A 72,089-nucleotide genomic window follows, 5' to 3' on the forward strand; every position below is an offset into this window, starting at 1 on the left:
AAACATTCTCAAAGTTTCAAGTCTTCAAGTCATATTTTGAGAAACAAAGTGGCCATGCTATCAAGGTTTTGAGGACAAATCAAGGGGGATAGTTCTTATCTAATGAATTTATCTCCTTTTGTGAAGAAAATGTATTTGCAAGGAATTGACTACAAGCTATTCACCTCAACAAAATGGAGTTGTTGAGCATAAGAATCAGACAATTGTTGAAATGGCGAGAAGCATGTTAAAGGCAAAGCACCTTCCAAATCACTTTTGGGTTGAAGCAGTTTGAACAACACTCTACTTTCTTAATAGATCTCCCATAAAGGTAGTGCAAAACAGAACTCCGTTTGAGGCTTGATATGAGAGAAAACCCAATGTAAGTCATTTTTGAATTTTTGGTTCACTTGCTTATGCTTATATAAATTCTCAAAAAAGAGAGAAACTTGATACAAAGAGTGAAAAATGTATTTTCATTGGATATAGTTCTGAAACAAAAGGGTATCAGTTGTACAATTCGATAACCGAAACTTTGATTATAGGTAGAGATATTTTTTAAGAGAATGCCTTTTGGGACTAGAGCAATAGTGCACATGTTAATCTATAATCTGAGAATTCAGATTCTTCTCATTCTCAACCAGAAGAAGTAGAAGAAATAGGTGTAGAAATAGACACCAATTACTCATTTTCTTCAGATGAAAGTTCGAATTCTGAGTCTCCTCCTCGTAAGGTAAAATCCTTAGATGAAATTTATGCATCTTGTAGTTTTGCTTTATTTTCAGCAGAACCAACATCCTTTGATGAAGCAATTGGAAAGGAAGAGTGAATACAAGCTATGAATGAGAAAATTGCAACCATTGAGAAGAATGACACATGGGAGTTGACTGAGTTACCACAAGGTAAGAATTTAATTGGTTTGAAATGGGTTTATAAGATAAAATACAATGTTGATGGTAGCATTAACAAGTATAAAGCAAGGCTTGTGGCTAAAGGGTATTCACAACAAGAAGGTATTGACTTCTATGAGACTTTTTCTCCGGTTGCAAGGTTAGAAACTGTCAAAATTGTTTTGGCTTTTGCTGCTCAAATTCAATGGTCTGTATATCAGCTAAATGTTAAATATGCATTTTTGAATGAAGTATTGGAAGAAGAAGTTTTTGTTGAACAACCTCAAGGTTATTCAAATGTAGGATTGGAGGACAAGGTCTGTAAGCTAAAGAAAGCTCTTTATGGGCTTAAGCAATCTCCTAGAGCTTGGTATGGTAGAATTGATGCATATTTTCAGAAGTTGGATTTCAAAAGAAGTGCAAGTGAAACAACACTATATACAAAGGTGATGGGTGCTAATGTTCTCATTGTAAAATTATATGTTGATGATATCATATATATGGGTTCTTCTGATGTCTTACTTTCAGATTTTAAAGGAAAAATGATGAGAGAATTTGAGATGACAGTTCTTGGACTTCTACACTACTTCCTTGGTTTGGAGGTAAGACAAACCAAACATGGCATTTTTGTATCTCAAGAAAGTATGCATCAGATCTCTTGAAGAAGTTTGGAATGGTAAATTGTAAGACTTGCAACACTCTGATGAATACAAATGAGAAGATAAGTTTGGAAGATGGAACTGAAAAGGTTGATGCTAGATATTTCAGGAAATTGGTTAGAGGATTGATGTATCTTACTCACACTAGACCAGATGTGATGTTTTTTGTGAGCTTAGTGTCCCGATTTATGCATAAATCTTCGAGACATCATTTGGGAGCTGCAAAAAGAATACTCCAATACATTTATGGGACCATTTTTTATGGAATATGGTATGTTCCTATGGCTAACTTTAAACTTCTTGGTTATACTGACTGTGATTGGAGAGGTTGTGTGGATGATCAAAAAAGCACAATAGGCTATATGTTCAACCTAGGTTTTGGAGTTATCTCTTGGACCTCAAATAAGCAAGCTATAACAACCTTGTCATCAAGCGATGCTAAATATATTGCTGCTACATCAACAACATGTCAAGCTATATGGATTTGGCGTATCCTCGAAGATCTACAACAATTTCAAGCTGAGTCCACTACAATCTTCTGTGACAGCAAATTTGCAATTTCATTGGCAAGAAATCCAATTATTCATGGTCGCACAAAGCATGTAGAGATTCAGAATCATTTCATTAGTGAAGCCATATCTAAAGGGTTGATCAACATGAAGCACTACAGAACTGAGGATCAATTTGCTGATATTATGACTAAAGCTTTGTCTTATGACAAATTCTGTCATTTTCGACATCTTCTTGGTGTGTCTGATTTTGCATCAAGGGGGAGATTGGTTAGTGATGCACAAATCCAGATGTCATTAGGAGAAACAATTTCCCACTTAGTTGGCAGTTTCCACATTCTTTAGCCTTTGAACATGTCCCTATTTTTCTTTATTTTTTGGTTATGTTTAGATGTGTATAACTTGTTTTTTGTCATGTATTTGGTTCATATTTCGTTCTTTCTTGTGTTGCCTATTTAAAGGCTTGGTTAGATGAATGAAATGTAGTTCTAGTTCCTCATTTCTCTTCAGTGTGTGCCTTCACATTCGTGCATCCCTGTTCGGCTCTGTTCTCTTTTTTTTCTGTTTACAAGTTGCAGTGGTATAGTAGTAGTGATTGCCTCAGTAGAATGTCTCTACACTCAGTAGAATGTCTCTACACTGCATCCGATTCTACAGAAGATAGCCTCTAATCCTTCCTCTCCTCATCACCCTTCATGAGCTGATATCGTCGAGGGTGAGTCTTCTCACCCTATAGAGCCTTCTTGGAGTATTCGAGTTGATCAGGTTTATACCAATCCCTATCTGGTCATCCCTGCCTCAACCTATGAGGATATGCTCACTCCATTGATGTGGATGCTTATGTGAGGTCTCTAAGGTGGATATTCTACAAAGCGTTTAGAATTCTCCTTTGTTTTTATGAAGTTGCATGCTCTATGGCCTTCTATTTGTAATATCAAGTTCTTTGAAATTTATAATGGCATCTTATTCATAAGAGCTTATAATCGATAGGATATGGAGCTTAGCATGCATTGTAATGCTTAGTGTATTCAAGGAAGAACTCTCATAGTTAGTCGGTGGTCACCCAGAATGGAGTTGAAGTTACAAATCAGGTCCCTCTTTGGATACGATTACCTGGGCTTTCTGCAGAACTTTGGACCATGCAATTTTTCGAAGGTATGGCTCCCTACTTAAATGGTTCATTATTGGAAATAGATGCTAATACTCACTCTATAGACCGTATGGCCTTTGCAAGGATTCGAATCGAAGTTCAGATCGACTTCCTCTCGATTTCAAAGATTAAAGTGAAGATTGAAAAAAGGTCGCTCCATCTCTCAACCTGTGGTTTATGAGGGCCGCACTCGTTATTGCGGCCTTTGTGCTTCAACTTATCACTCTATCATGTCCTGCCCAACCTAGTCCAAATCTGAGCATGCTTCCTATGCTCAGCCTGACGAGTGGTCTAATGTGAAGGTGGGTACGAGAGGTTGTCGTGCAAGCTGTTATTCCAACCTAGTGAAAACAGGATTTCAGAAAAGAGAATTCAAGCCTAGAGGCACGTTTTTAAGATCGCTATCTTTAGAACTTCAATCGCCCCACTCCGGAAATTCCGAAGATGCGAAAAAGGGTTTTGTTACGACTGAGTTCCCAGGATACAACTTGGCTTGAACCTCAAGAGAGTCATTGCTTCGCAAGAACAGATGACCTCTCCCACACATGAACTCTACAAGCCAAACTGAGAAGAAAGAAAGGAGAAAACTGGAGAGTCAGAAATTCTGATATCCAAAAGACGAAAATAGAAGATATTTATAACCTTTTAGAGAGGCCAAAACGTTTTGCGATAAATGAGATTAAAGGCCATAAATCTGACAGTTTGAAAATAGGATGAAAGGTACCTGAACGGTCACCCACCTTTGACTGTCAATCAAAGGCCTCCAAAACCGTCCAACAGTCACAAAGCGCCTTAAACTCAATATAAATGCTATTAAAACCTTTCAAACGGCCATATGTCTCAAAACCAAAAAATCAAAATGGATATTTGCGCCTCATATGCACCTCGCACCGCTGCGAGCGTGCACATTGCGCCTCAAGCGCACGCACGCGCGTGTGCGCGAACGGCGCGTCCGTTGCTGCACCATGCGCAGCAACGTCCGCAATCCACCTAAATACTCAAGGCTTACCAAAGTAAAGAATAGATTACAAACTCTCTATTTAAACCTCTTGAAAAACTTTTCTCTCTTAGATATGGGACTAAACTTTTCAAAACACTTTTGGTAGTAACCATTAATAATTTAAAACTTTCCTAACACAAGCTACTCTAATCTATCCACTTCGGCTGCTAATCGTTTTGGTAATCTTGCTTCTACATAGGGTTCAGAGAGGGTCATGCATCAAAATTTCACTTGTCCTGCAACTCCCTTAGCTGAAGCAGTTCCTAAACACACTGGTGCAAATTTGGAAATACTGGCTTTTGCTTTTCTTAAAGATCGATCTAATAGGTCTTCAAAGAAGGGTAGCAAAGACGCAGCACTCAATTCTGCCATGGTTTCCTCATCAGTCCATAACCACCATCATCAACCTCTGCCTGCTTCCTCCCTCCCTAATGATAGCCACATTGTCCTCCTTACCTCCTCCCTTGCAAGATCAAGCCCGCCTTGACCAGTCAAGCCTTCTACTTGGGCCACCTGTATTTCAATTTAAAGCCAAACAGAATGATGACCTATCTGCTGACCTATCAAACACTGACTCTTCTAACCCCACTTGCCATTTCAACCCACCTTAAACCAAAAACTGGTAAACTAATTCTGAAACGTCCTGTGGCTGGAGAATATCACTCGTCTGAAACAACGGCTGCTGTGGGTTCTACTCATGCCAAAAAGCATCAACACCAGCATTTCCTCTAACCAATTACCACCTTCTTGACCACAGACCCCGGTTTTAGTGTTTCTTTCAGTAGGGCCCAACGATTCAATTATGATCTCTTGTTACTTCTTCTGATAAGGTGGCAACTTCTGTTGGCCAACAAAATGTTCTCGACTAATGCTTCCTCCATCTATTTTGGGTTTTGTAAATAGGCATGTTTCCTTTGTATATACTTTTTGGTTTGTCATAATGAGGAAGATTCTAAGTTGGAACGTAAGAGGCCTTGGGAGGAATTGGGTTTGCTCTGAAATAAATTGAATTCTGCAGAATTCAAATATCGATGTTGCTTTTCTGCTTGAAACTAAAGCCTCTTTGCTGGTTTTGGGTAAAATTCGATGTTTCTTCCCAAGCTGGCAGCTGCTCAGTAATTCAGATGCAAGTCCACTTAGTCGCATAGTTTGCCTTTGGGAACATGTTGGGTTGCAGTGGATTGTTTGCTCTCTACGGACCAGTCGATTTCTATTTTGGCAGATGATGGCTCCTCTCATTGTGTCATTACGGGTGTCTACTGCCATAACTATTACATTCAAAGAAGATGGTTGTGGTCTAATCTATTTCAGCATCAAACAGATCTTCCTTGGCTTATGCTTGGAGATTGGAACATTGTTTGTCATCCTGGTGAGCGTAGTGGTGGTAACTTTTTCTATGGTGCCATCCAAGAGTTCAATGATATTATACAAGTGCGTGATCTCGTTGAACTTCAAAGTTCCACCACGAATTTTACATGGCATAACAATCAATTTGGAATGGCATTTTGGGCAAGCAAGCTGGATCGTGGCTTCATTAATTAATCAACAATGGCTCTCAATGTTTCCTCACTCAGTTGAGTTTATTTCCAATCTAGTTTCAGATCAAAAGGCACTAATTGTTCATTCAAATATTATTCAGGTCTGATGACGCCTCCCTTTCGCTTTTTCAACATCTGGATACAACTTGGTTGCTCTGAGCTTGTTATGGACTGTTGGTTCCAACACACGTCCGACTGTCCCATGCAACGAGTAGTGTTAAAGCTTGATGCCATTAAGCAAGCACTTAAGCTTTGGAACAAATCTAGGTAATATCCAACATACTAAAGATAGCCTTTTGGATATTGAAAAACATATTGATGCTGGACAGGTTGACCTTATGCATGGGTACTCGAAGTTAAAACATAAGTTTATTTCTTTATTTCATATTGAAGAAGCGTTTTGGAGTCAAAAGTCTAGAAGTCAGTGGATTTTGGAAGGTGACCGTAACACATCATTCTTCCATGCTCAGTATATGCCAGTTTATCTCTTTACTGGTTTGGGATGATGGTCATCATTGCACATCCACTACTGATATTCTACATCAGGCTACATCTTATCTTTCACAGTTGTTTTCTCGGGAACAAGTTGATGGTGATCATTTTTATGGTGTCTCTGAACCCACAGTGACTGCAACTGAGAATGTACTCTTGGCTCATGTTTCTAATGCTGAAGTTAAAGAAGCAGTGTTCCAGATTAAAAAAGATAGTGCACAAGGCCGGACGGTTTCAATGCAACTTTCTATCAACATGGATCTGGCATCGGACCAATACCAGATGGGAAGACCAATACCTATCCGAGATCTTTGGGTTGATCTGGGCCCAATTCAATGTTTGGTCCCAGATCAAATACATTCAAGCAGGACCGGTCTGAGCCCTTCGATCAGTGTGATAGAGCAAGGTATAAGTGGTATGGATGGGGGAGATATGGTTGGGGGTGTGCAAGAGGTTTACGGTTCAGATTTGGGCCTAACAGGGCTATCGGCTCATGCATTGAAGTGCTTGGGTATGAGCGATTCTCAGGTTGGGTGGGAGGTTGGCTCGTGTGATGCGAACCATGGTGACATGCACATTGAAACGCACCAGTCGGGTGCAGCCATGACAGAGCAGCCATGCAGGTAAGTCATGCATAGTCACACGGGACAGTCAAAAACAGTCATGCGGGTTTAGCCAGCGCAGTAGTGTAGGTCAATTAGCACAGTCAGTGAGCAGTGACATGGCAGGGCAACAGGGTAGTGTAACTGCTGATCCACCTCTATAGTCCAGGTTCAGTGCATGGGTGCGTCTATGAGTGGGACCACTTGGGCTTGGGAGGTAAGTTGGTTGGAAAACTAGGTGGATTTCTAACAGCCATGAGCGGTATTCATTTTGGCGGGTTTTCACTTCTTGTAGCCTATAAATAGGCGTGCGCATGAACTCTTGTACATCTTTGAACCTTTGAATATTGAATTGAATTGTTGAGAGAATTCCTTTCTTGTGCCTCACGGCATTGGGGTCTCCTTGTGAGATATAGGGCATTTGGTGAACCAAATCCCTAAGCCATTTCACTCACCTTATGGCTGATTGGATTGGATAGAGCACAGTCGGGCATTCGCCTGGTCTAGCTCATCGCACAACCGGCGAGAGGAGTCGTAGCGGCTAAGTTCGCTATTCTCAGTGTTACTTCAATGTGCGGATCCTTGCGGTTTGACAAAGCCTCAACTTAGCTGTGAAGATGTCAAGTTTGCACGGCTTATCCACAAAAATAGTGAGTACTTTACCTCCTTTATAGAATTGTATGCATATCATCCGGCGTATACATTCACTACTTGTGTTTACTGTGTTGTGCCACATGCTTGCTTGGACTATGTTCTTTGGCGCTTGCACTGTATCGTTTCTGCACCACTGTTCGGTTACGAGATCTTTCACAATACTGCCGAGCCAAGAGAGGTTTTTTGCTCAAGCGATAGCCGACCTTGCCGCTTAGCATAGGGAGGTTTTCAGTCTACCTTCTCGAGTGTGCACAATTTCGTTTATGGAAGAATAGATCCGTGTGGTCCAATTCACCACAGGTCCCAGGACCAAGCCGATCCTCTGCAGCAAGAACCTTCCCCGCATGCACTATCGATCCAGTCAGGAGTCGATCTCGACTTGGTGCATTGTTCGTTCTAGCCACAGATGATGTGTTCGACACAACATTAGTCCTACTGCACTCTGCAAGTGCGCAAGACTATGCGCCTCCTGCGCAATCATCGACGTTGTGCGCAGACCTCGCAGCATCAAACACAATAGCAATCGCCGCATATCCTCTGCTTCAGTGCACCATCGCACGTAGCGCACACCACCGCGCACCTCCATCGCACTGCATCCTGTGTTGCGCACCTCAGTGCAGTACCTCATGCTGCACACTGCAACAACGCTTCTTGTGTCATGCACCTCAGTGCATCCGTCTATGTTGCACACCACAACGCCATGCGTCCAACGCCCATGCGCATCAGGTCACCGCATCACCGTCGTGCATTAGAGCATCGTGTTCACTGCCATGCATCAGAGCACACATCTCAGCAGAGCACACTAGTGTGATGTTTGCAGCATTGCAAAGCAGGGCCTCAGCACCTGAGTCAGCTCCACAGCAGCACGGCCTTTAGCAGAGTGCCTACACTGTGATAGCCGAGCACCTGCGCCTTATCTAATGCATTTTGGGCATTCAGTAGGTGTGTCTGCAGACCACAACCGCATGCTTATAATTTGCTGATAGTAGCTGAGTAGTTCTATTTCATTTACTTACATATTTGAGATTGAGCTTGTAAATCCTAGCATAAGCTAGAAAAACCCCCCACTCGGCCTTGTAATAGTGTAGTTGCTAGTCTAGTCATGGTTTGCACACTAGCACACACACAAGTGGTGCCTCGTACATGCTCACATGTACTTGAGGAGCTTAGGTGATTCGTCCTTGATCTTGAACATCCAACCATGCACCAAGCCTTTGAGGACCATCTGCAAGGTCCCACACCTTAAAAAATGGATCCGAGAAGTAAGGTCTCACCATGTGCAATATGGTGTAAAGGAGAAATCATGGGGAGGATGTCAACATGGTGTATGTGGTAGGATGGGAAAGGCAACTGATATATCGAACATTGATGGGCAAGTTGAGGTGCACCAATCTTTTTAAGACGATTATCTTCTTTGTGATATCCTCAAGGCGATAAAATTAAACCTATCCTCCAATTCTTGCTTCATGATTGATAAAGAATTGAAGGAGAAGCAGAAGGGGGAGAAGTCCAAGAAGGGGACAACTCCTTAAGGACTTAATTTTCTCAATAAAGGTGATTAGCCTATATATGTTTCTAATGCGGATTTTAATGTGGAATATTTAGGGCCTGGGGGTCGCAAGAAGCAAAAAGTTTCAGCGCATTTGATCAGACAAAAACAACCAGACATTATTTGTATTCAAGAAACCAAATTGAATATGGTGGATAAGAATTTTTTGAACAAATTTTGGCATAACTGCAACTTTGTTGAGAGGCCTGCTAATGGAGAGCGAAGGGTATTTTAATGGCATGGAGAGAGGACTTAACAGGGTCATCTATTCTTATCGGTAAATTTTCAATTTCAGTATTTTTTCACAATCAAGTAAATCTATTTTTAGTCACTATGGTTTATGGGCCATGCACTTCAGAGCGGAAAGATTTGTTTTGGGCAGAGTTGAAAAAAAATTCAAGGGACTTGCTTCCAAAGACTTTCAACTTTTGGTGTGTAGGAGGTGATTTCATTGTTTTATTAAGAGTGGACGACTTTAACAGATTATTAAGTTATTCAAGGAGCGTGCACCAATTCTCTTCTTTTTTAGATATTGAAAACTTATAGAATCTTCCAATGCAAGGATCTAAGTACATTTGGTCTAATAAGCAAAATATGTCCATGAATTGAGTGGTCTAAGTACATTTCTTTTGTGTGAGAAAAATTGGTTGAATGGAATAGGGATAGGCTCATAGCGAAGTTCCATGAATTGAGTGGTGGAAAAAACCAACTACAAGTCATTCAAGAAAAAGAGAAAATTGTTGAGGATGTAGTTTAGGCCATGGAATTGAAAGAGGAAAGAGAGGCTTTAGCAAAAAAATTAAATGATTGGAGGATTCTTGAAAATATTAGATGGAAGCAAAGAGCAAAAGCACATTGCCTGCATAAAAAGGAAGCAAATACCATTTTTTTTCATATGCGTGCTTCTACGAGAAGGAGTAGGAACCATATCTCAACCTTATGAGTTGAGGGATGACGGTAGGAAGGCCATTCTATTCTTGCAAAATCTACAAAATTCTTCTTAAGCCATTTTTTCATTTTGGTGAGGTCGTCATATAATTTGTCGACTATGGAATTTAAGTGCTTGGGGGTTGCTGGTAGGGATGCTTTGGAAGCAAATTTCATCATGGAGGAGATTAGAAAGGTGGTGTGGAATCTACCTAATGGTAAGACTCTATGGATTGATGGTTTTTCTATTGAGTTTTCAAATAAAATTAAGTATGTTAAATATGATTTGCTTATGATGACAAATGAATTTTATGTTATTGTCACCATTCTAGGTATTTTAGGTAGACCAGCTATCATTGTTATCCCAAAGAAGGCTAATGTAAAAGACATTGAAAGGCTTCATCCTATTTCTCTAATTGGTACATGTTTCAAGATTATTTTCAAAACCTTGGCATCCAGAGTAAAGGTACTTATTCACTCAGTTATTTCTTCCTCTCAAAATGATTTTATATTCTAGCCGAAGATTATATAAGTCTTGCATTTTGGCTCATGAGACCATCCACTCAATAAAGCAATCAGGTATGCCATCTTTCGTCCTCAAAATTGATCTTGAAAAAGCATTTGACTTACTTGACTGAGAATTTATAGTAAATATTTTGGAGTGAATGGCTTTTGGAAACAAATGGATCTCTTGGGTTAGGGGCCTTCTATGAGCCATTTTCAGTCATATCCATTAATGTTGAGAGAAGTGTTCCTTTCAAACCTAAAAGGGGGCTTAAAAAAGGTGATTTGTTATCTTTATTATTGTTTATTATAGCAATAGAAGCATTGTTAGTGATGATTAATTCAGTCCATGAAAATGAGATTTTTTGGAGGTGCAAGATTTGCACCTCTATCTCTATCACTCATTCCCTTTTTGCGGATAATATTTTAGTGTTTGGTGAGGCTATAGAAGAGAACGTGTTAACAATGTGGGTAATCTTAAGGTGCTTTGGTGAAGTTTCAAGTTTGAAAATGAATAATGTTAAGAGCCAAGTTTTGGCCTTCAATAATGATGCTATGGGTTCTAGGCAAGCTTTGGCTTGTCAAAATTTTGACTACGCACCCGATGATTTACCCTTCACTTACTTGGGCCTCCCTCTTCACCGTGGAGTTTCTCAATAATCACGAGGGTAATAGAACCCAATCTTGTGCAGCCCGCCTCTTATCTAAAGTTAGCATCTTTACTATGATTTTACATTTTATTCAAATTTTAAAAATGCCAAAATAGGTTAAAAGAAGGCTTATAATTTTTTTTGCAAACTTTATTTGGAATGGAAACTTGGATAAAAAGGCAAAAGCATTGGTGAGATAAAGTCATATTTCAAAACCATTGATCTTTGGGTGGTTGGGCATTTAGGACATTCACAAATTTAATTTGGCGCTTCATGTTAGATGGTTATGAGTAATTTGCATAAGAGATAACATGCTTTCTACCATGTTTATAGAGAAATATAGACTTTTGAGATGACCATGGAATTGGATTAAGAGTTTTAGATGGCAAGGAGGGTCAAGTATTTGGAAGGGGTGGATGGGAGTAATTGATATTTTTTGCCTTTTCCTTAAGGTAAGCATTGGCGATGAGGGAACCATATTTTTTTTGGCATGATGTGTGGTGTGGTGATACCTTTTTCCGTGATGAATTTTCATATCTTTATCAAGCAGCTCAGAGGCACTATACCATGGTAAAAGATTGTTCTTTACTACTTTCTAACCAATGGGAATTAACTCCTAGAAGAGACCCATCAGAGCAGGTGTTCAGTCAATGGACCACTCTTATGTCTGGCACCAATTCCTTCTACTTATCTCATCTCCCAAGTAGTGTGTTGTGGAAGCTTACAAATGATGGAAGGTATTTCTTTGCTTCTCTCTACTTGGCATTGAGTGACCCATTTGACATTTGGTTACCCAAGGATGCATTATGGGGGAATGACTTATTGTATCAAGCATCCTTAACAGGTTTGTTTATTCTCAATAAAAAAATATAGACTGAGGATTGGTTGAAGAGGAGAGGTTTTCATTTAGTAAGTAGATGTTCTCTTTGCCAATGTCACGAGGAAGAGGTGTAGCATATTTTTCAGAAGTGTTCTTTCATGAGATCTTTAAGTATTCAGGCTTAAGACGATTTTAATATTGAGTGGGAGAATTTGATTTTTCCTAGGGGGCTATTGACAGTGGAGCACCTCCAGCATCGTTGTGGTGAATGGAGGTTTGTTTGGCGTGCCTGGTGGCTGACAGCCTAGAGATTAATCTAGTTATAAAGAAATGATAGAATATTCAGGGGGAAACAACAATGCTTTGACAAACTTTGTTTTTTGTTGAAGTTGGAATTAAGAAGGGTCCAACAAAAGTGGATGGGGAAGGGCCTTTGTTGGTTGGGTAAGAGGAGGATCTTGCTATGAAGTTTGTGGTTGTGTGTGTGTGTGTATGGATGGGTATGAGTGTATTACTGCAGGCTTGTGTGCGTTGAAGTACATGTATGAACTTAAGTGTATATGTGTTGATGATGAGGTTTTGGTTGATTTGTGCCCTTCTTTGCTACGGGCACACTCCACCTATCATCAGCTTCTTCATTCTATGCTCTTCTGCAGCTTTGTTCTCGGCATTTCTCACTTTGTGAGTCATCTCACGCAAGATTCAATTGTTGTTCAATTCCTTTTTAGGTGGTGAGGCTTCAAATTGGTTGGCTCCTTATCTTTTGACACTACAAGAAAAACGTTAATTAGCAAAAAAAAATTGCGACGGATTATTTCCGTCACAAATTAGCAACGGGTTAGCTAGAGAAAACTAGTTGACTCTAAAATTAGAATTAGTGATGGATTTTGCAACAGAAAAATTTTGTCGCAAAACCCATCGTACTTAGTGACGAATTTGGCGACAAAATTTTTTTGTCGCTAATTAGCGACGAATTTTGCAACAGAAAAATTCCGTCACTACTTTTCGATTTTAAACGACCCACCTAGGGCATGAAATTCTCCCTCCCTCTCTCTGATTACTCCCAAATCGGCCTGACGGGGAAGAGGGCGGCCTCGGGAGGATGTTCGCCCCTCAGAGTGTCGATGGCGATGGTGAGCCGACAGAAAAGGCGGTGTGGCAGGAGTTGTAGAGAGAGAAAAAGAAGAAGAACCCCAAAGATCTTCGCCTCTCCTCCCGGAACCCTAGCTCCATGGCGACGATTGCAAACCCTAGCTTCATTTCTTCCTCCAAACCGAACCCTCTCTCTCATCTTCGTCATCGTCCCTCACTTCAAGCTCCTTCCTTTGTCCATCGGTTCACTTCTTCCAAGCCCTCTGATCTTCCTTCACTCAGAATCTGGCAGAATTCCAGCGAAGAAGCGAGGGTTTTCGCGAACTCCTCTCCGACGATTGAGCCCGCGAAACCAGTTTCGAGCCCCACGCTTGAGACAATCGTGAACTTCAATCTGAGGAACCGGAGCTACCCCATCTACATCGGCTCTGGCCTTCTTCGCAAGCCTGAGTTTCTTCAGAGGTAGATGGAGATACAAATTCACATTTTTTTCCTTTTTTTCTTTTTGAGTTTGAAATCGTTATGATTCGATTGTTCTGTGAGCAAAAATATGGTGTTAATAGCCATCAAACTACTAAAAGTTGTAGAAAAGTGTATATGGTTTTACCACAAAAACAAGATTTTTTTTTCATAATACATGCTTCTCAGCTCCTTTTTAGAGGGAGAACATGTTTTCCCAGAAACGTGTTTCTTGCGATGACGTTAATTTGGAAAAATTGAGTTGCACACTTCAAAAGTTATCCAAAAATGCATTTCTTATATGGAAGCAGTGTTACCAGTGAACTACTAAAGCCGTTAGACTGAATTCTTACGTATGTGGATTTTTGTTGGGTTTTCTAATTTGAATTGTATGCTTTAGTGGAAGTGGTTGTTATGATTGGTTCTTGGCTTAGTTTTTGTATAACCATAATAGCAATGAGGATTTTGCTTTGTGAACTTTTGTTGAGTTTTTCAATCCACTGGATACGTTATTTGTGTCAAAATATTTGTACTTGGGCAACGTTTAGTTTGAGCAAGATGTGGTAAGAAATGCAAATAAATGGCGTTGATTGCTTGCAGGCATGTTAAAGGAAAAAGGGTTCTTATTGTGACCAATACCAGAGTTGCACATCTGTACCTTGACAAAGTTGTGGATGCTTTAACTCATTGAAACTTGAAGATTTTGGTTGAATATGTAGTTCTACTGGATGGTGAGAAGTATAAAGACATGGTTGGTGATGAAAATTAAGACATAGATCTTGAAGTTTAAACAGATGGTCCTTTCTTTGCTGAATCTTGATAAATGTTTATTTCTCATTGTTGTGTAGGAAACTCTGATGAAGATTTTTGACAAGGCCATTGAGTCTCGTTTGGATCGCTGTTGTACCTTCGTTGCACTTGGGGGTGGTGTGATTGGTCATATGTGCGGTTTTGCTGCTGTAACTTTCCTCTGTGGTGTTAACTTCATTCAGATCCCAACAACACTTATGGCTCAAGTTTGCTATCCTCTTCTTATGCCTAATTTGCTAAATCAAAATTTCATCTCAATGTATTCTCAAGCTTCAAATTTTCTTAATATATTCTCAAGCTTCTCTGTGCAGGTGGATTCTTCTGTTGGTGGTAAAACTGGAATAAATCATCCACTTGGGAAAAACTTGATTGGTGCCTTTTACCAACAACAATGCGTGTTAATAGATACAAACACATTGAATACTTTGCCGGTTAGAGAGCTCGCATCTGAGAATGGTGAAGTTATCAAGTATAGTCTAATTAGAGATGCCCCCTTTTTCGAGTGGCAAGAGAAGAATATGCATGCTTTACTAGCAAGGTAGTGTTTCCAAGCTCTATCCTTGGAACTATTTGCATTTATATTTCTGAAATCAAGTCAAGGTGTGTCTATAACATCTCTTTTTGCTCATAAAGCATATTTGCAAACACAATCTTGGATGATGAATACTCTTGATAAGTTAGAAAAGAATAACTAACACATCTTCTTCTTCTTCCTTGCATAGTTTCACAATGGCCAAGCAACTGCACCTATCATTTTGCGTATGTCAATTGGTTGATCTATTATACCATGTTCCTCACACTTAATTATTACAATTTTACAGGGATCCAAATGCTTTGTCATATGCCATCATGCGCTCAAGCCAAAACAAGGTTGAGGTTGTGTCAGCAGATGAGAAGAAAAGTGTCATGCTTGCAATATTAAACCTGGGCCACACATTTGGGCATTTAAGTTTCTATGCCTTGCTAGTCACATTTATGAAGTAATGTCCAGTTTGACTAAACTTTGTAATTGTTCTTTTATTCTTACATGTATTGATGGCAGAATGTGTTAAGTTTCATTAATCTTGCTCATACTTCAATTTCACTGGTTTTCTGTACATGTTGTAGTAGTGCACATCCATTAATGATTTCACTTGTGCTTTTGTTTTTTGTGATTGTTGATATTTGATAGTTTTGTGAAGGTAAAGTTTTAGGATCATCCTATCTTTTTTTTTGCTGTTTGGACCATCCACTCTATAAAGCAATCAGGTATGCCATCTTTCGTCCTCAAAATTGATCTTGAAAAAGCGTTTGACTTACTTGACTGAGAATTTATAGTAAATATTTTGGAGTGAATGACTTTTGGAAACAAATGGATCTCTTGGGTTAGGGGCCTTCTATGAGCCATTTTCAGTCATATCCATTAATGTTGAGAGAGGTGTTCCTTTCAAACCTAAAAGAGGCTTAAAAAAGGTGATCCGTTATCTCTATTATTGTTTATTATAGCAATAGAAGCATTGTTAGTGATGATTAATTCAGCCCATGAAAATGAGATTTTAGGGAGGTGCAAGATTTGCACCTCTATCTCTGTCACTCATTCCCTTTTTGTGGATAATATTTTAGTGTTTGGTGAGGCTATAGAAGAGAACGTATTAACAATGTGGGTAATCTTAAGGTGCTTTGGTGAAGTTTCAAGTTTGAAGATGAATAATGTTAAGAGCCAAGTTTTGGCCTTCAATAATGATGCTCTGGGTTCTAGGCAAGCTTTGGCTTGTCAAAATTTTGACTACGCGCCCGATGATTTACTCTTCACTTACTTGGGCCTCCCTCTTCACCTTGGAGTTTCTCAAGAATCATGAGGGGAATAGAACCCAATCTTGTGCAGCCCGCCTCTTATCTAAAGTTAGCATCTTTACTATGATTTTACATTTTATTCAAATTTTAAAAATGCCAAAATAGGTTAAAAGAAGGCTTATAAATTTTTTTGCAAACTTTATTTGGAATGGAAACTTGGATGAAAAGGCGAAAGCATTGGTGAGATAAAGTCATATTTCAAAACCATTGATCTTTGGGGGGTTGGGCATTTAGGACATTCGCAAATTTAATTTGGCGCTTCATGTTAGATGGTTATGAGTAATTTGCATAGAGATAACATGCTTTCTACCGTGTTTGTAGAGAAATATAGACTTTTGAGATGACCATGGAATTGGATTAAGAGTTTTAAATGGCAAGGACAGTCAAGTATTTGGAAGGGGTGGATGAGAGTAATTGATATTTTTTGCCTTTTCCTTAAGGTAAGCATTGGCGATGAGGGAACCATATTTTTTTTGGCATGATGTGTGGTGTGGTGATACCTTTTTCCGTGATGAATTTTCATATCTTTATCAAGCAGCTCAGAGGCACTATACCATGGTAAAAGATTGTTCTTTACTACTTTCTAACCAATGGGAGTTAACTCCTAGAAGAGACCCATCAGAGGAGGTGTTCAGTCAATGGACCACTCTTATGTCTGGCACCAATTCCTTCTACTTATCTCCCAAGTAGTGTGTTGTGGAAGCTTACAAATGATGGAAGGTATTTCTTTGCTTCTCTCTACTTGGCATTGAGTGACCCATCTGACATTTGGTTACCCAAGGATGCATTATGGGGGAATGACTTATCGTATCAAGCATCCTTAACAGGTTTGTTTATTCTCAATAAAAAAATATAGACTGAGGATTGGTTGAAGAGGAGAGGTTTTCATTTAGTAAGTAGATGTTCTCTTTGCCAATGTCACGAGGAAGAGGTGTAGCATATTTTTCGATAGTTTTCTTTCATGAGATCCTTAAGTATTCAGGCTTGGGACGATTTTAATATTGAGTGGGAGAATTTGATTTTTCCTAGGGGCTATTGACAGCGGAGCACCTCCAGCATCATTTTGGTGAATGGAGGTTTGTTTGGCATTCCTGGTGGCTGACAACCTAGAGATTAATCTAGTTATAAAGAAATGATAGAATATTCAGGGGAAACAACAATGCTTTGACAAACTTTGTTTTTTGTTGAAGTTGGAATTAAGAAGGGTCCAACGGAAGTGGCTGGGGAAGGACCTTCGTTGGTTGGGTAAGAGGAGGATCTTGCTCTGAAGTTTGTGGTTGTGTGTGTGTGTGTGTGTGTGGATGGGTATGAGTGTGTTACTGCAGGCTTGTGTGCGTTGAAGTACATGTATGAACTTAAGTGTATATGTGTTTATGATGAGGTTTTGGTTGATCTGTGCCCTTCTTTGCTATGGGCACACTCCACCTATCATCAGCTTCTTCATTCTATGCTCTTCTGCACCTTTGTTCTCGGCATTTCTCGCTTTGTGAGTCATCTCACGCAAGATTCGATTGTTGTTCAATTCCTTTTCAGGTGGTGAGGCTTCAAATTGGTTGGCTCCTTATCTTTTGACACTACAAGAAAAACATTAATTAGCGAAAAAAATTTATGACAGATTATTTTTGTCATAAATTAGCGACGGGTTAGCTGGAGAAAACTAGTCGTCTCTAAAATTGAAATTAGCGACGGATTTTGCAACAGAAAAAATCTATCGCAAAACCCATCGTACTTAGCGACGAATTTGGCGACAAAATTTTTCTGCTGCTAATTAGTGACGGATTTTGCAACGGAAAAATTTTGTCGCTACTTTTCGATTTTAAACGGCCCACCTAGGGCATGAAATTCTCCCCCCCTCTCTTTGATTACTCCCAAATCGGCCCGACGGAGAAGAGGGCGGCCTCGGGAGGATGTTTGCCTCCTCAGAGTGTCGATGGCGATCCGACAGAAAAGACGGTGCGGTGGGAGTTGTAGAGAGAAAAGAAGAAGAAGAACCCCAAAGATCTCCGCCTCTCCTCCCGGAACCCTAGCTCCATGGTGATGATTGTGAACCCTAGCTTCGTTTCTTCCTCCAAACCGAACCCTCTCTCTTATCTTCGTCGTCGTCTCTCATTTCAATTGCCTTCCTTCGTCCATCGGTTCTCTTCTTCCAAGCCCTCCGATCTTCCTTCACTCAGAATCCGACAAAATTCCAGCAAAGAAGCGAGGGTTTTCGCGAACGCCGCTCCGATGATTGAGCCTGCGAATCTGGTTTCGAGCCCCACTCTTGAGACAATCGTGGGCGTCAATATGAGGAACCGGAGCTACCCCATCTACATCGTTTCTTCAGAAGTAGATGGAGATACAAATTCATATTTTTTTTCCTTTTTTTCTTTTCGAGTTTGAAATCGTTATGATTTGATTGTTCTGTGAGCAAAAACATGGTGTTAATAGCCATCGAACTGCTAAAAGTTGTAGAAAAGTGTATATGGTTTTACCTCAAAAATAAGATTTTTTTTTCATAATACATGCTTCTCAACTCCTTTTAGAAAGAGAACATGTTTCCTTAGAAATGTGTTTCTTGCAATGACGTTAATTTGGAAAAATTGAGTTGCACGCTTCGAAAGTTATCCAAAACATGCATTTCTTATATGAAAGCAGTGTTACCAGTGAACTACTAAAGCCGTTAGACTGAATTCTTACGTATGTGGATTTTTGTTGGGTTTTCTAAATTGATTTGTATGCTTTAGTGGATGTGGTTGTTATGATTGGTTCTTGGCTTAGTTTTTGTATAACCATAATAGCAATGAGGATTTTGGTTTGTGAACTTTTGTTGAGTTTTTCAATCCCGTGGATATGTTATTTATGTCAAAATATTTGTACTTGGGCAATGTTTAGTTTGAGCAAGATGTGGTAAGAAATGCAAATAAATGGCGTTGATTGCTTGCAGGCATGTTAAAGGAAAAAGGGTTCTTATTGTGACCAATACCAGAGTTGCACATTTGTACCTTGACAAAGTTGTGGATGCTTTAACTCATTGAAACTTGAAGATTTTGGTTGAATATGTAGTTCTACTGGATGGTGAGAAGTATAAAGACATGGTTGGTGATGAAAATTAAGACATAGATCTTGAAGTTTAAACAGATGGTCCTTTATTTGCTGAATCTTGATAAATGTTTATTTCTCATTGTTGTGTAGGAAACTCTGATGAAGATTTTTGACAAGGCCATTGAGTCTCGTTTGGATCGCTGTTGTACCTTCGTTGCACTTGGGGGTGGTGTGATTGGTGATATGTGTGGTTTTGCTGCTGCATCTTTCCTCCGTAGTGTTAACTTCATTCAGATCCCAACAACACTTATGGCTCAGGTTTGCTATCCGCTTCTTATGCCTAATTTGCTAAATCAAAATTTCATCTCAATGTATTCTCAAGCTTCAAATTTTCTTAATATATTCTCAAGCTTCTCTGTGTAGGTGGATTCTTCTGTTGGTGGTAAAACTGGAATAAATCATCCACTTGGGAAAAACTTGATTGGTGCCTTTTACCAACCACAATGCGTGTTAATAGATACAAACACATTGAATACTTTGCCGGATAGAGAGCTCGCATCTGAGATTGGTGAAGTTATCAAGTATGGTCTAATTAGAGATGCCCCCTTTTTCGAGTGGCAAGAGAAGAATATGCATGCTTTACTAGCAAGGTAGTGTTTCTAAGCTCTATCCTTGGTACTATTTGCATTTATTTTTCTAAAATCAAGTCAAGGTGTGTCTATAACATCTCTTTTTGCTCATAAAGTATATTTTCAAACACAATCTTGGATGATGAATACTCTTGATAAGTTAGAAAAGAATAACTAACACATCTTCTTCTTCTTCTTCTTCTTCTTCCTTGCATAGTTCCACAATGGCAAATCAACAACATCTATCATTTTGCGTATGTAAATTGGTTTATCTATTATACCCTGTTCCTCACACTTAATTATTAAAATTTTACAGGGATCCAAATGTTTTGTCATATGCCATCATGCGCTCATGCCAAAACAAGGTTATGGTTGTGTCAGCAGATGAGAAGGAAAGTGGCATGCGTGCAATATTAAACCTGGGCCACACATTTGGGCATTTAAGTTTCTATGCCTTGCTAGTCACATTTATGAAGTTATGTCCAATTTGACTGAACTTTGTAATTGTTCTTGTATTCTTACATGTATTGATGGCAGAATGTGTTAAGTTTCATTAATCTTGCTCATACTTCAATTTCACTGGTTTTCTGTACATGTTGCAGTAGTGCACATCCATTAATCATTTCACCTGTGCTTTTGTTTTTTGTGATTGTTGATATTTGATAGTTTTGTGAAGGTAAAGTTTTAGGATCATCCTATCTTTTTTTTTGTTGTTTGGAACTTTTCCTTGGTAAATAGAAGAAGGAAGGGGATGATGAACAAACATTGCATAGTTTATGGATTTTAGTGTCCTTCAAAATCAAATTGAAGTACTATGTTGAAATGTAGAAACTAAACCAAAATGTTCTTTTTTGTCTCTACTATTAATGCTGCATATGTCAGCGCCATGATCTTTGCCGTGAAGAGAAGTGGTTTTTTTTTTATGACAAGGAACCCTTGCCAAGAACTGGGTCACTTAATGGGCTCGGTCCCCTCCACACCTGCAAGGTAAACCCCAGATGGGGTCCACGACCACCCTGCCTTACGTGCATGAAGAGAAGTTGTTGTGGATGTCAAGAGTGGAAAGAGGCCTTTAGAGATGTCTATATCATGACTTATTAAGAATAAAGTTGTTTATGGATGAATGCCAAACTTTTCTCTAGTAAAAATGATGTCTCAGAAGAAAATCAGACTGCATTTGTGTATCTCTAAAGTAATGGTCCTTTGAAATTGAAGAAAGTGTACAAGTGAAGAGTTACATCTATCTCAATGCTTAAATATGTGAGCATACAATGCAGCCACATACGTTAAGATTAGAATAAAGGGTCAAAGGATGGAAATGTCTTTCAACAACAAAAGCAAACACAATCAGTAGCCAAAAAACATAAATGCATGTGGAAGCAAATTATAATTATTGTGCTTGTTGTAGAGTGCACATTAAGCCATAGTACTATTTTATGCAAGAATCAAATTTAACTAGACTCGTCTTTTGTAGGGTCAAGAATTAACGTGCATTATATAAAGTTTTCCTTGCTGGTAGAGATAAGCAAATTATTTCTATGTGAGTGCAGGCAGATTAAAATTTGTTTACTCAGCATAACAAGATAGTTGAATATAATGAAACAACAAAATGGATGAATGAGATGCAATTGCTTTTGCATAAGGTAGGTAGTTTATGTGCCTTCCCTTACAGGCCATCTTCATCTTCCTGTGACAGGCACCTCTTTTTTCTTAGAATTGTGTTTACACCACCACTCAACTCTAGGATCTCTATACTTTTCCTATTGGGGGATTAGAGATCTATGATTGTTGTTGGAGATTTTGATCTTTTGGTGGTTTTCATCCAACTCTCAATTGCTAGTTCTATTAGGTCTAGAGTGCCACCTAATTTAATGTACTCTCACTTACTAGTCAAAATGTTCAATACTTTTCCTGATGCATTTGCAGGCTATAGAAATAGGTTTTGGATATGAGGAGTGGCTCCATGGTGAAGCTATTGCAGATGGAACGATACAGCATCCTTCCTTTATGTTAATGTATTTACTTTCTCCATATAATCAGTGGCTCATAATGAGTGTTCCACAGGTTATGGCAATGTTTCAGGTATGCTCCTCCCACCCCCACAATGTTTCACTTGTTATTTCTATTTGGATATTTGAGCATCATATTCATCAAGTTTATATTGGTATTAATTCAATGTTTGTGTTACCTGTCTTGTAGAGAGGTTTTGTTTCTCTCTCTCTCTCTCTCTCTCTCTCTCTCTCTCTCTCTCTCTCTCTCTCTCTCTCTCTCTCTCTCTCTCTTCTTTCATTGTTGATTTTTCAAGTGTTATGAAAGATCACATTTGCCAGGCTCTTAACAAATATATTGTATATAATGATGAACCATCTTTACTGATTTTGATATCTATGGACCTTGTCTACATTTGATTACCCCAAGAAAACACTACTAGAAAAGAATCATTAAGAAAATAAAAGAAAAAAAGTGACAAAAATCTTTTTAGTATGCATTTTCTCTTTTAATGTTGTAGCTTGGATCTCTTCTCAAATTTGAGACAAATAGAGGTCTCATACTTGTTGCAACTTAGGATCCGAGCCGAGCTGGAATCCCTTATGAGGACCCACTCATTTTAACATAGGTCCAACTAATGAGTTATGGAGCTTGATTCAGAGTTTTTGCCCCTGCAGTAAGAGGGGTCCGGGGGCTCCGCCAAAAAATGTTGTGGGGGGCAGCGCCCCCCGGATTTTTTTTTTTTTTGGCTTATGTTTGAGGCCCGGTGTCTTATGGAGCAGACCCAATTTTCTCCTAGCAGCTTAGTTAAAACTGCATAAAAAAAACCTAACTTTTGGTCAAATAAGGACTTTAACCCTCATTTAACTACAAAATTCAAGGCATGTACGCCTCGCCTCGAGGCATATGAGGCGCACGCCTCGGGGCTCTTTTTTAAATTTTACGACAGATTAGCGACGGATAATATCCGTCACTAATATTCAGCGATGAATTTTTGATGTTTTGCGATGGATTATATTCCATCGCAAAACTGAATCCGTGCTTATTTAGCGACGGATCATGTTCATCGCAAATTGGCGATGAAAGTAGGGACAAATCACTTTTGTTGCTAATTAGCGATGAGAAATATGCGATGGATGCTATCCGTTTCTAAACTGTGTAGTGACGGATAGCGTTCGTCGCTAATCCACATTTTTCTTGTAGTGTGAGGTCCTATATGTGTAAACCCTGCAAAATTTTGACAATGAACAAAATAAATAAATATTATAATTCCTGGAAATGGATACGATAAAGGGATGTAGAGTCGATCCAAATGGATCAAACGGATCCAGTAATTGGATTCAAATAAAATATATGAATTCGGATCTTGGATGGAGTCAGAACCCACTTAAAATTCAGTTTCAGATTTTCAATTTCAACTAAATTTGCAAAGCACTTTTCTAAAGTTTCATCTTCTGCGAATATCGCCCCCGTTATGAACATATTTGATTGATATATGCTTTTTAGTAATTCACATGAAATAACGAGGTTTTTTCCTCGTTTGGGTCCCAAATTCAGGGATTTACTAGTCTTAGATTTTATGAATTTGACTTATGATTCTCGGGAATTGATTCTTCATAAATAGTACTCTTGCCACTTCGTACATCTTACTTAGGCAAGTTCGGACCTCGCTCGGCAATAAGGTAGTTTTTGTTGCAAAGAAGAGCAACCAAGTGAGAGTTGGCATACTGGTGAGATTGGTTACCTCAGTGGAAGGAGAACTCTAGCTCGAACCCCCTGTGCGCCAAATGGTTTTGCCAAAAAAACATTATTTTGACCAAACATGTCAAAACGTTAATACAGGTTAAGTAAAATTTTGTTGCAAAGATATGCAATGAAATTGAGTATGGTGCATTGGTGGGGCTCATTACTCCTTAGGGAAGAGAACCCTGGTTCAAATCCTCCTGAGCACCATTATCTTTTTATTAAAGACAGTTTTTATAAAAAAATTCAAATGGTGTACTAACTCCTCCATTAAGAAGGCCTTAATGGGAGAGGTCTCAAAACAAAGAAAATAATGAGCCACCCAAATTTCGAAATTTGGGTGGGGAGTTTTAAGACCTCAATTAAGGAGGTTGGTTACTAAGACAAAAAGAAATAAATACCTAAGACATCGTTTTTGGAAAAATCCACCAGACGTCTATAAGTTGTTAAATAAAATTTCGTTGCAAAGATATGCAACGAAATTGTGTATGGCACACTGGTGGGGATCATTACCCCTTACAAAAACGGACCCCAGTTCGAATCCTCTGTGAGCCAGGGATGCTTTTTGCAAAAATACTTTAATATAACCAACGATTTTTTAAGTAACTCCTCATTAAAGTAGCTTTAATAGGAAAACACATTTTCAAGGTAAGATGGGCTGGGTGTTTTTCCCAAATGGGAAGCTCAACCAAGAGCATTGAATAGGGCTCATGGAATTCAATTGGGGAGGCTGGATGTTTTTTTTTGTAAGGAAGAAAAAAAAATGAGTCTCAAAAAGGCTCTTTTCCTTTCTCTCCCAATGTTCCCTTGTCAACCGAGTTGCAGCCTTCTCCTTCACATTTTTCTCCACCTCCATTACTTCCGGTGAGGCGTTAGTGCGGAAAGACCGAACGTCCACCAGGGAACAAACCATTCATCTTCGGATTCACATCTTCAACAAGGTAAGGGCACAATTTCTCTATGTATGGGCAGAGTGTTGTTGGCACATATATGCAATTGACCATGCAAATGCATGTACCGTGAGACTACCGACATGTGTGGTACCAAGCGAATCACGGTTGTTCAAACCATAAGCTTTTTCATGTGATATATGTTAAATCTGTACACAAAAAAAGAAAAAAATCTATATTATTGAATCATTTAGTGACTATCATGTACTTATGTGATTAGTTTTTGATATGTACAATATATATATATATATATATATATAATAAAGCTTGATCAACATATATGTGTCATAAGCTTGATCTATTTGATATCATACTTTGATTATTTTAAGATACATAGGCTTCATATTGTTGATTGGTTATTAAATATGCAAGTCTAAAGAATCCAAAGAAAAAATTACACAAATGTGTCATGTCTTGATTAAAAAGGATAATGATTTTACCATTCACGTTTTATGATACATTAAAAATGATAAAGACTATAAACATGTGTGGTACCATGCATATTATATCTCTCATGTTGTGAATCTGTCAAAGAAAGGAACACGTAGATATAGAGTTTTCTCATGTTTTGATTCATGTGGCAGATCAGTCATTTATGTTTTTTATATTTTTTGGGTGATGTATGCAATCTGTTGTATGTAAATAACCCATCGTTATGCGTCTTCATGTTGTGATAAATTGTCCCACCAGAACTAAGTATGCATGTTCCCCAATCATGTTAACGTATATCAGTTAAAGCAAACAAAAAAAAATAATATAGGTACATCCCATTCACTAATTGGTTGATTGTCAACACATACACACACAAAAAAAAAAAATAAGCATGTATGTGTATAACAGTGTGATAGTATTGCACTCGTGATAGGTGTTCCTGATTCACGATGGTAACCGTAAATTTGTCCAAACACTATAATAGCCTGAAATCGATATGTATGATTGTGGTGGCCAGAAAAAAAAATATGTGATAAAGAATAGGCATGTATGTACAAACTTGTAGTGGCTAGACACAGCAGACCAGACCGGCTAGGTCTGCCGCAACATAGCTTACCCTGAGAAAATAAACTAGAGGTTAGGTAGGCTGGGCGTTGCTACAGCCCAGTTCGCTTCTCGAATTAAAAAGTTTTTTTTTAATTAACTTGGTTCATACTAGCGCATTGAAAATCTAGGACAAACTTTGGGCGACTAGTTCCTAGTCGATGTCCTCTGTTTGTCATAAAACATTTGGCTTAACTTGAGACATGGTTTGGTTGACCCTGTATATCAAACCCACTGTACTTGGTATGGTGCACAACACTCTATTAGAGTCATTGTCGTGTTGTCAGTACCATGATGGTTGATGTCTTCTTTTGAATTGTTGTAATTTTGAAAAGATTTTTATATGTAAAACATGTGAAAACCAGACATCAAATAATAAAAACCGGTTCTCACTAGTGGATGAGACCGGGTCGAACTCAGGGAACGGGAATATTTTGTATTCAAACACACAAATCTAAACTAATCTTTATTGCCGTATTATTAAATTGTAAAATGTTCAAGAAATGTAAAAACAACTAACTATTACAACAAATGAATACCCTTCGCAGAGGGCGTAAAGTGCAATATTTACAAACCCAATCAAATTCCTAATTCTAAAAATAAAAGCAAAAAATCTTCTACTCTTGTGCTTCCTCGTGTCACGTAATGGCTTCAGCTCCACTCCTGTGCTATCCTGCACAAATCAAAAGAAGCACGAGCAGTACAAAATAAAAGAATAAAACTATACTAAAAACTTTATAAAATCTAAATGACACTTCAAATTAAAGATGATTACTAACTACTAACTAATTGATGAACTGACAACCAACTATTGGTAGATTAAACTGAAATCTACAAGTTAATGAACTAATACTCAACAATTAAAACTCAGCAAAACTCAAATTTGCTCTAGCTAACACTTAATAACAACATGCAATGATACTCATTAAAAATCAACAGTAAAATTAATAGAAAATACACTGTGAACCTTAGCTTTTCATGCATTTGATATGTACTGGATTTACACAACATTATCATTCACTGATAATTCAAACATCTAACAAAATTTTTACTCCAATCTCAACACTCTTCAATCAATACAAGATTGCTACAAATTATTTTCAAGACTGCCGGATTTCACTCAACTTCAACTATCAGAAGACTTTTGCCAGAAATCATTAATTATCAGTAAAGTTCAGAAATTTATGCTGTAAATCACAATTAACATAGAGCAATCACGATTCCTCTGTGTTAATCATGGCATGAAATTCTCGATTTTTACAGCTTATACAGGGAGTCACTAGAGATGCAGTTCTTAGACACAATGTCAAGTTGCCAGATTAATCAGTCGATCAAGGAAAACATTAAAAACACATTGATCAAAAATTGGGAATAACACTCATCGATTTGCATCTCAATCGATTGAAGACATCTCAACCGGCTCATTCCATTCGATCAAACAATACTCACGCAGGCTGGAATCAATTGGGAATCAACTGGACATTTGCCAGAATTTTCTTGATCGATGATCAAACTTACCGGGAAAACAATCACTTGTCAGTATTCCAAACAGCAACAGAGATCAACTATTCAGTTATTTCAAAGGATGGCGATCAGAGATCGGTAACAGCCATCGGAAATCAGTAAAACACAACATTCAATCGAATTTCAACAATGGATCACTGAAAAAAAAATCAATAAAAATCAATCAGTCACCGGAAAATCAGTAAAACTGAAAAACAATTCAGTCACCGAAAAAACATTAAAACTGATTCAAAAATCAGTATATCTTTGGCTAACGTAGGGGATTCCGGCAGAGATTCAGCCGATTGCCCGACAGATCACTATTGATCACCGGAACTCTTTTGCAGATATATTCTTTTTCATTTTTCAGATTTTTTTTTCTTTTTAATTTTGATTTACAGACATAGCAACAACAACAAGAAGATCTGAAGAAGAACAACAAGAAGATCTGAAGAAGAAAAAGATCTGAAGAAGAAGAAGAAGAAGAAGATCTGAAGAATGCCTTATCGTACCTTAGAGGGGTTAGGAAAGAATGGCCTCCACCGTGCGCCAGTCGTCGGACTGAAGATCCTCCACAACCACCGGCTGGATATTGAACAGAGAAAGAGGAAGAAGAGGAAGAATGAGGTAAGAAACCACCGGCGGTGGTGGAAAAGGTGAGAAGAGAGGGAAGAGAGGGAAAGAGGGGAAAGGGGAACTGATTTCAAGCGTACATGGGAGACGCCTTGTTTTTTCATTTTTTTGGTTTTTAAAAACAAGCAAACCGGTTTGAACCAGTTTGCTACTGTTTGTTTTTCAGTTTTTTTAAAAAACACAAACCGGTTAAACCGGTTTGTAACAGAATTTTTTTCAGTTTTAAAAATCAAAAACCGTATAAACCGGTTTATTATAAAGTTTTCAAAAGTTAAAAACAAAACTATTTATTTATAAAGAAACTCAAAATAAAACTATTCTAGCTAATTTTTTCTTCTTTTCTAAAAAAAACAAACACTTAAAATGATTTTATTAACAATATAAAACTATTTTCTCTATTTTTTTATTTTTTTATTTTTATTTTTTATTGAAAACTAAAACTAAACTACTATATTAATATCAAACATTAAAATATGTACAACTAAAGCTATTTTTCATACATTTTCTATTTTGAAATTATTTTAACTCATTTAATGAAAACTAGCATAAACTTGGGTTTTAAAAACGTTTTTTCATAAAATCATGCATATTTTAATGTTAATTCTCCTTGAAATATATGCATGATCAAATACCCCCATGCTTATGTTTTGCTAGTCCTCGAGCAAACTAGAAAAATGCATGAAATGAAAACTATCATCTAACTCACTTTTGTAGGAATCACGGTTGCATTTAGCTCATGCAACAAGCTCTTTCAACCCCTGAGTTACCCCAGTGGACGAGTAACGTCTCGTGAGGGTTTGCAGTGATGCTACCCACAAACATCTCTGTCATGTATGGATAATATTACACATCCTTACAAGTAGTAGGTAATTAAAGACTTTGTTTTCACAAATATTTCCTGTTACAAAAAAAATCAAAACATAATCAGAGTTTTTTTTATATACCACCACAGAAAAAGAATTTCTTTCACTTTTCTAAATATCACAATTATTTATGTTTTATTCTTAGAAAATCCAATAAAAACAAGTTATTATTTACTTATCCTCACTCATGTTTTCTGCACAGGTTTTCTCAATCACACTTCTAAGCACTGAACTTTTCTTTCTTTTTAAGCTCTTTTCTTGATTTTTCATTTTTCACGCTTTTTCTTTTTGCGTATTCATTCTTCTCTTATAGCTTGCGTGTGGTCTGCTTTTATACCTTGTGCAATGTCAATATCTTCTATACTTTTTCAATACATACCAAAAGATATCAACTAAGACATAAAAGTGACTTCCTTCATTCACCTTTGCAACGCGAGAATCAAACATTTCAACTTGTATATGTTCTCAGCTACTTAGGATCACGAAGTTTTCCACTCTCCTTTTTGAAATGGAATTAAAAGTTTCAACTTACATCTAAGTTCCATCTAATAAGGATTGTGGAATTATCCAAACAACCTAACGCATGCTTCTTTTTTTCTCTCTTGAGCTCTTTTTTTTTTACACTTTTGTTCATTTGCTTAGTTTTTCAAAAATAGAACTGTGCATATTCATAATTGCGATTCAAAATAAACTCTAACATGTATCTATCATCATTTCTTCAAAATCTGCATAAACAACCATAATTTTTAGATCTATTTCAGAAAAAATTTTCGTGGGGCTTAAAAATCCTCTAAAAACATCAGATTTGAAATAACATTCATATAAGTTCAAACTCTTTCTTTAAAAATCTATTTTTCATGAAAGATGTGTAAACATGTGCAAGAACGTAAACAGAAATATCAAGGTGTGCAAACTACACCCTCCCCCATGCTTGAATGACACTGTCCCAGTGGCACTCCCCCATGCTTATATGAAACTAAGTGAATGCACATGAGAGGAAATAAATGAGGGAAAAGAGTAGAATAACCTGACATGAATTAAAATTTCACGTTCTATGAATATAATGAATGCAATGTATACATGATAAAACATGAAAACCATGAATGAAACAAAAAGAACATGAAAAACTCACGAATAAAATGAAAAAGGAAAAACAAAAATAAAATCTATAAATTCTAGTCAAATCTAATAATATACAAGATATGGGTTGTCTCCCATAAAGCGCTAAGTTTCACGTCCCCAGCCAGACGGATCCCTGGAAAAACCTTCATCGTCCATGAGATCAATGGACATGAAGTATCGCTCAATGAGGCTCTATATAAAAAATAGTGTCATCTATGACACTGTGCACTGTGTTCCCATCCCGTCTACCTCTAAATGGCTCGAAGTGCCCGATCCAATTCAAATCACCTATCTGTTTCTCAAGTAATTCTAGGTGATCCTCTTCTAGTGATTCCTTATCCTCCTCAAGCGGTGGATCACTCAATAACCAAGCATATTCTGTTTCTACAAGGTCTTGAATGACATCAACCTCGAAAGAAGCCTCCTCAACAGCAGGCCCCATAGCAGCACGAAAAATGTTTAGTCGCATCTTCCTATTTCCAAATGACACATCCATCGCACCAGTGTGGCAATTAATGCACGCGTTGGCGGTAGCTAGGAAGGGGCGACCGAGAATAATAGGAGTCTGTTGTGGGTTATCAACTCCCTCCATATCTAATATCATGAAGTCGACAGGGAAATAACAATCCTCCACCTTGACTAAAACGTCTTCAAGTATCCCTCTTGGGATCTTGATCGATCTATCAGCAAGCTGAAGAGTCATAGGTGTAGGTTTCATCTCTTTTAATCCAAATTGGTCATAAGAGAAACCCGGCAAGATGTTAACACTTGCCCCAAGGTCAAGCAATGCACGCCCAACAGTGATGTTTCCTATGACACATGAGATGATAGGAGTCCCTGGGTCTTTGAGCTTAGGTGGGGTTTGATGTTGCAATACTGCACTCACCTGCCCAATCAAATAAATCTTTTTCTGCAGATGGGACCTCGACTTCCTTTTCAGCGTACAAAGCTCTTTGAGAAACTTTGCATATGCAGGGACTTGTTGGATAGCATCTAGTAAGGGGAGGTTTATCTGAACGTGCTTGAATATCTCAAGCATCTCTTGCATGTTCACTCTGGACTTACTTAATGCTCTCAGCCTTTCTAACGCCTCAGGAAAGGGGGCTTTGGGAATGTAGGATGGTGAAGGCTCGGATGGAAGAACCTTCTCTCTTTCCTGAGGTAAAACCTTAGGGACAAATTGCTTCTCACTTATCTTCTCTCTTTCTTCTGCAGCCTCCCTCGCTTGGTACTGCTTCCCACTCCTGAGGGTTACTACTTGAGCTTGCTCTTTATGTGCATCGGTCATATACAAGCTACGCATCGGTTCCTTTCCCTTAGGGTTGACAATAGGCTGGCTAGGCAGTGTCCCCTCACTTCGCCTGCTAAGCGCCTCGGCGAGCTGCCCCATTTGAGTCTCTAATTTTGCAATAGACTGATTATGCGAGCTCAAATTCGCTTTAATATCAGAAAATGCTTGTAGCATCTTGTCCTCGAAGGACTGACTATGTGAAGGCTCATGAGACTGGGGGTGAGTATAAACAGGTTGGGCTAGGGGATAACTGGATCTCTGAAATCCAGGCGCATAACCGTCTTGGTTGGGTTGACTCTGGGAAGGTTTAGGGGGTTGGATCTGTGAGCTGTGCCATGAAAAATTGGGATGGTTTCTCCAACCTGGGTTATAAGTGTTAGAAAATGGATTGGGTGCGGGCCTAGCGAAGTTTTGAGCCATCTGAGCTTGCTCTTGGACAAACTCAGGGTATTGTGGCGCGACTGGGCACTGAAAAATATGGTGTGCAGGACTCGCACACAACGCGCACACCTGCATGGCAGGAGAGGGACCCAACAAAAACTGATCTAATTTCTGGGACAGTTGGTCTACCTTGTTGCTCAACTCAAGGTTTATCCCTATTTCAAAAATACCTGTCTTCTTAGTACTATCCTGTGCAGGTGCAACCCTATCAAACCGTGAAGTTGTCGCATGGTGCATAGAATTTTCGCTCAATGTCTCAAAAAGCGACCACGCTTCATCCTCACTTTTTAGCATAAAAGTGCCCCCACATGACGAATCCACTATTTGCCTGTCCTTCTCGGTCAGGCCATCGTAAAAATACTGCACCAGTTGCCAATGAGGCACCTGGTGGTGGGGACACTTGCGGAGAAGATCTTTCATCCTTTCCCAAGTCTCGTAGAATTGTTCTCCCTCAATCTGCGAGAAACTAATTATGGTTTTACGAAACTGATTCGTCTTACCAATTGGGAAGTACTTTTTAAGGAACTCGCGCTGCATTCCTTCCCAAGCGGTAATCTGAACCGTATCGAGAGCCTTTAGCCAATGTTTAGCTTTATCTTTGAGAGAGAACGGAAACAACGTCAACCTCAATGCGTCATCTCCAAAGTTGTTGATCCGCACTGTCGAGCAGATCTCCAAAAAAATCATCAATATGACTATATGGGTCTTCGTTGCTAAGGCCATGAAAGGATGGTAGCATTTGAATGATATTGGCCTTTATTTCAAATTGATTGGCTCCTACATCAGGTCTCGTGATGCAGGAGGTGGGAGTGTATATGGTGGGCACTAAGTACTCCTTAAGGGTACGGAACAACGACCGATTTTCGGCCATGGTGATAAGATGAGGAGTTCTCCTAACAAGAAACTCGAGACTCAATTAGCTCGGGTCGAGTGATCGTTGCCTGTGCATACACCTTGAAGTAGACCGGTGTAGCACCCGTCCTAATTTTGGGTTTTCTACCTAACTAATGCGCTAGCGGTCAAACCACACAACGAGTAAACTAAAACAACGAAAACTAAACAAACACCACGCAGTTGCACACAGCAGGGATTATGCAAAAGAAATAAAAATCTATGTATACGGTACCAATCATACACAGTCACCTCTAAGGGAATCCTAGTAGGAGGGCTGTGCAGAAAAGTAAGCTCGTCTCTACGATATGCACATACGTGGTTCTAAACCTAAATGCAAACAAACACTAGGCAATAAAGTGAATATTAATATTACGCCGATCCCCGGCAACGGCGCCAAAAATTTGATGTCTTCTTTTAAATCGTTGTAATTTTGAAAAGATTTTTATATGTAAAACATGTGAAAACCAGACATCAAATAATAAAAACCGGTTCTTACTAGTGGATGAGACCGGGTCGAACTCAGGGAACGGGAATATTTTGTATTCAAACACACAAATCTAAACTAATCTTTATTGCTGTATTATTAAATTGTAAAATGTTCAAGAAATGTAGAAACAACTAACTATTACAACAAATGAATACCCTTCGCAGAGGGCGTAAAGTGCAATATTTACAAACCCAATCAAATTCCTAATTCTAAAAATAAAAGCAAAAAATCTTCTACTCGTGTGCTTCCTCGTGTCACGTAATTGCTTCAGCTCCACTCCTGTGCTATCCTGCACAAATCAAAAGAAGCACAAGCAGTACAAAATAAAAGAATAAAACTATACTAAAAACTTTATAAAATCTAAATGACACTTCAAATTAAAGATGATTACTAACTACTAACTAATTGATGAACTGACAACCAACTATTTGTAGATTAAACTGAAATCTATAAGTTAATGAACTAATACTCAACAATTAAAACTCAGCAAAACTCAAATTTGCTCCAGCTAACACTTAACAACAACATGCAATGATACTTATTAAAAATCAACAGTAAAATTCATAGAAAATACACTGTGAACCTTAGCTTTTCATGCATTTGATATGTACTGGATTTACACAACATTATCATTCACTGATAATTCAAACATCTACCGAAATTTTTACTCCAATCTCAACACTCTTCAATCAATACAAGATTGCTACAAATTATTTTCAAGACTGCCGGATTTCATTCAACTTCAACTATCAGAAGACTTTTGCCAGAAATCATTAATTATCAGTAAAGTTCAGAAATTTATGCTGTAAATCACAATTAACATAGAGAAATCACGATTCCTCTGTGTTAATCATGGCATGAAATTCTCGATTTTTACAGCTTATACAGGGAGTCACTAGAGATGCAGTTCTCAGACACAATGTCAAGTCGCCGGATTAATCAGTCGATCATGGAAAACATTAAAAACACATTGATCAAAAATTGGGAATAACACTCATCGATTTGCATCTCAATCGATTGAAGGCATCTCAACCGGCTGATTCCATTCGATCAAACAATACTCACGCATGCTGGAATCAATTGGGAATCAACTGGACATTTGCCAGAATTCCCTTGATCGATGATCAAACTTACCGGGAAAACAATCACTTGTCAGTATTCCAAACAGCAACAGAGATCAACTATTCAGTTATTTCAAAGGATGGCGATCAGAGATCGGTAACAGCCATCAGAAATCAGTAAAACACAACATTCAATCGAATTTCAACAATCGATCACTGGAAAAAAAATCTATAAAAATCAATCAGTCACCGGAAAATCAGTAAAACTGAAAAACAATTCAGTCACCGGAAAAACATTAAAACTGATTCAAAAATCAGTATCTCTCTGGCTAACGTAGGGGATTCTGGCAGTGATTCAGCCGATTGCCCGATAGATCTCTGTTGATCACAAGAACTCTTTTGCAGATATATTCTTTTTCGTTTTTCAGTGTTTTTTTCTTTTTATTTTCGATTTACAAACATAGCAACAACAAGAAGAAGATCTGAAGAAGAACAACAAGAAGAAGATTTGAAGAAGAAGAAGAAAAAAAAAAAGATCTGAAGAAGAAGAAGAAGAAGATTTGAAGAATGCCTTACCGTACCTTAGAGAGGTTAGGAAAGAATGGCCTCCACCGTGCGCCAGTCGCCAGACTGAAGATCCACCACCACCACCGGCTGGATATTGAACAGAGAAAGAGGAAAAAGAGGAAGAATGAGGTAAGAAACCACCGGCGGTGGTGGAAAAGGTGAGAAGAGAGGGAAAGAGGGGAAAGGGGAACCGATTTCAGGCGTACATGGGAGACGCCTTGTTTTTTCATTTTTTTGGTTTTTAAAAACAAGCAAACCGGTTTGAACCGGTTTGCTACTGTTTGTTTTTCAGTTTTTTTAAAAAACACAAACCGGTTAAACCGGTTTGTAACAGATTTTTTTTCAGTTTTAAAAATCAAAAACCGTATAAACCGGTTTATTATAAAATTTTCAAAAGTTAAAAACAAAACTATTTATTTATAAAGAAACTCAAAATAAAACTATTTTTTTTATTTTTTATTTTTATTTTTTATTGAAAACTAAAACTAAACTACTATATTAATATCAAACATTAAAATATGTACAACTAAAGCTATTTTTCATACATTTTCTATTTTGAAATTATTTTAACTCATTTAATGAAAACTAGCATAAACTTGGGTTTTAAAAGCGTTTTTTCATAAAATCATGCATATTTTAATGTTAATTCTCCTTGAAATATATGCATGATCAATGGCTAGTACCCTTGCTTTAGTAGATCGATTGGGTCTGTTGACCCACCCGACTGATAAACCACAACAGCCTGGTATTGTCATCCTGATCCGTTGGGCAGCAGTAATTGTTGTTGCACCTTAGTGGTGCATCCAATAGGATATGTCGACTTGAGTCATCTCGTCGAACTCGAGTTACCAATAGGGTACACTGCCTTATTGATGTGCCATGAGTAGACCAAAGAAATATAGGAAATGAAACAAAAAGGAGGGCAGCTAAGTATGAAACAAGTTCTTGGTCTCATTTAATGAGCTGGTATTATTCGGGTTCGGTAATATGGTATGCTATATGCATGCGAGTTGTCCAAATGACTTGACAGGTAATAAAAGAGTTAAAAAATATATATATGATTATGTTTTTGAAAAAAAAAATTGTTTTGAGTGCTTACCTGCACTTACTCTGACCACTTACACGGGTCACTACCTGTGTGAAATTGTTGTACACTGCAGTTGTGGCATGTCACAACCGACATTGAACCACTACATAGCCGACTTAATAACCTTGGGATCAAGTCTAGCGTGTCTGATCGGATGTCCATACCTATGGTTTGGTACTATGGCTTTGCTGCCACGAGACATTCCCCAAGACAAAATAAATAAGGAATAGGCGATAATTACCCTATGTGATTTTAAATTGAACATCCCATTAGACCACATGACCTCGGTGGGTCCGTGAACCCAACTGAAACCTAAGTAGTACCTTGGAAGGTATACGCTTAGTGGTCCAGAGTGTACTTCAAACAAATGCTTGGATTACCATGGCACCCAAAACATGTGTTATCAAGCGGAAAAAAAAAGTGTTCAATGATCGATATCCAGAAATCATGGATTTTGGTATAGAGAATATATATATATATAATACCATATTTTGTGAAACAAATGGCTTATGAATAAGATATTCATGCCAAACATAGTTTACATACGTAATTGCCATATAAAAATTATGACCAAGCTTTCAACACATGAATCGCCTATGACTAAATGTATAAGTTTGGTATAATTGCATAAATAAGAGAAAACTACAAAGGACACGATGGTGCAAATTGAAAATGAGCATGCTTGTGATGCCATATGGGCACTTATGATGTTATGTGAATTGCATATATTTGAATTATGATTTCATGTTATGACATGTTTACGTGCTAGTGTGTCTTATAAAAGCTTGCATAATAAGAGACATTCCCATGCCATGATCATATGAAAGCTTAAAATCGATCTTCAACTTCGCAGAAAGTTGATAGTGCCATACGAGCACTTGAGAATTGTACCCTAGCACCAAAAACTATAGCTAAATTAATACATGGTGACATGAATGAAAATTCTAGACTCTGGGTATACCTGAAAGATGGTATACGTTACCAGTTTCTAATTGGGATTCTGGGTATACCTGAAAGACGGTATATGTTACTGGATTTTCCCAAAGTTCTGGGTACACTTGAAAGACAGTGTATGTTACTGGATCCAAACAAAACAAGAATGAAAAATATGCACATATAAAATAAAATGAGGGGATTCTGGGTATACCTGAAAGATGATATATGTTACTGTTTTCCCGGGATACTGGGTATACCTGACAACGGTATATGTTACTGGTTTCCTAGGGCTCTGGGTACATCTAGAAGACGGTGTATGTTACCGGACCCATGGTCTACCTTGGAGAGGGTAGGTGGTACAAGCTTTGTGGACATTCTTGTTTTCGTGAGAGCTAGGCGTCTCACCCGGTCCCTAGTCCTCAGAGTTAGGGGGGCAGGACTACCAATTTGTCCTAGGTGGTAGATCCAAGTCTTCTGCAGAAGTACAGGGTGCATCCTAATTCTAGTTCTAGCCATTGAGGAGTACTCTCTCGGTCATGAACCGTACCCTTTGGATATCCGTACAGCTAGTCATACAGGTTATAAAGTAATAAACCCACGTGTGGTCTCGGTCCGCTATGATGTCGAATGCTTGTGCGTACCCACAGGATAATTAACAAGATGAAACATAAAATTAGTGCATTAAGAAAAATCTTCAAGTAGTTGCATACTGCTTGATGTTGATATTGTTGGATTAAGTTGTGACTCCTGCAAGGCATGATTCAAATTGGTTTTCCTTTACATGGAAATTGTGATAACTTATGAACAATGTGTTGAATAGTGATATTTGTGCTTTATGCATACTTTACATGAAATGCTTTAGTTAAGTCAGGTGTACATCCACATTAGTTTCAAAGTTGTTATTACTTATATGAATATGGTTTATGCATATGATGGATCGTGCTTTGATGTGGATGAAATACATCATGAAATGCTTGACATTAGTGACCTGTACATTTATCAATTGTTAAATGGTGATTAGTTCTTGTTGAGAAACTCTGTTTTGATGTCACATAATATGATACACTGTCTTATTTAATTTCATAAGATATGATAATATGTCTTCTTGAAAAATGTTATATAATGACTGGATATGTTTTGCCATATATCTAACGAGTATTTGATGCAAGGATATCTCACTCAAATAGGATGGAGACCTCTTGTTCAAGTACAACTATGATGCAAACATACTCCTTGAAGAAAAAGCTTGTTGAGCCATGCACTCCTAAAGACCTTCTAAAGAGATCGGCTTTCTCAAGTTGAAGATTTTTTTCTTCTTTAGAGTCATTTGTAACAGAACCTTCAGAAGGATGCATATTGCATATTACATACTCACTCATAAAAGCTATTTCATAAAAGTATATGATAGTTTCAAAAAGCTCCTTTTTGAAAACAAATAATTGTACCTTCTTACAACCCTTTATGAAAAAGGTATTTTGACATGATTTCAAAATGTAATAATTGTACCTTATATCATATACAAGACAACATGAAAAGAAATGATTTCAAATATAGGAAAAAGACAAAACATGAAATCGGCTACACAAAGAAAACAAATATAATATGTTTTGAAAAGACTCTAGTTACCTTCTTTAAAGAAATGATTTCAAATATAGGAAAAAGACAAAATATGAAATCGACTACACAAAGAAAACAAATATAATATGTTTTGAAAAGACTCTAGTTACCCTCTTTAAAGAAATGATTTTAAATATAGGAAAAAGACAAAACATGAAATCGGCTACACAAAGAAACCAAATATAATATGTTTTGAAAAGACTCTAGTTACCTTTTTACAAACTCGTAGAATGTCGACTTACTTAAAGTCATCATTCTCTTTGTATAGCATTAAATACCTTCTGTAAAGAATCCTTGTTAAATATCCTTCTCAAGAATATCGACTTACTTGTAGTCTTCATTCTCTCTGTAGACTTTGAAAAACACAACATAAAGAAAACACCTGACATGACTATGTACAAATAAATATCTCAAAGCACTCATTGTACTTACACTCATTTAAAGTAAAGAAGTACCTATGTACCACAAATCATTAATTAGGATAAAGACAAAACCACATGACAACCTACAATCCAACGTTCAATGTACTATTGTAAGAAACAAACTTTTTACATAAAATATGTATTACCTAAAATATTACAACGACTAGTGTACCCTATATTTTACTTTTATGGAAAGAAGACTTTCTCGAATTTCTCTAAAGATGTTTTTTGAAATGACATGACATTTCACATCTCAAAAAGGCTACGATTTCAAAAAGCCAACGACTATTTTTTTAAGCTATAAAAACACACTAAAATGAACTATTCAAGGATAGAAGGGAATGGAATAGACAAGTGAGCTTACAACGAGAAAAATACCTATTCGATATTTGAAAGAGAGCCTAGAAAAAGAAAGAGAAAAAGTCAAAAATAACTCTTTGACAAAGAGTATCTTCTGAGTGACAAACAAAACATTCTGAGAATCCTTCATTCGTGCATTCATATCATCCTGTAGGTTCTATAGGAAGTATTGTAACTTTTTGTTATTCACTGTATTCCTTCTTTGTTGAAAGAAGTAGACCTCTGTGAAAGAGGGTGTTGCCCTTCTCTGTTGAGAGAAGAAGACATCTGTGAAAGATGGTGTTGTCCTTCTTTGTTGAGAGAAGAAGACCTCTGTGGAAGAGGGTGTGCCCCTTCTCTGTTGAGAGAAGAAGACCTCTCAGGAAGAGGGTGTTGTACTATTTATCCGGTGACTCAGATGTTATAGTGGAAAGCTCAAGTGGTTTGCTTGGTGACTAGATGTAGGTCAGGGTTTTGACTGAACCAGTATAAATCCTGTGTTTATTGTGTTGTGCCTTATTGCTTTATTTTTTATTATATCAACTTGCATCGTATTTCACTATTCACCCCCCCTCTAGTGGAATTTCATTTGGTATCAGAGCAGGTTTGCTGGTTTTGACATAACAAGTCTTCCAGCACATATGGCATCTACCTCTTATGCTCGTGATATTGAAGGTCAACACGCATCTCGTCCTCCTTTCTTCAACGGCTCCAACTATGGATACTGGAAGTGCAGAATGGCTATATTTCTCAAATCCATAGATTTTGCTGTATGGAAAATTGTTGAGCATCCATACACATCTCCTTCCGCAGACTATAACTGATGGTCTGATAAAGAAAAGAAAATGGCAAACCTAAATGCAAAGGCTATGAATGCCTTATATTGTGTCATCGATCAGAATGAATTCAATAGAATATCTATATGTGAATATGCATATGATATTTGGCATTCTTTGGAGGTTATTCATGAAGGAACCAACAAAGTGAAAGAAGCCAAAATCTCATCTCTTGTCAGAAAAATATGAGTTGTTTAAAATGAACAAAGATGAACCCATCACAGAGATGTTCACCAGATTCACCAACATCACCAACGATCTGAAATCTCTGGGTGTAACCCACTCTCAGACAGAAAAGGTGAAGAAAATCTTGAGATCTCTCACAACTGATTGGGAGAAAAAGACTACTGCTATTGAAGAAGCTCAAGATTTATCCAAACTTTCCCTGGACGATCTAATAGGAAATCTTATGGCATATGAAGTCCACATAAAGGAAAGAAGAGAAGAAGAACAACCTTTGAAGAAAACTCTAGCCTTCCCAGCCCTTTCTGAGGATGAAGACTCAGAAAAAGAAACTGAGATTGCGCTACTCACCAGAAAATTTCAGCGCTTTATGAGAAGGAACCGGCTTCCAAATAAGCACAAAGAAAGAAAAGACCCAAAAGAAGATTCTATGTGCTACCAGTGTAATAAGCCAGGTCACCTGAGACGTGACTGTCCTCTTCTCAAAAGAAAATCCAAGACTGAGGAACCAAAGAAAAGGTTTTTCAAGAAAAAGGCTTTGCATGCTCAATGGGATGATTCAGAACCATCCACCAGTGAAGAGTCAAATGATGATGAAGCAGAAACCGCCAACATGTGCTTCATGGCAGAAAGCTCTGTAAGTGAATCTCTTGATTTCTCCTTTGAAGATCTTCAAAATGCTTTTCAGGAACTTTTTGAAGAATCAAGAAAAACGATTCTAAAAAATAAACGGTTGAAATATGAGAATCTAGAGCTCCTTTTGAAAAATGAAAAACTCAGTATTGAAAATTCTGAGTTACAAAAGAAAAATCTTCTTATTACTTCTGAAATCTCATCTACTAGCTTCAAGACTAAAAATCTGCAAGTAGAAATTTCAGAATTAAAAAGTAAAACTGAGAACCTTATGAAAACGGTTTTCAAGTTTACTAAAGGAAAAGAGAACTTGGATAAACTTATATCCTCTCAAAAAGTCTCTTTCTACAAGAATGGTATTGGCTACTCTCATTTCAACAAGCCTTCTTGTATGAATCAAAAGACCACTTTTGTGAAAAGTTCGTCTGAACCAAATAAGGAGTATTATAATTTTAATTTTTTTAACTCCTCTAAGGGTGTAGACAAACCCAAATCCAAATGGATATGGGTTCCAAAGTCTAACAAAAAGGGACCCGATTGGGTACCAAAAAGAAATTTTACTTAATGATTTGCAGGCTCCAAACAAGAAGAACAGATGGATTCTAGACAGTGGATGTTCAAAACACATGACTGGACATTCAGACCTCTTTGCTGTTCTTCATAAAAAGGAAGGAGGAACCGTCACCTTTGGAGATAACAACAAAGATTTGATAATAGGTATTGGTAATATTGGAAATATAGATAAACCTCTTATCAAAGACGTTCTCCTGGTTAAAGGCTTAAAACATAACCTTCTAAGCATTAGTCAAATGTGTGATACAGGTTATAATGTTAGCTTTAATCATAATGCTTGTCTTATAGCAGACACCAACAAAAATATTATCTTAAAAGGTATAAGAAAAAATAATATATATGAACTATACCTAGAAAACATCACAGAACATTGCCTCATAGCTAATAATGACTCTCAACATCTATGGCACATGAGAATGGGTCATGTCAATTCTAAGAACATGTCTAAATTAGCTAAAGATAAGTTAGTACATGGGTTACTCAAAATATCTTTTAAAAAGGATTACTTTTGTGATGCATGTCAATTAGGAAAACTGTCTAAATCATCCTTTAAATCAAAAAATATCATTTCAAGCAAAAGACCTCTAGAGCTTCTCCACCTGGATCTCTTTGGTCCTTCTAGAGTAGCTAGTCATAATCACAATAAATACGTTTTTGTCATTGTAGATGACTACTCAAGATTTACTTGGGTAATATTTTTTAAAAACAAAAGTGATACGTTTTGTCAATTTGAAATTTTATGTAAAAAATTACAAAATCAAAAATCTTGTTCTATTGTTAAAATCCGTAGTGACCATGGAGGAGAATTTGAAAATGAACTTTTTGAAAATTTTTGTAACTTGCATGGTATTTCTCATAACTTTGCCTTTCCTAGAGCTGCACCTCAATATGGTGTAGTAGAAAGAAAGAATAGAACCCTTCAGGAATCTGCTAGAACTATGCTCCAACACAATAATCTTGCTAAATCTTTTTGGGCAAAAGCTGTTAATACTGCATGCTACATAACAAATAGAGTTCTCATTAGACCCTTATTAAATAAAACTTCCTATGAACTATTCTATGACAGAACTCCAAGAATAGATTATTTCAAAGTCTTTGGTTGTAAATGCTTTATCCTAAACACAAAAGATAGCCTAGATAAATTTGATGCTAAATCTATTGAAGGCATATTTTTAGGATATTCAAGTCATAGTAAAGCATACAGGGTTTTCAATAAGAGTTCTAAGTCTATTGAAGAATCTATGCATGTTAGTTTCTGTGAATCTATTGATCAATCTATTCATAAGCAAACTAACGATGATGATGTTGAAAGTACAGATTTATTTTTAGATAACACAGCTAAGTCTAATGAAGATGATCATCAAAGAACATTTGTCGATATCAAAGATCATCCTCAAAAGCAGATTTTGGGAGAACTGACAAAGGGGGTTCAGACTAGAGCTCAGCTAGAACGGATTGCAAATATGGCATTCATTTCTCAACTTGAACCAAAGAAGATTGATGAAGCCATCATCGATGAGTTCTGGATGCTAGCCATGACTGAAGAACTGAATCAATTCCAAAGGAATGAAGTTTGGGATCTTGTACCAAGACCAAAGGATCATCCGATCATTGGGACAAGATGGATCTTCAGAAACAAGCTAGATGAAACAGGTAATGTTATAAGAAACAAGGCCAGACTAGTAGCTCAAGGATACAACCAGGAGGAAGGTATTGATTTTGATGAAACATTTGCTCCTGTTGCTAGACTTAAATCTATTAGAATGTTTTTAGCATATGCAAGCTATATGAATTTCAAATTATATCAAATGGATGTTAAAAGTGCCTTTTTAAATGGTTTTACAAATGAAGAAGTTTATGTAAAACAACCTCCAGGATTTGAAAATGAACAATATCCAGATCATGTTTTCAAACTAAAACGTGCTTTATATGGCCTAAAACAAGCACCTAGTGCTTGGTATGATAGACTCAAAACCTTTCTATTAAAAACTGGTTTTTCTGTAGGTAAAGCAGACTCGACATTATTTGTGAAAATAGTAAATAATCATACCCTGATTGTTCAAATATATGTAGACGATATCATCTTTGGATCTACTAACAGCACTCTCTGTGAAGAATTTTCTAAGTCCATGCAGAAGGAATTCGAAATGAGTATGATGGGAGAACTCAACTACTTTCTTGGACTGCATATTAAGCAAACCAAGGATGAAGTTTTCATCAATCAATCTAAGTATGCTCGTGAACTTCTGAAGAGGTTCAACATGAACTCAACTGCTTCAAAAACCACTCCTATGAGCACTACTACTGTTTTGGACAAAGATGAAGATGGTAAGTCTGTGGATACAAAGGTATACCGAGGTATGATAGGATCACTACTATATTTAACTGTTAGTCGTCCAGATATTATGTTCAGTGTTTGCTTGTGTGCTAGATTTCAGTCAAATCCAAAAGAATCACATCTTAAAGCTGTAAAAAGAATAATGAGATATTTAAAAGACACAGTTGATTTTGGATTATTTTATTCAAAATCCTCTACATTTGATTTAATCTCATACAGCGATGTTGACTTTGCTGAAAGTAAATCTGACAGAAAAAGCACAAGTGGAACATGTCATATGCTAGGGCACTCACTTGTATCATGGTTCAGTAAGAAACAAAATTGTGTATCCTTATCAACTACTGAAGCCGAATACATTGCTGCTAGCCTAGCCTGTACACAAGTTATCTGGATGAAACAAACCTTAAAAGATTTTGGTTTAAATTTTGAAAATACAACTATTTTCTGTGATAATACTAGTGCTATAAACTTATCTAAGAATCCTATTTTACACTCACGAACTAAGCACATTCAAATAAGACACCACTTCTTAAGAGAACAAGTCTTAAACAACATAATTAAACTCGAATTCATACCCACTAATCAATAGTTAGCAGACATATTCACTAAACCATTGAAACATGAAGACTTTACACTAATTAGAAGAGAACTAGGAATATGCAAACTAAGTGACTTATAAATTAATCACACTTATTATAATACTTCTTATAAGTTTTGTTAAAATCTTACTTTAAAAGTTTGTTTCTTCTTATCGATTTTTTTCAAACTAGGTTTCCATATTCACGTATACTCTAAACTCTTATAAGACACATTCTTTATGTCTTTCAACTTGTCATCTTTCAAGTACACATCCATAATGACTCCTTGTCCTATCTCCTTTCACTCATATCCATAAGAACTAATTATATTAAAAGCTATCATGACATTGTCCACATCACTCATCTCATAACACCTTTTATCACTTTTGTCTTCTTGTGAAAACCTCTCTTACGATAAGCTATCCGAGATTCAACATGATATTGTGTTCCTCACTTATGTTATTTTTTCAAGTGATATATCCCTTTCCATGACTTCCTTTCCTCCTATTAAGACACTTCACTAAACTTTATGGTAAATAAATCGAGTGTTTATCCTTCTTATTTTCTTCACCACCTTTTTCAAAATCAAGCTGTCATATTTCACGTAAAATCTTACTACATCATCTGTTATATCATATCCTAAGTATAATCTATTATCGTCCTTTCATCCTTCACACCTTTTATGAAAAATTATTCGAAAAACTTGTCCTTCACTTTTTTTTATTCTCATTAGTACCTTTAGTACCATCCTTCTCTCTCTCTCTCATACGAATTAAGCCTCCATTCTTTTCAATCCGTGATTTTGACTCCTTTACTAGTTTAAAACTTAACTTTATTCTCTAAAAACTATGAACTTCCTCCAATCGAGTTTCTTTAAAAATATGTTTATCAAATAAACATTAATTCATGTCAATCATAACTTTATTTTATGTCTTTTATCTCATATCAATCATGAATTTTTTCTTGTTTTTTTTATTCCTATCCTACTCGAAAATCCATATATGTCATCTCACTTTTCTCTATGACTACTCTTACTCCTTCCACGCATATCCATAAAAATATTTCTTATATAAGCAATTATTACTCTTCACTCATGAATATCTTTTGTCTCCTCATTTCATCTCTCGATTACATTTTTTATTATATATTTTAGATTTTTGAATCTGACTCCTCCATGTCTATTCTTATTTTTTAATCTATCATTTATCAATTCTTATTTTTTTAATATATTTTTGACTCTTTCTCTTTTTGTCTCATCATCTCTCTTACCACTATTCAAAGTCAAAGTGTGTCCTTCTCATATTTACGTATACTCATAAAAATTACAAATGTGAAAACACATTAATCATGACACATTTTTTAAGTCATTCTTTTCTTTCAAAAATGTCATATCTTTCAAAGTACACATCACATGATGACCCTATGACCTATTTCCTTTCACGTATATCAAAATATACACTTCTTAAATAAGAAATTATTGCATTTCCTCATACTCTCATGTTTGTTCTATTCCAAACTCCCTCTTCACAATTTTGGAATGCTTTCACATAAAGTAAATCTTTGAAAAAGTTGTTTGTTCTTATTAGGCCATTATTCACTCTCTATTCTTCATGATCTTCACGAAAATCTTTAAAAACTCTTGAATCATTCTTTCTCTTACGTTTAATATGACACTCCATACTCAATTCATGACTCTTCTCACTATCCAACAAGATTGCCCATAGAAAATTTGTTACATATATAGAAAAAATTATTTTGAAACTATGTCCTTCTTAATATCTTCACTAATATAATACACTATCTTTCGAAATTGATTTGATTTGTCATTCACAAGTTTCTTATTTTACAACTCACGCATTTCCTCTTTCCACTAAAATCTAAAAATCCTTCACTTCCAATGTCATTCATTTCTTATCACCATTATTTTTCTTCTTCTATTTATTAGATTGATTCATATCTCTTTCCCACGATTTTCTCTATTCTCTTACAAACCCTTACTCCTTCCAAGATCTTCTTTCTTGCTCGTTTCTTTTAGGCTCTTGCAATGGCATTCTCTTGCACATCCGACTTACTCCAAGCTTCGGAGTTGAGATTTCCGGATCTCATTCACACTTATCACTACATAAAATCTTTGACAATCCTACCAGGCAGCTTGGTTCACCTTGAAGCCTTTCCAGCGTTTGACTTACAAACTTCTCTTTCTGAACTTATTCATGTTCTAGCCTCTCCAAAACAAATGCCCATCTATCCTCACCTTATCAAAGTTTTCTACACCAACCTTTCTATTGACCATGATCACTCTTCTATCACTTCCATGGTACATGGAAAAAATTTCTCCTTTGACATATCTCAGTTAGGCAATATTTTGAATATTTCTTCTTACGGTATTGAACTTCCCAACATTGTTCCTCTCGACCACTCTATGTTTCAGAAAATCCTCCTCTCCACTCACTTCCCATGGCATGAGAGCAATCTCAAACCTCATGCTCTATTGTTATCCAAAATTCTTTCCTCTAATATCGTCCCTAAGTCGCCCTCCAGGGGATTTATTGCAAATGAAGTCTCCCTTCTTCTTTATGCCATCTTCTCTGCCTTTCCCATCAACTGGTTCAGTGTCATCTTCCACAACATGATCAACTTTCGTTCTTTTAAGTCTCTTCCCTTCGGATATTTCATCACACTCATTCTTGAATTCTTTCAGATTCCTCTTGCAACAGATGTCGTCTACTACTCAAACAATATAATTGATGACTCCTCTCTCCATGAAGAAGAGTCCTCTCCTCTAAACTCTGACGACGAAGGCCCTCACGAAGCAGATCAAGCAGCAACTTCTGACCTTGACATCTTCACAGCTCTTGTCACTGTCCAGAACACCCAGGATCTCCTTCTGCAGAATCAAGCTTCACTACAAATTGGCCAAGATGCATTACTCCGAAAGTTTCACCCTTCCTCCGACTCAAAATAAACTTATTTTTTTTGGGACTGTAATAACTTTAATCACTTTTGGTCTGTAATAACTCTGATACTCTGATCCCTTCCTTTTTGTCTGTGACAAAGGGGGAGAAAACCTGTCTCCATTATTGGAGAAATACTCTCTCTTTAAACATTTTTTTTAATATTTATGATATTATTATTTCTATGCATAATGTCTTTTTGATAGGGGGAGCATATTTTGTCATCATAAAAAAGGGGGAGAATGTTGAGAAACTCTGTTTTGATGTCACATAATATGATACACTGTCTTATTTAATTTCATAAGATATGATAATATGTCTACTTGAAAAATGTTATATAATGACTGGATATGTTTTGCCATATATCTAACGAGTATTTGATGCAAGGATATCTCACTCAAATAAGATGGAGACCTCTTGTTCAAGTACAACTATGATGCAATCATACTCCTTGAAGAAAAAGCTTGTTGAGCCATGCACTCCTAAAGACCTTCTAAAGAGATCGGCTTTCTCAAGTTGAAGATTTTTTTCTTCTTTAGAGTCATTTGTAATAGAACCTTCAGAAGGATGCATATTGCATATTACATACTCACTCATAAAAGCTATTTCATAAAAGTATACGATAGTTTCAAAAAGCTCCTTTTTTAAAACAAATAATTGTACCTTCTTACAACCCTTTATGAAAAAGGTATTTTGACATGATTTCAAAATGTAATAATTGTACCTTATATCATATACAAGACAACATGAAAAGAAATGATTTCAAATATAGAAAAAAGACAAAACATGAAATCGGCTACACAAAGAAAACAAATATAATATGTTTTGAAAAGACTCTAGTTACCTTCTTTAAAGAAATGATTTCAAATATAGGAAAAAGACAAAACATGAAATCGACTACACAAAGAAAACAAATATAATATGTTTTGAAAAGACTCTAGTTATCCTCTTTAAAGAAATGATTTCAAATATAGGAAAAAGACAAAACATGAAATCGGCTACACAAAGAAACCAAATATAATATGTTTTGAAAAGACTCTAGTTACCTTTTTACAAACTCATAGAATGTCGACTTACTTAAAGTCATCATTCTCTTTGTATAGCATTAAATACCTTCTGTAAAGAATCCTTGTTAAATATCCTTCTCAAGAATATCGACTTACTTGTAGTCTTCATTCTCTCTGTAGACTTTGAAAAATACAACATAAAGAAAACACTTGACATGACTATGTACAAATAAATATCTCAAAGCACTCATTGTACTTACACTCATTTAAAGTAAAGAAGTACCTATGTACCACAAATCATTAATTAGGATAAAGACAAAACCACATGACAACCTACAATCCAACATTCAATGTACTATTGTAAGAAATAAACTTTTTACATAAAATATGTATTACCTAAAATATTACAACGACTAGTGTACCCTATATTTTACTTTTATGGAAAGAAGACTTTCTCGAATTTCTCTAAAGATGTTTTTTGAAATGACATGACATTTCACATCTCAAAAAGGCTACGATTTCAAAAAGCCAACGACTATTTTTTTAAGCTATAAAAACACACTAAAATGAACTATTCAAGGATAGAAGGGAATGGAATAGACAAGTGAGCTTACAACGAGAAAAATACCTATTCGATATTTGAAAGAGAGCCTAGAAAAAGAAAGAGAAAAAGAAAGAGAAAAAGTAAAAAATAACTCTTTGACAAAGATTATCTTCTGAGTGACAAACAGAACATTCTGAGAATCCTTCATTCGTGCATTCATATCATCCTGAAGGTTCTATAGGAAGTATTGTAACTTTCTGTTATTCACTGTATTCCTTCTTTGTTGAAAGAAGTAGACCTCTATGAAAGAGGGTGTTGCCCTTCTCTGTTGAGAGAAGAAGACCTCTGTGAAAGAGGGTGTTGTCCTTCTCTGTTGAGAGAAGAAGACCTCTGTGGAAGAGGGTGTGCCCCTTCTCTGTTGAGAGAAGAAGACCTCTGAGAAAGAGGGTGTTGTACTATTTATCCGGTGACTCGGATGTTATAGTGGAAAGCTCAAGTGGTTTGCTTGGGGACTGGATGTAGGTCAGGGTTTTGATCGAACCAGTATAAATCCTGTGTTTATTGTGTTGTGCCTTATTGCTTTATTTTTTAGTATATCAACTTGCATCGTATTTCACTATTCACCCCCCCTCTAGTAGAATTTCAGTTCTATCTAAACTTGTTGCACATATACTTGTACACATGACACTATGCACACTCATATGGATATTATGCTTCTTACTCAAACGTGGTAGACTGACTCCTTCTAATTTAATATTTTCAGGAAACGGTATGGCGAGCAATTGTGGTCGTCGCTGCGGACAGTGATATGTGACCATATCTTCTTCGGATGTCGTGAGGATTTCTGACTTGTAATAAATCTTCAAGTTGTAAATGATAACTTGTATTATTTCAATGCAAGAATTTATTTTACTTAAATGCCTTGAGTCTGTGCTATTACTTGTAACTCGCCCAAATAATTTGACTAAGGATTTAATAAAGCTTTTCCGCTGTTGTTTAGAAAAAAAAAATTATTCTAAAATTTTCAAGTTAAATATTTGGGGCGTTACAATATGAATATGCAGTGTTCAGCTCAAATGGCCTCATAAGCAATTTAGAGGAGTTTGCAAGGTGTTTGGGGTTATACTTCATCAAGGCTCCACACTGTCTTTGTATACAAGATTAATGTTGGGAGAAGGCTTATAACAGGGATTGCGGGATTTTTAGTGATTCGCCTACTTCAATTGAGTTTTGCGTATTCAAAGCGAATTGGAATTAAGAGATAGGTTGTTGTGCTTGTAGTGGCCTGGTTTCGATTTTAGTCAGATGGTGATCATTGTTTGGTTGGGGGGGGGGGTATAGTCTAACTGATTCCCATCATGTTATGTGTTCTCATTCTATTCTCTTATATTATTCTCCTTTATTCCTTTATTTTTATCTCACTATACTGATTGACTATCCAAATGATATCTCATCATTTGGCCTGCCTCATGTTTCTTCTACCTTTTTATCAATGATACTTTTCTTTAAAAAAATCAACATTTTTGAAACATTATAGGCAATGAGGTGTGTCATGCCATCTCTAACTTTTTCAATCGGGTCGTATCCTGCGTAGAATTAACACTACTCATATAGTGTTGGTTCTCAAAAAATAAGGTGCTTCATGCCTCGCTTTTGGCCTATAAGTCTTTGTAATATCTTATATATGATCATTTTGAAAATTATAGTAAATCGAATCAAAGGATCATTTTTCACAACCAACACAACTTTTAGAAAGGTCACTCTATTAATGAGAGCATTCTCATTACTCACGAGATGATTTATTCTTTTTCACATAGCAAGACAACATGCTTTTTATTTAGGACAGACCTAATGAAGGCATATGATTGCGTTGACTGATATTTCTTAGAGGCTTCTTTAATGTTTTTTGGGTTTCATCCTATTTGGATTCACAAAATTATGCAATGTGTATCCTTGGCTAGTTTCACAGTTCTTATAAATGGCCAACCTGGAGATCTCTTTTTAGCAGCCAAGGTACGACATGGTGATCCACTTTCTCCTTATCTATTCCTTCTATTGATGGAAAGATTATCCCGATGGCTTCAGATGGAAGAACTTATAGGATTTATCTATCTTGCATCCATCAAGAATTTTAATTGTTGCCACAACCTCTTTGTTGACGATGCTCTATTCTTTATCAAAGATAAACGACAGTCAATGAAAAATTTCATTAATGCTTTACCAGACTTTAGGGTAAAATATGGACTTTAGATTAATATAGTTAAGTCCTTCATCAAATGAAATTTCAACATTGTAGTTCAACGGTGGATACATTCTAACAAACTTTCTTCTTGGAGTGGTCATCTCGTCTCTTTGGCTGGCATGATAATTCTTATCAAGTTAGTTTTATCATCTTTTCCATACCATTGGATGTTTGCTTTTTGGCTTTCCACATCAACCATTTATTTGTTGGAATGTGTTATCAAGCATTTTTTTTATGAGCAGATACAAAATCATCAAGGATTCATCTTCTCTTATGGGATGATGTTTGCAAATCATGTTACAATGGATGTTTTGTTATATCCAACTTATATGATCTTAATATTGCTATGCTTGCCAAAGTTTTTTGAAGACTAGCATCTAAAAGCCCTAGCTCATAGGTGACATTGGTGGCTACTAAATACTTCTCTAGAGAATCAATTTGGTTTCCTTAGCCTGGTTCTATTAGATCTCACACTTGGAGAAGCATCAAATATAGCATTTATGCTATAGAAGATAATGGTATTTTGCATGTTGGTAATGACAACCAAATAAAATTTTGGTTTGACCCTTGGGATGGTTCTTTCTCCCTTGCTTGCTTATTAGAAGATCGTCATACTAAAAATGTATACCATCATCTACATCATTGTGTGGTACATGAGATTTATCAAGTTTTTTCTAACTCCTTGAATAAGTTTGGTATTCAGCCTAATATTTTATTTGAAGTATAGAAGTTTATTCTCATGTCTATGCCTTTGTCTTCGAACAACGATGCTTTGGTCTGGGCTTTCTCTCATCTTTTTTCTACCAACTGTGCTTAGGAGGCAGAAAGGTAGATTGGTGAAATCTTTCCATTGCAAATGTATATGGTTCCCAGGTCATAAAACTCATGCAGTCTTGATGCTCTATTGGACTCTATTAGGTAAACTTCTCACTCGTTATCGAATGCAACAACTAGGCTTCTCTTTGTCCAGCCAATGTAACATATACCATAGACATGAAGAATCTATTTCCCACCTTTTTGCATCATGCCCTCCAATTAAGGTCATTTGTTTATCGGTTTTCTAGTTGTTTGGACATGATATTTGTCTTCAACAGATACTTTCTATATGGTTCCTATCTTGGATTGGTCATCATATGCATCCTCGTAAGGTTTTTCAATCTTGGTTGCTAGTATTTCTGACAACGTTGAAGAGAGATATAGTGTCACAAAAATGTTTCACAACTACCAATGTTTGTGTCAAGCAAACACGACACTAAACTAAACCTAAAACTAACAATTGCACACAACTAAGGGGCTGATTTGGAGGAACAATTTGGGGTCCCAAATAGTCTAAAAAATGACCATAACCAATATATTAAATGTTACCAAAATGAAATAGGTATGCTGCAAAAAAATCACATCCAAGGGCCTTTGCAATACAATTAAAAACGTCCTTCAACCATAACTTGGGAGATGACTTTGAGATTCTTATCCAAATTGAGATCATCGTTTGTTTATCTAGATGCAAGTGTAACACCTTGACTTTCAAAACTAGAAAGGATATATATATTTTTATTAAATATAGCAGAAGACTTCTCAAAACAACTTCAAGATTCTGGTGTGTCACAAGTTAGAATCAAACCATTGCAGTTGAAATATAACAAACATTTAAACCATTCATTTTACAAGATGAATATCAAGGTTTACAATCCAAAAAGACAAAAGATGACAGAAGAGTTCAGTCAAGTCCATCCCAACAACCAAAAGTCCCTATAGGCTACGACATCCATTCGTCTACGCACGTGGATATGAAAAGCGTAAAGTATGTATAGTGAGACATAACATGTCTCAATACAATTCTATGAACCCTTACCAAGTCTCGCATATACACAAGTAACACAAACATTCAATGATTATAATATAACTACATAACCTTTACATCATCCAGTGATGATGTAAGCAATACGAAATACATATATCATTATGCGTGGATAACAATACAATGTATACACTCTTTATGTGCACACAAGCAAAACAACTTATGCAAACCACTATACGTAAAATAAATATATGCATCGCATATACTGCTATATGCACATGAATTTCAACAAATAATTATACTTACCTATACTTAGGTATATACTTATGTGTATAAGTCATTTGAGTGTACCCTTACACTTACAAGCAATTTATGTATACAATTATACAACTCAAGCCTACCATTAGGTTCACAAATAACTCAAGCATATAATTATGTGTAAAATTCATATAGGTATACTATCTTGTTATTCAAGCAACCTGTGTATCCTATTATATATGTTTATCTCATTCTATTTCCCCAAAAAGAACAAGAGAGAAGTGGTTATGGTGTAACCTATATAACCTATATATCATTCTATGATGATGTAAATATGTACGATACACACATATATTTATGCGTACTAGAGCAAACAATTTACGTTCATTTTCGTGTATATATCAAACATACAATGCATGCATACCTTTATACACATACATGAGCATACAAATTACGTACACATTGCATAATTAGATACACAATTTGCGCATACTCTTATCCACATATGTTATCTTAATATCTAATCTTCAACATACAAGTAAATCGAGTGTACACTTACGCTCATATGAAATTCATGTATAATGTTATGTATTCATTTCAATCAACCATAAAATTCTATAAACATAATAGGTTATGTACCTACCTACATAATGTGAACACCTTAAATTTTTCAAAATTTTATAAATATTCTCTTTTTGCCCATGGCCCCCATTTTCTGAGTAAATTGAGTCATTTTCAATCTAAATTTCAGTCATTTCTCGGATTCTACTGGAATTAAATCCATTTCTTACTCGATTTTGGATCCGGATCCAGTGCCAAAACCCAAAATCGGAGCCTCATTGTCAAATTTTCAAATTAAAAATCGCAAAAATATCAAAAATAATTTTTGAAAGGCTCAGACAGTCCATCCAATATCCAGTTGGATCCACGGCTCCGTATTTCTCGGTTCGAGGTTAAAACCCCAATCCAAACCCGTTTTCTGAAGAAATGAAACCCGAATTCTCAGAAAACCCTTCTCTTTGTAAATATTTCTCAAAAATATAAAAAATAGTTTTAAATCCCTTATTTTCGCATAGTTTTAGAGTTTTATTTTAAAAAAATATAAAAAAAATATAGAAAATACAAAGAAAAAGAACAAAAAAACAAAAATACAAAAAAAAGAAAAAATAGCCTAACAACCTCTTTTTGAAAACCTTTTTTTCATAGGTAAAACCACCTTTTAGAAAACTTTTTGAAAAGAGCCCTTCTTCTAAATTTTTTAAAAATTTCCAGACCCAGGCCAAAAAATCCCTAACGGCCTCTCGTTGAAGAGAGGCGTAGAGAAGGAGGTCGAAGAACCCCCCATAAGCTTCTTCCTTCACGGATCACCATCGATCCCCAACTGTTCCCCCTTCTCGATGATTCCTCTCTTTCTATATAAACATGCATCGAGAAGAGGGGAGGGCATCCATTACATCAGCGCCTCACCCCCGCATCCCTTCTTCTCCTTCACAGATTCGCGATTAACCTCAGCACTCCCATCTTCCTATGATCCTTCTGAAGCTATTGAAGAAACCTCAGCTCTCCTCTCTCCTTTAGAGTTTCTGCAAAAACCAGGTAATGCTTCCATTCTCATCCCTCGATTCTTCTGTAGGCATTTCCTTATGTTGTTATTTCGATTTTTTATTTTGTTTACTTTCACTTCTTTTCTCTTTCTTTTAAGTGCACCTATGGTAGGACCGATCTGTGCATCGCAGGAACGATCTACCAAGTGCTACAATAATGAAATCTTCATATTCCAACGTCCACCCTCCTCCCTCCCCCCCCCCGTGCTCCACTAAGGCACCCTTGATAACATCGATTTGCTCATCACAGATCGATCGATCTATGTGCAACATTACTAAACCCTTTATATATATATATATATATATATATATATATATATATATATATATATATATATATATATATATATATATATATATATATATATTCTGACATTTTCACTTTATTTTTTGGTAACCCATTTTGATTTTCTTCAGTTTATGTGAATCCGAATATATGTTTAGGCTATTTAATGATCTCTTGTAATTCATTGGAGCCCCGATCTAATTCCTGTTTATGTTCCTCGTGATAGTGCTTATATTAGATTGCATCAATTTTATTATGAGTCGATTCACATTCATAATAAAATCCATTTCAAATTCTTTTTTCTTACCTCCGTTACATTCTCAATGTCTGATATGCTATTTCTTTTGTTCTTTCTCCTATTTCTCTACTGATTTTTGGGTCATTTTTACCATCTCCATAATTATCTTTAATGACATTTGCCTGGATCGATTCATTATTCTGTTTCTGGTATTTTTAAGTGGTATATGTTTCAGAGAATGTGAAGTTGGGCAATGGTGGTTGCGCCAGACAAGCCTCTAAGAGGTTGTGCCATGATAGATCTAAATAATGACAGACCCTTAGCATGTCTGTCGAGATGGGTACGGGATTCATCTGCTGGTTGAATCCATTCTATGTGCGATAATCATGGAGGGCTCCTACGTAGAATTTTGCTTATGGCTTTCAGCCATTATTTGCCCAGGCTCAATGGCAGTGGTGGCGTTGATGCGCTGAATTCTGAAGATGGTGATGCAAAAGTTCTGGAGGATGATCTCATTGGTAAAATAAACCTACAGGGCTGAAGGCCGAAACTTCTCTCTTTAATCCCACTAGAGAATTTTGATGGTGGGGGTACCCCTATTTGTAGTAAGAGTCATTTCACTGGTTGTGATATCCCCTGTTAAAAAAAAAGAGAGAGATGTCCAGCTTTGATTTACAATCAAATTTTTTGTCCAAATCATTCATAGAGTCATTTTTTTTTTAGTTTCATTTGCTTTTAGCATTTGATTTAAGGTGTGTTACCATGGTATGTGATCCATCACAGCGTAGGTTTATGCTTCATCTATATTTTTATTTACCCTTATGCTTTTTATATATATATATTATTTGCTTTTATGCCTTTCATTTCCGTTTGCTATTAGCATTTGACTTAAGATATGTTTCAAATTTTCTACCATTTGTATACATCTCTGTTCTGTACATTGCCATCGTATGAGAACTAAGAGGTATGTTTGCTCCCACATCAATCGCTTTACATCTGTGGATGGTCTCCTGCTCATCGGCTACATCTGTTACAACACTCAACCATATGCACCCACTGCACCTTTTGTATCACTCTCATTTTCACTAACATTAACTATATTCCTGTGCATATGCTTGTATGTATTATCCCACAACATCAATTCTGCTTTTATGTCTGTTGATTCAAGCAACGTATCTAATTGTTGTTCAGTTTTGAATCATTGCTCTATGCATTCCCTGTTTTGCTCTCTCTCCTTGCCATACAGTTGCATTCATATCTTAACAATAACTCACTTCCCCTTTATTCTTCTTATGTGTTTTGCTTTATGCTCTCTTATGAAAACTGAATTTCATTTTCTGGTATACATATATGACCAGTAATCGTTTGCATTATATAACATTTCTGAGAACATTATAGTAGCTTCAATTAGCATTTTCAAAATCTGTGATTTGCCTTTTCTTTTCTTGGTTGCATTTTAACATTTGATTACCCATTGTCTTAGCACTATTAACACTGTTAGGTTGTGCTTCTGCCCTAATAAATGGTTCTTGCCCCAAGCCATGTCCTAATTCTAGTAAAGAGAGCAAAGTGCATGTGGTGAATTCAAGTTCTTGGGAAACACCATTTCTGAGCAAGGGAGACAGTTGGTTTTCACACATTGTGGAAGTTGAGATGAACAAAAGCTGGGGACTAAATATAATTGTATCTTCCTCCATGGGTTAAGGGGGATCAACGGGAAAACTGTAAGCTCTTGTGGTGAAAGTGTAGATAACCTATTCACATGTAATAAGTCGTTCCCTTGAACCCTCAAATTTTTTTTTTTTGTTCCTGTTATAGCATGACTATACAATATTGAAATAGTTACATTTCATTATTACCTCTGCTTATATTCTACTACATTAAACTCATATCTCATATCTATATTTCATCTAATGATATTTGTTATGGTGTGCGATCAGCCTACCACATCACTGCTATATCTTGCGATAGCTCCACCTCCCTACAACTACTTCCAGCATTGCACCTCCACCCACTGCACTTGTATGTAACATTGGCATGCCTGCAACCATTTAACAGTATATGTACATTATGCATTTGTGAATATTTTGTTGCATTCTTGCACGCAATCCATGCCATTTTCTGCACTTCTTACACAGTCACATTTGCTGCACTAACCCATTTTGCATACAGTACTCCCACTGTCATTTGTTCATTGTGTTCTCACCTCCTGCACTGGCATATCCCTTCTGCATTTTCACAGTGCATTCCCTGCACATCTCTATTGCTTAGTATTCACCTTACTGACAGCTCCCTGTGATGTCTTCCTCATTAGCATAAGCACTATATGTACATTTTCACATACCTCTCCTCCTTAGCTTAGCATAGTAATTATGCATTCTGATACACATTTGTTTTCATCAACATAGCATTCAACATCCAGCATATGCATTTACTACCTTTTGCATCACCAACCACTGTAGCCTCTATGCATTCACCCCATATCATTCATATCTCACCCCTTTGCTCCTTAGATCACAATTCCCTTCCACTTAGTATGAGCATTATAGGTAGATGTAATAGGCATTTAAGCATCATGTTTAGACAATACATAAACAAACTCTTACCTAGCATATACTTAGGCTTAGACAAAATATCTACATATTTTTCATTTTAGGTTAAAGTAATGATGTGTATACTTTCTCATATATATATTATCACTAGCCTAAAATGTCATATGTAAATTGTAAATTGTCTCATTAGCATGGGACATGTAGATATGCATTGCATCAATGTTGTGAGCATAGCTTTTTGCACGAATATTCCTCATTAGGGTAGGCATGGTCAAAACCCATTCTCCTTTCCCAGGCAGCATTTCCATCTTCTTCTATACATGGCATTTTACTAACATTGTTTTGTAGGAAATAAGGTAGAAATTGTTATTTCTTTCCTAGCTTAGAAATTATAGTTTCAATTTCGATCCCAAACTCGTAATCACTAGATATTAATGAGAATTTTTACTTCCTAGTTTTGGTTAGAATGTATGAGCATACAAACATTGCTTGTTTTCATATCATTTTCCCCTTTTATTTCGAAAAAAAAAAATCACGAATGGGAACACGAATGGCACGTGCACCATTCTAATAAGAGGTGATTAAATCCTAAGTTGATGATTTGCATCAATAGCTATAGTCAAGGTGTGAACAAAACTTAGGATTTTCATCTTTTATGGGATAACATAGGATCCACACTGGATCTCTTTTTCAAAAATCATCATATCTTCAAATATTTTTTTCTTTTATGAGAGTTTAATTTAAAATTAATTCAAAATATATATCAATCACCATAGTCAGGATATATTGAGAATTAATTTCATTTTAAACTCTATAAAGGCACCAAAAATGTGTTTTATTCTTTACTTGAATTTAAATATGATTATTATATAATACATTTTATGACTATAGTCAGAAATGTATTATATCTTCAATCTTATTTCAATTCATTTAAAAAATGAAATATGCTTTTCAAAATTCCAGTGTCAAATTCTTTTAAATTCATTCATCATTTAGGATAGAATTATATCATATTTTCAAAAATTCCTTTTCAAAATCAAAGTAATTTTTAAGATATATTTTCAAATACCTTCTTCATTTCTCAAATCAAGTCTTACCTGTAGATTCAAATTTCATCTTTCTATTCTCAGTTTTATCTTTTTTAAAAAACTTTAAACTTCAATTTCAATGTTCAATTTAACTTTGAAATTTCAAAATTCATTTTTATATTCAAAATTCAAATTTCTAATTCAAATCAAATTTCAAAGTTCAATTCAACTTTGAAATTCCAAATTCATTTTTAAAATTCAAATCCAACTCAATATTCTAGATTGAATTTCAAATTTCAATTCAACTTTGAAATCCCAGATTCATCACCTGATTTCAAAAATTCAAGTTTATTTCCTTCAAGTTCTCAAATCCCCAAGTTCTTTTGAAATCTTCTGAGTTTTTAATCTTCAAATCACTTCGAGATTAAGATTAATGCTAGATTCAAGTCCATTTCTTTTAAATACAATCAAGATTTCTCAATATCCAGATCCATCTTCTAATTTCATATTGGATTCAGATTTTCAAATCCAATCCCATCTTGGATTCCAGACTTCGACTCCAGTTCCATTTAGAATTCGAGATTTTGGATTCAAAACCATCTTGGATTCCAGACTTTGGATCCAATTCCACTTAGGATTCTAGATTTCGGATCAAATTCCGTCTTGGATTTCAGACTTCGGATCCAATTCCACTTAGGATTCCAGATTTTGGATTCAATTCCATCTTGGATTCCAGACTTCAGATCCAATTCCACTTAGGATTTCAGATTCAAATCCATCTTGAAATCCATATTCTAAATCCAATTTTGTTTTCAAATTCCACCTAGATCCAAGATCCATTCTAATTTCATACTTCAAATCCAGAAATCAATTCTTTTTCAAGATTCCATCTCAAATTCAAATTCTAGATTCAAACTCAAATTCAAGGTTCATTCTGATTTTGAAAATTCATTCTTACTTCAAAAATTCTATCGCAAGTTCCAAAAAAATCTCCTTTTCTCCTTATTTCTTCAAATCAAAATCCATTTTCCAACTCTGATTATTCCAAAACTTGGAATTTCGAGTCTCTCTTTCCAGATATATTTCAAATTCTAAGTTAGATTCAGAAATCTAACTTTTCAAATCAATTTCAACCATTTGAATCATTTCTTCACTCCATTATCAAATTTATTTCAGAATCACTTGGAAAATCCCAAATTTCTAAACTATTTTCTCAAAAGCATACATTTATGCATTCGCATTGCACAAGCATGATTCTTTGTGCAATTTAAACTTAGAATAAATTCTTAGATAATATTTAGGCAAAGCAAAAGGCATAAATTTGATCCTTGGTTAGATTACCCCTGGTAAAGGCGCCAGGAACGGTCGAACCTCGTACCGACGAGCGAATCACGTCTCTCCATTTTTCTCGCGAATATTTCAAAATGGAGGCAAGTAATTTTCAAACATTTTTAAAATTAAGGTCAAGTGAGACCTTTGCAAAAGAGTTCCTCTCTCTTTCTTTTCTTTTCTTCTCTCTCTCTTCTTTTCTATCTTTTATTTCCCTTCAAAAAGGAAAATAGAGGTTAGAAAGGCAAAGAGAAAGAAAAGAGGGAAAACAAGAGGAAAAAATTTGCAATGATCACACATAACTATGATTATCCTATGTTGATTCAAAATCAAATACACATACAATAATGTATATATCATGTCAACACAAGTCACACATACCTTTATGCATGATCATAATGAAATCTATATATATCTTTATACGTAGATCAATAGTGCTCTATGTAAGCCTACCCCAATCAGTGAACAATATACAACTCATACGTATGAGTAGCTTGCATATACTCATAGGCATAAACAATCAATTATACAATTATGAAATTGATCTCAAATAGACCTGTATCATAATAATACTCAGTTTAACGTATACTTATGCTTGTAGAGAATTCAAGCACAAACATGTTTATATTGAATTCAATAAACAACCATATTCACTTCGAATTCAACATACAATTATACATATAATACATGTAGGGCTACAATCTTGCACACCTAATAACTCGTGCATGGCATTATACATATTTATTTCTATCCTATTACCCAAAGCACTACTCTCGGCCAATCTATCGGAACTCATGACTTGCAAGAGGGTGTTCATTCAACATATGTGTATTTTTTACATTTAAATCTCATGGAGCACAAGAGAACTTGCACCAAAGTCTGAGATATGTCATTACATCGACTGAAAATCTCATAATACTATGCAGGTATACAACTATAGTTCAATCTTTGATACAATTTTGGAGTAAAACGTCTTTTTAGACCACCGAAACAGGAAAAAGGTTCACATCTGTCCTGGGTACAGCGCAGGTTCACAATTGACCCATTTGCTTGACCTCAATAATATGAGCCTGTATTACAGTATAACAGACTTGAACCTGACCATGGTTTGTGTAACTTATGTTATCATATGAGGACTTTTCCTCGATGCATGTCCTTTCACAAAGAATATACATGCCCAAATATTTTCACATTCATAGTCACACTCAGATCAATACTTTACATCTCATGTTATTTATCATGCATCTCTTGAATATCACATTTGCCATAATTGCAAATTATCACACAAATAATATAAGTTTTTATAGCAAGCAAGCAAGTACTTGGGTCAACACTCATAATTTATGTCATTCATTAATGCATCATATCACATATCATTCACCAAACTTGCGAATGTCTAAGACGAATAGTGAAAACTCGTATTCAAATAAATCATTCAGGTCGATATCTTTAAAAGACTATGACAACAAACACATATCACCATGCATTTTCCCAATTAGCCAATTATCAAACTCGAATAACGACTCTTGTATTTGAATCCATCATATGGATCAATGCTCATGACTTTCACATCCAAAAGTACACAAAGTTACACGTATCTCATTTATGACCCACCGTTTGTCACATTTGCAATTATCAAACATGAATGACGAAACTTTGCCTTCGCAGAAACCATATAAGGTCAATACCCATAGATTCATAGTAGATATCACAATACATTCACATATATACATCCACCACCCATTCTTACACAGCCTGTCATAAATAGATATTTTTTAATGCATGCAATATGCCTTATGCAGTTTAATTATGATGCATGCATCCATTCATTTTGTCCCATTTAATACGTCATCTCATACATTGCATTTATACATACATATGCATATGCAATTAAGCATATGCCTCTATTGCATACGTGCATAAATAAACAATTATTCGTGCATTGATTTGACACGCAATTAATAACACAAGTGTTTGCACGTATGTTCCAATTGCATACACATGCATAACATCACATAAGTCTTCACATGTACGACCCAATTGCATACGTGCAAGTCACATATTGACAACAGTTATATATTCATACGTATAACACATGCATATATACAATTCATATCGACATATATTTATATATATACACAATTACATATGTACCCATCTTAACACTCATTTATATATATGTCAAACTTGTATACACAAGTATTATATTAATATTCGTATGTATAGCACACTGGTATACACATAAATATCTCAAACATTCATACATATGCCACCCTTACATACACATGCATTACATCAAACTTTTGTATGTATGCTTCAATTGTGTATGCATGTACTGCATGTCAACAATCAGTTATATGCAAACCACCCTAACCACATGTACTCCAAAAACACTCAAACATATTTACCGTGTGTCACATATGCTTATGTGTATGCCTTACATATACATGTATGTATGTCATCCTAACACACACTCACACACAAACAAACATACACATATAATTTATATAACGATTTTATCTTTTAATTTTTAAGATTCATCCTACAAAACAGAACACTCTAATGTTTCATATTATCCCGGTTATCCAACTATAATTTATTGTTTGCCAATTTCTCAACTTCGGTTAGTTTATAAAATATAACTATATATTATGAATCCTAAGAAGTTGCTTTTGGAGTCTACATATCTCGTCAAAAATTAGGGTAGAGCTTGCCCTATTTTCGTGCGATTATCCTAAAGAAATAACAAGGAATCAAGGAACCATACCTGTCTAGTAGTGTCCCTTGCTTTAGAGATTTTTCGTAACTCGACACAAACTTTGGTGGCAAATTGACCACGCGAATGGTCGATTGTGACTACGAGGCAAGTGCAGTGCGAATTATGAGACAACACACATGTAGGCAACAACGATGATAGGATGCATGAATCCCAAGGTGATGCACAGTATCTCGAGGTGACTGCGATAGTGGCAGCAGAACGATGGTGGCAACAATCTGTTGTCGGCATCACTAGCAAGGAAATGGTGGCAGACTGGTTAGGAATGCCAACTGAAGGAGTTTTCGGTGAATAGTAACCCAGGGGTAGAGGGTGGTGACCCGCGGCAGGGAACCCCAACAACAAGGGGTTTCTAGCAAACCGTAACCCCAGCTGTAGGGTGGTGGTGACTGATTGGTTGGGAACCCCATTCGAAGGGGGTTTTGGGCGGTGGGAGGTGTCGGCGTCCTAAGGTGGTAACTGCCAACAGAGGAGGCTGCAGTGGCTTCCGGCAAACCGATAACACCAGCGAAGGTGCTCGGCGATGTCTGGTAAGTACAGAGACAGGACAAAGGTGTGGTTGTTTGGCGAACACAGAGGAGGGTTTCGAAGGGTGGGTTGTGGTGGTTCAGTTGGCAACAAGGTTTTTTATTACAGAGTGCTTGACCGAGGTGGTCTTGATCGGTCGGCACGGTGGTGGCCAGCAGGTGGCTGGCGGCATAGGGGAGAATCTGGAGGTTGGTGGTGGTTGGGCAAGAGGAGGTAGCTAGCAGACAAAGGGGGATTGGGGTGGTTATCTAGCAGCTGGTAGCCAACGGATGGGGTTTTTGTGTTGGGATAAGCCACCGTGAGTGGCGGTTACCCACGTTGTGGATAACCTCCCTTTTCGATATACATGCGCAGAATCAGGGGGGAACAGTTATGCAAACCATTCCCTTTTCTGCGCCTATAAAAGGGGTATCCATGAGTGACCCCAACACAGTGAAAATCAGAGGAAAAATAGGAAAGTGAAGAGGTCGAAACCCTTTACCTTTTCATCAGGTATTTTTTCCATTGAGAGGGAAGGGTGATCATGCTCACTGACTGCTACTGCACTCATTGGTGGGCAGCAGTCTGGCTGAGAAAGACAAGCTCCCCCTGCTCCAGCCACCATCCGAGCTCAATGTTGGTTGCCTCAGGTATGCTCCTGCATGTTGTCTTTTGCTTTTCTGTCTCTGTGCGTAGGTCACCGCCCAATAATGGGTTATGGGCCCATGCATCTGTCGTTGCGCTTATGCTCTTTAGACCACGGTTTTTTCCTGGCGAGATCGTTGCCTGGATGGCTACCCCTTTCTTCCTCTTTTCTCGACCTCAATAGGGTCAATTTTTAAGGGCAAAAACGGGCAAATGCCTCCATTGGGTCCATGTCGACGATCTGTCGTTGTTTTCTAGTGATGCTGATAGTGGAGCCAACTTCTTCCCGAAAATGCCCAAAAAAATGCTCTTACTTCTGTTTTGGGCATCAGTCGGGAAGGACAGCTAGCAGCCGGTTGTTCCTTCTTTCTTTTCTCCTTGCAGGGCACTACAGAGATGTTGAAACTGTCATCGGCAATTGTCGAGTCGCCGAACCTCTGCAGCATGTCTGGTCGCGGATGCATTTGCCTCTCCCACCAAAGGAGATGACCATCAGGCCACTAATGGCGGAGGGTTCCACCTCCATGCTGTCGGGGTCACCGGCGATCAAAGGTTTGACGGACTGCAGGAGCCGGTGGTGGCGTTCTGCGGAAGGGGGAGAGAGATGAAGAACAAAATAGGGTTTTTGACCTATTTCGCAAATCGATTCTTTTAAAAATTGATTCATGTCAGGTCCAATTTTGTATCCGGACCCGCCCCACCCGAACTGATCCATAAAGCTAACTGGATCGGATTCAGGTGAGGGAGCCAGTTTTGTAAGAAACCCTGACCCGCTATGTTTTTTGGATCCTGATTGGGTCCATAATTGGATCTGATCCAAATTACCCATATCGATCCATAAAAGCACTTGGATCGGATCTGGTTCATGGGTAAAGGATCCAAAATCCATATGACCCGACCCGCTTTGATTTTTGGATTCGGGTCGGGTCTGTGAAATCTATTTTGGATTTTTGGAACCATGCTCGATCCACTATGTTCTTTTGGATCGGGTTTCGGTTCAGATTCAGATCTGTCGACCCATACTGACCCATGATATTGATCCAAGTTCGATCCGGATACAGATCTTCAGGTCTCAAAACCCAAATCCAAATACCTCTGAGTGTCTGGATTGGATCCGAGTAAGCTGGATCCGGTTCTATCTATGATAGATCCAGAATTTGGTTAAAACCAAATTATATGGTTCTGGATCTAACAGCATGACAAAACCAAATCCACTGCACTATAATAGTTCCAGAATCGTTTCAGTCAGTTGGGATTAATCCTGAACCGATTTGGGTCTCTCTGTAACCGGTTCTCAGTCATCTAAGACCAGTTTAGTGCTACAAGGACTGATTCATACTGTTATAGACCCGATACAATGTGTTTTTTAATTGATTCAGAGGTTTAATAACCGGTTCATACGGTTTTAAGACTCGTTCATGGGTTTTATGACCGGTTCATACGGTTTTAGGATCAGAGGGGTTTTATAACTGGTTCTTTCAGTTTTGAGACTGGTTCAGGGGTCATTTGACTAGTTCTTTTGGTTTTAAAACTGGTTCAAGGTCCTTTTGACCAATTCTTTCCGTTTTGAGACCGATTCAAGAGATTATGTCACTGGTTCAAAGGTTTTATCATCAATTCATAAGGATTGAGAACTGGTTCAATTAATTTATGATCGTTAAGGTTTTATTTCATTGGTTTATCAATTTTTGATATGGATATTATTTTTTTCTTCGATCTATGGGCATAAGCATTAAGTTACAACAATGATTAAAGTTTTACTTCATATTTTTATGAATATCCAATGTTGGCATTAAGGATAGGTAGATAATTTAGTGAATTCACGTCACCAAAGTGACTGAATACACATATGTAGTCAAAAAATTCAGTATTATCACACAACTTTAGTCAATATAAACATTATACTTAGATTCGTGAAACGATAAATGACCCAAAGAAAGTTTTTATCGTGTTTGAAATTTAGGTAGGATAAAATAAGGTAAATGTGTCAAGATACATCACATATGTGTATCCAAATGTACCTTATATTGATGGTCTAACTTCACAAGTACCTTAGTTTTATCAAATATGGTCGGTAGGCGAAGTAGTTTTGCGTGTTTGAGCTCTTACCAAAGTAAGGCTTCAATGACCCTACACTCGCCTGGAAATAAGCATATTAAGGGTCTTTATTCATTTATTGCTTTTTCCATTAAGTTTTGTCTTGTATGAATGCCTTTTGATACATGTCTTTTGTCGTGCGGTTTCTAGTCCTGTGATTCTAGATGACGCTAGTTGTATTTTCTTTCTAGATGGATCAAACTTTAGTGATTAGAAAGAAATTGTCCTTACATTAGGGTATATGGATTTAGATCGGGCCCTAAGGATAGATGAACCCGCTGTCCCGACTGATCAAAGCACTACTAATCAAAAGAGTGCTTTTGAGAAGTGGGAGCACTTGAATAGGCTTAGCCTGTTGCTTTTCCAATCTAAAGTGGCTAAAAATATTCGCAATGCTATCCCACAATACAGGACAGTGAGAGAATTTTTTAGTGTTATTGAAGCATAATTCATGAGTTCAAATAAGGTCAGAGACAGTACCCTGATGTCAAAGCTCATATCTATAAAATATACTGGAGGAGAGAATATTCGCCAGCACATTTTGGACATAAGAAATATAGTGTCTCAGCTGAATGACATGAAGTTGACCATTTTTTATTCTTTCCTAGTGCATTTAGTTCTAGCATCCTTACCCTTGGAGTACAAACCTTTCAAAATCTCTTGCAACACACATAATGATGAATGGACGTTCAATGAACTTATGTCTAAGTGTGTTGAAAAAGAAGAGAGATTGAAAGGAGAGAAAGTGCAGAGTGCAGATATGGCTTCTCATGGACCTAATATAGGACCGAAGAAGAATGCATTCAAGAAAAATGCTAGAAAGAAGCCAGCATGGGATAAGACATCCCAAGGCAAGCAATCTGACTCTGCTCCCATAAAGTACTTTTTTTGCAAAAAGAAGGGACACAGGAAGACAGATTGCATAAAGTACAAGAAGTTGTCAGATTGTATAAAGTACAAGAAGTTGTTAGAAAAGAAAGGTAATTTGTTATTTGTTTCTCATGAATGTAATTTGTTACAAATTTATGAAAATAACTGGTGGATTGATTCTGGTGCTACTGTTCATATTTTCAACTGTCTATGGTTGTTCCTGAGTAGAAGGGAACCAACAATGCATGAGAAGAGTATCTATTCGAGAAACAAGATACGTTCGCATGTGAAGAGTGTTGGGACCTGTAGGATTACTTTAGATACAAGCATAGATTTCGATCTTCATGATGTCTTTTATGTTTCATCATATAGTAGAAACTTAATTTCAATTTCAAAATTAGATAAATTTGGATATTATTTTAAGTTTGAAAATTCTAAATTATTCATTTATAGAAATTCTATTGAAATTGGTTTTGCATCAGTTTATGATGGTTTGTATAAATTGAACGTGAAGATCCAAACTCAGGAATCCCTGACTTCTGAATATGTATTGGTTGAAAATAAGCGTAGCTTGATAAATGATAAATCATACATGCTTTGGCATCGAAGGTTGGGTCATATCTCTGAAAAGAGAATAAAGAGACTCGTAAATGAAGGGATCTTGAAATCTCTAGATTTTACCAACAATGACCCATGTGTTGATTGCATAAAAACTAAACATACAAACACATATAAAGAAGATGTCAAACGCAATAGTGGGATATTAGAGATAGTCCACACAGATGTATGTGGACTTTTTACCCCCTGTTACACAGGCAAAAAATATTTTGTCACCTTTATTGATGACTATTCACGGTATATGTATATCTACCTGATCTTTGAAAAATCTGATGTTTTTCAGATGTTCAAGAAATTTAAGAAAGAAGTAGAAAAACAAATCGATAAAGTTGTTAAAATAGTCAGGTCTGATAGAGGTGGCAAATATTATAGTAAGTTTACTAAGATGAGACAAAGGAAAAAACCATTAGCGTGATTTCTCAAAGAAGAAGACATTGTGCCTCAATATACCATGCATGGTAGTGCCTATCAGAATTGTGTAGCTGAAAGGAGAGATTGTACGCTTAAAGAAATGGTCAGAACTATGTTGAATTATTCAACATTTTCTATTAAGTTGTGGGGTGAAGCCTTAAGGACAATTGTGCATATTTTAAATAAGGTACCTACAAAATTTGTACTTAAAACTCCCTACGAGTTGTGGACAGGTAAGAAACAATCTTTGTCTTATATGCACATATGAGGATGTTCTGCAGAGGCTAAGTTGTATAACTCCTATATTAAAGCATTTGATCCAAGAACAAGCAGTGAATATTTCATTGGTTATCTAGAAAGATTAAAAGGATACAGGTTTTATTGCCCATCTCACTCACCACAGATTGTTGAAACGGATAAGGCAAAATTCCTTGAAGATGGTTCGGTAGGATTAAGTGCACTTCAAAACCTTGGTTTTGAGGAAGTACATGATTCAGTTTCACCACCTGTTAAAGAAAACACCGAAAGATACCACATTACTATCCCTAATGATGATGTGGTTGATCACCCGATTGTTGATGCATAAATCCAAAGTGAACCTATTATGGATAATGTAGATGAGCACAAACAGGATAATCAGGTTTAATTTGAGCCTAAAGAATTCACAAGAATTAGGAGATCTGTCATACATCCTGATTATGTGGTATACCTTCAGGAGCCTGATGATTTCATAGATATAGGCAATGACTCATTGACCTTTATGGAAGTTATAAAAGCAAACAATCTTCATACTGGATAGAAGTCATAAAAGAAGAGTTGGACTCTATGACTAAGAATCAAGTGTGAAATCTTATTGAATTACCTAAGGGAGTAAAACCCATAGGGTGTAAATGAGTCTTTAAGACCAAAAAGAACTCCAATGGTAACATAGAGAGACATAAGTCAAGATTGGTTGCTAAAGGGTTCACCCAGATGAATGGCATTGACTATAATGAGACATTTTCTCTTGTCTCAACTAAAAAATCAATGGAAATAATTTTGGCACTCGTAGCTCATTATGACTTGAAGCTACATCAGATGGATGTAAAAACAATGTTTCTCAATGGAGATCTAAATGAAGAGGTATACATGGATCAACTTCTTGATTTCTTTGAAAATGATCGTCTATTTTGCAAGCTCAACAAATCTATATATAGACTTAAACAGGCCTTCCGATAATGGTATATTAAATTTTTCCAAGTCATTATGACTTTCAGGTTTACAAAAAGCATTATTGAGCAATGTATATACCTTAAGGAAAGTGAGAGTAAGTTCATTATATTGATGTTGTATGTGGATGACATTTTGTTTGCAACCAACGATATAAAGTTACTTTCATAGACAAAACAGTTTCTTGCATCATATTTTGATATGAAAGATATGGGTGAGGCTGCTTATGTACTTGGCATAGAGATCCGTCGAGACAGAGCAAAAGGTTTTCTAGGCCTCTCCCAAATATCCTACATAAATAAGGTGTTAAAGCGATATAGGATGAAGAATTGTTCTTCTAGTTCAACACCCATATCAAAAGGTGACAAACTGAGCCTAGAGGATTGTCCACAGGATGATATTGACAAAGCACAAATGAGTGTTTATCCATATGCGTCAGTTCTTGGCAGCTTGCAATATGCGCAAACTTGTTCTCATCCAGATATCTCTTTTGCAGTAGGGGTGCTTGGTAGATTTCAGTCTAACCCAGGCATACTCCATTGGAAGGCTGCCAAAAAAGTCTTGTGGTATTTGCAAGGGATAAAAGACTATATGTTGACGTATCATAAAGTTGATTACCTCGAGGTCATTGGCTACTCAAATGCAGACTTAGGAGGATGCCTTGATAGTAGAAAGTTTACTACTGAGTATGTCTTCTTACTTGCTGGGGGCGCGATCTCTTGGAGGAGTAAGAAGCAGACGACCACTGCTGCTCACACCATGGAGGTAGAATTCATAGCATTATACGAGACTACCTCGCAGGCCATATAGTTGAAGAACTTCATATCACAGTTAAAGGTGGTCGATTCCATTAAGAAACCATTGAAGGCCTACTGTGATAATGAAGATACGGTGTCCTTTTTGAAAAACAACAAAAGTACTACGTCATGCATGTATATGGAGCTAAAGAATTTTATTGTTAAAGAAAAGACAGAGAATCATCTAGTGCATATTGTTAATATTGGTACCAAAGAGATGATTGTTCATCCTCTTTACTAAAGGGCTAGCACCGGGATTATATTCTGAACATGTATTGAGGATGGGCTTGTTAAACTCTTTTTGGTATATGCATATAGATAAAGTAATCACATTCAGTTCATTGATTCTCGTTGTTATTTGTTTGTTGTCAATCTCATAAGAATTAGAGATTAAACTAAGAATCTATAGAATAAATTATAAAGACCAATCTATTTATCAAGTCATTCCCATAAAATTTTTTGGTTAAGGGTTTATCATCAGAACAAGTGGGAGAATGTTGAGATAAGCCACTATGAGTGGCAGTTACCCATGTTGTGGATAACCTCCTGCAGAAGGTGTTCCTTTCTATATACATGCATAGAATCAGGGGGAACGGTTACGTAAACCATTACCTTTTCTGCGCCTATAAAAGGGGTATCCATGTGCGACCCCAACACAATGAAAATCAGAGAAAAAATAGGAAAGTGAAGAGGTTGAAACCCTTCACCTTTCCATTCGGTATTTTTCCCATTCAGAGGGAAGGGTGATCCTGCTCACCGACTGCTACAAGTAGCCTGCGCTCATTGGATGGCAGCAGTCCGGCTGAAAAAGAGAAGCTCCCTCTGCTCCAACCACTGCCAACCATCATCCGAGCTCAACGATGGCTGCCTCAAGTATGCTCTTGCATGTTGTCTTTTGCTTTTTTGCCTCTGTGCGCAGGTTGCCGCCCAACATTTTGGACTAGCAAGGAACCCCGATGGGAAGGGGGTTCCAGCGAACTGAAGCCCCTGGGAGAAGGGGGTGTGCCCTTGGTTGGCAACGAGTGGTCGATAGGTGAGGGTGTGGCCTACAATCGACAGGGGAAGCTCGACAAAGGGAGGGCTCCGTTGGCAAGGATGGTGGCCGACATGGAACCTGGTGGTGGTTTGACTGGTGAAGGTTGGCGATTGTCGATGGAGGTGCCTGAACACTAGGGAAAACATGGAGAGAGAGAGAGAGAGAGAGAGAGAGAGAGAGAAAGAGAGAGAGAGAGAGAGAGAGAGAGAGATTCAAAGAGAGGAGAGAGAAAGTAGAGAGAGGGGTGCCACGTGGTAGCTCGACAACAAAGTTGTCTGGCATTAGCGAGGCCCAAAGGTAACGTGACAGCAGTATCAAATGTGACAGTGGGACTACTTCTCAAAGACAAATACTTAGAAAATTCTTTGTAGTTGCTCTTTTGGGCTTCGAGTTATTTGGGTCTCGATCCAAACCTCACATATGAGCTTTCTGGATTTTTGATCGATTTGAATCTCGTATGGATTGTTCTTATGGAGTCTGCATCGTTTCATCTCCCATTTAAATTGGATATTAGGTTTGGTTTGTTTAAACTCGTATCGAATCTGAACTCGATGAGTTTGTATCACCCTCATATTCAAAATTCTATAATCCTATGTAATAATTCTAAATTTATATATTTAAAAATTCTCAAGTATTACAACAAAGGGCATGCCTAGCCTCCATGGATTGGTAATGAATGTCCTACCTGCTCCACTCTGCATCCCTCTGCGTGTGATCACTTTGTAGTGCTCATCTTCTCTACCGAGATAAAGAAAAAGGCATTCCTTCAGTGAAGAGAACAACAAACTTGGCATTTGGGAGCATTGCGATTTGAAAGCTTCGAACATATACTGGTATTCCATGCTTTTGTCTATTAAACCTCCCGAAAAATCGGCCACCACTGTTCTCCTCATCGGCTCCATCAGTTGTTCATACCTAGTTGCAGCATGATCACCTGCGTTGGAGCCTTGGCTTGATCAATTTTTACCATATCCCCCTTACTTCTTAGTCGTTCCCTTCCTCCTGCCACTACATCCACCCACAAAACCCTGGGAGCTTCCTCTTACATCGCCATTACAACACCACCACCACCCGGACTGTGCGAGGCATCATGCCGCCCCGAGGGTGGCCGGTCGCCCCTACTCCATCCACCGCCATACCTACTCGATCCCACCATTTCCACCATCATGACCACGGTTATGATGAGTGAGATAATTAAAGTTAATGACAAGGTTGACAGCGTGAGAAATTAGTTTGACTATATCCGTGAAGTATTGTGTCGTGTCCATGAATTATCCGGATATCGTGTCGTGTCACTATAAGATATGCATGTGAAGTGTCCGTGTGACATACGCTTGGACCCCAACCCACCCCCTTGGTTCCTAAATGATAAAAGCATTCATGAATTGGATA

General features: G+C 36.8%; 2 protein-coding genes across 2 annotated transcripts; both read left to right on the forward strand.

The window, feature by feature from the left end:
• Nucleotides 1-13,325: 13,325 nt before the first annotated feature.
• Nucleotides 13,326-16,122, forward strand: LOC149837893 (3-dehydroquinate synthase, chloroplastic-like). The gene is made up of 6 exons (XM_090008145.1): nt 13,326-13,477; nt 14,075-14,225; nt 14,323-14,490; nt 14,596-14,822; nt 15,106-15,264; nt 15,939-16,122. The coding sequence occupies exons 2-6, from the start codon at nt 14,223-14,225 to the stop codon at nt 16,120-16,122; spliced, it is 741 nt and encodes a 246-aa protein (XP_089864271.1). The 5' UTR covers nt 13,326-13,477; nt 14,075-14,222.
• Nucleotides 16,123-18,391: 2,269 nt separating this feature from the next.
• LOC149837894 (3-dehydroquinate synthase, chloroplastic-like) lies at nt 18,392-55,363 on the forward strand. The gene is made up of 9 exons (XM_090008146.1): nt 18,392-18,459; nt 19,032-19,194; nt 19,292-19,459; nt 19,565-19,791; nt 20,087-20,231; nt 21,697-21,852; nt 21,970-21,973; nt 55,058-55,106; nt 55,264-55,363. The coding sequence occupies exons 2-9, from the start codon at nt 19,192-19,194 to the stop codon at nt 55,361-55,363; spliced, it is 852 nt and encodes a 283-aa protein (XP_089864272.1). The 5' UTR covers nt 18,392-18,459; nt 19,032-19,191.
• The last annotated feature ends 16,726 nt before the right edge of the window (nt 55,364-72,089 follow it).

Source organism: Nuphar pumila, chromosome 5, assembly GCF_984573655.1.
Source record: "Nuphar pumila chromosome 5, dmNupPumi1.hap1.1, whole genome shotgun sequence".
Taxonomy (NCBI): domain Eukaryota; kingdom Viridiplantae; phylum Streptophyta; class Magnoliopsida; order Nymphaeales; family Nymphaeaceae; genus Nuphar; species Nuphar pumila.

Coding starts and splice junctions, on each gene's coding strand:
- LOC149837894 (XM_090008146.1), top strand. Junction 19,460..19,564: donor CAACAACACTTATGGCTCAG/GTTTGCTATCCG, acceptor TTCTCTGTGTAG/GTGGATTCTTCTGTTGGTGG. Junction 20,232..21,696: donor TAAGTTTCTATGCCTTGCTA/GTCACATTTATG, acceptor ATGCATTTGCAG/GCTATAGAAATAGGTTTTGG.
- LOC149837893 (XM_090008145.1), top strand. Junction 14,823..15,105: donor ATGCATGCTTTACTAGCAAG/GTAGTGTTTCCA, acceptor ACAATTTTACAG/GGATCCAAATGCTTTGTCAT. Junction 15,265..15,938: donor TTGCTAGTCACATTTATGAA/GTAATGTCCAGT, acceptor GGTAATCTTAAG/GTGCTTTGGTGAAGTTTCAA.